The 72,089-nt window shown below is 40.7% G+C and overlaps 1 protein-coding gene across 3 annotated transcripts; it reads right to left on the bottom strand.

The window, feature by feature from the left end:
* Window positions 1-26,970: 26,970 nt before the first annotated feature.
* LOC140491939 (exocyst complex component 1-like) lies at window positions 26,971-69,724 on the bottom strand. 3 transcript variants are annotated; one of them, XM_072590426.1, is made up of 4 exons: window positions 69,155-69,724; window positions 68,874-69,004; window positions 44,430-44,627; window positions 26,971-27,007 (listed from the first exon to the last, which is right to left on the bottom strand). In XM_072590426.1, the coding sequence occupies exons 1-4, from the start codon at window positions 69,276-69,278 to the stop codon at window positions 26,981-26,983; spliced, it is 480 nt and encodes a 159-aa protein (XP_072446527.1). In that variant the 5' UTR covers window positions 69,279-69,724; the 3' UTR covers window positions 26,971-26,980. The 3 variants fall into 3 exon arrangements, with proteins under 3 accessions (XP_072446527.1, XP_072446525.1, XP_072446526.1); XM_072590424.1 differs by lacking the exon at window positions 26,971-27,007 and having other exon boundaries at window positions 41,069-44,627; XM_072590425.1 differs by lacking the exon at window positions 26,971-27,007 and having other exon boundaries at window positions 41,069-44,627; window positions 69,195-69,724.
* Window positions 69,725-72,089: the final 2,365 nt, after the last annotated feature.

The raw sequence follows: 72,089 nt of genomic DNA, 5'->3' as shown, positions 1-72,089 counted from the left end.
TTATAAAATTATGAGATGCTTGGATAGAATGGATAGTCAGTGTCCTATTCCCAGAGTAGAAATGTCAAATAATAGGGGGCATAGGTTTAAGATAAAGGCAAAAGAAGTTTAAAGGAGATGTGAGAGGCAGGCTTTTTACACAAAAGGTAGTAAATGCCTGGAATGCACTGCCAAAACTGGTAGAAATAGATAGAATAGCAATGTTTAAGAGGTATCTTGAGAGACATATGACTAGGCAGAGAATAGAAGGAGTGTGTTGCTGGAAAAGCACATCAGGTCAGGCAGAATCCGAGGAGCAGGAAAATCAACGTTTCAGGCTGGGGCCCTTCATCAGGAATGAGGCTGGGAGCCTCGGGGGTGGAGAGATAAATGGGAGGGGGTGGGGCTGGGGCGAATGTAGCTAAGGGTGGAGGTGGTGGTAAAGGTGATAGGTCGGAGAGGAGGGTGGAAAAGATAGGTGGGAAGGAGGATTGGCAGGTGGACAGTTCATGAAGATGGTGCTGAGCTGGAAGGTTGGAACTGGGGTAAGGTGGGCGGAGGGGTAATGAGGAAACTGGTGAAGTCCACATTGATGCACTGGGATTGAAGGGTCCTGAGGTGGAAGATAAGATCTTAGCATTACTGTTCTCCAGTCTGAAATATCACTATTTATTATGACTCACTATTTTCTCTCCTTTAGCCAATTATTAGCTAAGCTGATACTGAATTTCAATGGCCTTCAATTTTATTAACCAGCCTTTAATACAAGGTAGCACATTGCCAACACAGACATTTTGACAACATCTTCATGGATGGATATAGTTAGGGACTCCTTAGAAGAAAAAAAAACTTCCATTTATTCTTTATTAAAAATTCACTCATGGGATGGAGGTCATCCCTGCTAGGCCAGCATTTATTGTCCTTCAGACTATGGTGATAACCTACCTTCTTGAACTGCTACAGTCTATGTGTTGTAGGAAGGTGCACAATGGTGGGAGGAATGGAAATCTAGGATTTTGATACATAACAGTGAAGATACATGTACATATTTCCAAATCAGAATGGTGAGTGTCTTGAAGATGATCCTGCTGGTGGTAGTGTTACCATGTATACTTGTCCACCTAGATGTTAGTGGTTGCTGCATGGAAGGTACTTTCTTAGGATCTTTGGCAAATTTCTGCAGTGCATCTTGGAGATGTATGCACTGCTGCTACTGAGCACTGGTGGTGGTGGTAGTGGATGCTTGTGGATATGGTGCAAATAAATCATGCTGCTTTAGCATGGATGGTGTCAAGCTTCTTGCATTTTGTTGCAGCTGCACTTATGCAGGCAAGTGGTGAGTATTCCATCACACTCCTGACTTGTGCTTTGTAGATAGTAGCCATGATGTGGAGGTGGCAGAAAGTGAGGACTGCAGATGCTGGAGATCAGAGCTGAAAAATGTGTTGCTGGAAAAGCGCAGCAGGTCAGGCAGCATCAAAGGAGCAGGAGAATCAACGTTTCGGGCATGAGCCCTTCTGCAGGAATGAGGAGGGTGTGCCAAGCAGGCTAAGATAAAAGGTAGGGAGGAGGGACTTGGGGGAGGGGCTTTGGGAATGCGATAGGTGGAAGGAGGTTAAGGTGAGGGTGATTGGCCGGAGAGGGGGTGGGGGGGGGCGGAGAGGCCGGGAAGAAGATTGCAGGTCAAGAAGGCCGAGGTTTGGGACTGAGATAAGGTTGGCGGGGAGGGGAAATGAGGAAGCTGGAGAAATCTGCATTCATCCCTTGTGGTTGGAGGGTTCCTAGGCGGAAGATGTGGCGCTCTTCCTCCAGGTGTTGTGTTGCCATGGTGGAGGCCATGGACCATCATGTCCTTGGCGGAGTGGGAGGGGGTGTTAAAGTGTTCAGCCACAGGGCAGTTGGGTTGGTTGGTACGGGTGTCCCAGAGGTGTTCTCTGAAATATTCCACAAGTAGGCGGCCTGTTTCCCCAATATATAGGAGGCCACATCGGGTGCAGCAGATGCAGTAAATGATGTGTGTGGAGGTGCAGGTGAATTTCTGATGGATATGGAAGGATCCCTTGGGGCCTTGGAGGGAAGCGAGGGGGGAGGTGTGGGTGCAAGTTTTGCATTTCTTGTGGTTGCAGGGGAAGGTGCCGGGAGTGGAGGTTGGGTTGGTGGGGGGTGTGGACCTGACGAAGGAGTTGCGGAGGGAGTGGTCTTTCCGGAACACTGATAGGGATAGGGAGGGAAATATATCCTTGGTGGTGGGGTTTGTTTGGAGGTGGCGGAAATGACGAAGGATGATACGATGTATCTGGAGGTTGGTGGGTGGTAGGTGAGGACCAGTGGGGTTCTGTCCTGGTGGCGATTGGAGGGGCGGGGTAAAAGGGCAGAGGAGCGGGAAGTGGAGGACATGTGGTGGAGAGCATCGTCAACCATGTCTGAGGGGAAATTGCGGTCTTTGAAAAAGGAGGCCATCTGGGTTGTTCGGTATTGGAATTGGTCCTCCTGGGAGCAGATGCGGCGGAGGCGAAGGAATTGGGAATATGGGATGGCATTTTTACAGGGAGCAGGGTGGGAGGAGGTGTAATCTAGGTAGCTGTGGGAGTCAGTCGGTTTATAGTAAACGTCCGTGTTGAGTCGGTCGTCCGAGATACAAATGGAGAGGTCTAGGAAGGGGAGGGAGGAGTCTGAGATGGTCCAGGTAAATTTGAGGTCGGGTGGAAGGTGTTAGTAAAGTGGATGAACTGTTCAACCTCCTTGTGGGAGTACGAGGCAGCGCCGATACAGTCATCGATGTAGCGGAGGAAAAGGTGGGGGTTGGTGCCAGCGTAGCTGCGGAAGATGGACTGATCCACATATCCTACCAAGAGGCAGGCATAGCTGGGGCCCATGCGGATGCCCATGGCTTCTCCTTTGGTTTGGAGGAAGTGGGAGGATTGGAAAGAGAAGTTGTTCAGAGTAAGGACCAGTTCAGTCAGTCGAAGGAGGGTGTCAGTGGAAGGGTACTGGTTGGTTCGGCAGGAAAGGAAGAAGCGGAGGGCTTTGAGGCCTTCGTGATGGGGGATGAAGGTGTATAGGGACTGGATGTCCATGGTGAAGATAAGCCGTTGGGGGCCGGGGAAGCAAAAATCATGGAGGAGGTGGAGGGCATGGGTGGTGTCCTGAACGTAGGTGGGGAGTTCTTGGACTAAGGGGGACAGCAACGTGTCAAGGTATGCAGAGATGAGTTCGGTGGGACAGGAGCAGGCTGAGACAATGATGTGGAGTTGCCAGTGTTGTACTGAGTTGGTCAAAGTCAGAAATTTCACGACACCAGGTTATAGTCCAACAGGTTTATTCAAAGTCATAAGCTTTCGGACTGCACTACTCCATCTAGTGAAGTGAAGATACCACCCGACAAAGGAGCAGCACTTCAAAAGCTTGTGATTTCAAACACACATATTGGTGTAATCTGACTTCTGATTTTGTAGATAGTGGGCAGGCTTTGGGATGAGATATTCCTATCGTCTGTTCTGTGTCATATCTCAACATCAGAATGTCTCAACGTGCTTACCAGCTAATGAAGCACTTTTAGAAGAGTAATCTTTGCTTGTGATGTAGCAAATAATTTAGCCAATATACGTCAAGGAAGTACTGAATCAATCATGAGACATTCTGCAATGGCTTGAGCTCTTGAAAGGCACTACAGAAATGCAACTCTTTCCTTTCTCTTTTCACTATCTTTGTTTGTGGATCGTAAAATCACCATTGGTTATGGGAATTAAAAATAGTTTGGGAGTGGGGGTTCTGCAGCAGAGCAGCCAGTCCAGAATGTCAGTTTTACAACTTGGCAGGATGGGTTTCCAAGCTTCTAAACATGATGCAATTAAAAGTAAGACAACATGGACTTTGGAATTTGTGTTTCATACAACAGTGCTATTCTTTTACTAGCTATATTATCTAGGATAGTTAGCATATATTAAAAACATGACCAATGGCAATAGTATTGACTGAAACCAGGTGAACTATTGAATACAAAATAGATAACACAGTGAAAAACTACACTGCAATTGAGATTCTGCACTACAGAGCAAACCACCTCCATATTGTTCCCAAAGACAAATACTATTGATGTTGAAGATGTGGAATAAAAAATAGAAAATGCTCAGCTGTTGGAGAGAGGAACAGAGTTAATGTTTTACACTATGTGGTGAAAGGTCACAGACCACCTTTGCCAAAGCTCCAAAGACTTTTTTTCTCTTCAGATGTTTTTCAAATTCCTCTTTGAAAAGCCTAATCGTATCTGCCTCCACCAGACTCTCTGTTATATCCAAGACATATGCCCTCAATCCTCATATGGCCATGTTAAATCAGTGCCTTTGGTTTTCCTCCACTTACTGTCAATGGGAGCACTTTTCTCTAACAACTGTGTCTAGGTGCCTCATGATCTTGCACACCCCACTAACTCTTTATTTCAATCTTCTATTCAGTCAAGAGGATAATGCCAGTTCATCCAATCTATCCATGTAACTGAGTCCTTCATCTCTGAAATTATTCTTGTAAGTTTTTTTCTTGCTCTCTAAAATGTCCACACCCTTCCTAAAGTAAGAGGCCCAGAACTGGACACTATCCTCCAATTGAAGCCAAAACAGTTTTTATGTACATTCAGTGAACTGAAGGGGAGATAGACTTTCGTATCCAACAATGTAAGGGGACAAGGGATCCAATTGTAGACTACAGAGATGAGCCAGGAGGAAGCATAATAATTCTACAAGAGCATTACCAGATAACCAGAAAGTGCATGCTTGATACTTATGCTCCCATGGTATAATGCCAGGGTAGGTAGGAAACCTGATTGACCAAAGCACTAATTCATCTGAGTTAATTTCCTTGCATATTGCTTCAATAAGATTTTGTACCACCATACGTATTGAAAATAGCAGGCTGCATATTCACTGTTGAATGATGTTTGGGTAGTTCAGGCAACAGCTTGGAAACGGATCACACATCCTGACCAAGTGTCAGTTGTTAGGCAGAAAATAAGCCTCATATGAACATTATACTTTGGAAAGTATTATTTTTCTTTCATGCACAATGTGGAAGGAATTGGATCCCATTGACATTTCTACTGAGGCAAATCCAAACAAATAGTGCTAGTATTTATCAAATGTCTTTTTGATGTTCATTTTGTAATATATTTTACCAAAGCTTTCTTTGTGAAGAGCAGAACTTGATGCTTGCTTTTCTTGTCAATATAGAACTTGAGGATTTTGCTTTATTTTATCATATCAGCACTTAAGGCTAACAAGAATAATAAGATACTTAGACAGTCAGTTCTTCTGTAATGTGATGGATGTGATCATGTGCAACCTTGCATTATAAAAATCATACTTTTGAAATCGTGCTTAAAGTATTGGTGCTGTAATCGCATTACAGCCAAACCACGTTTTTAAAAGTTCGAGCTGTAGAAACAGCATCCCCAATTCGTCAACTGTATGATAGCGAATTTGCGTTGATGAAACGCTCACTCTAACAGAATGACCTGTATTTTGAACTGGGAAATTTCCTTGAAGAAGAATGACATGCCAAAGCAATGACTGTTGTCGGCCACACATTCAACAAAGCTAAAATCCTTTTTCCCAAGAATGTGATAAAACAACCATGCTTAATGAGTAACAACATCTCCGGCTTCTGACTGGAGAATGTGGGCTGAACCAGTTACAAAGCCACAGTTAGAAAATTTGACCAATTCCGAACCTTATATAGCTTCAGCATTTTGAATGAGCAAACGTGCGTATTCGTTTAATAAGATAGTTGTTCTCATTTGCATAATCAGAAGTGTGGTCCTGCATTAGCACACAAGAGTTTTCCACTTCCAAATTGCTGTCAAACGTATTCACTATCCCTCCCATTCTGACCTTGCCAAATTATACAAGTTTAATAAAAGTTGTCAACATGAGAACTATTTGCTGGCTATTAGCAGTGGGAACAAGGTGTAATAACTAACATTTATTCAGATAAAGCAATCATAATCTCAGGTAGTAAAGCTCAACCTCACTTGATTCACTTGCCAGTTTTGTTCACCCTGTGAAATGTATGAGGTAGACATTAAATTTATAGTCTATCAAAAGGATTTCAAAAAGACCTCATTAATGCCTCCTGAGGATGGTAGTTGATGCAATAAATATCTGTCTGCTTACATTAACTAAAGCCTACTTTGTTGCTAGGTTACAGATTGAAACACACTTACATTAAACTCAGAAGTTGAAGCCAGTTGCAGTCATGATGGAAAAGTGACTGTTTTTAAAAAACTGCCCAATCCTACGCATCAACCTTCCAGCCCACATGTTTTGATGGCGGTTAAAACTTTCCTGATGAGTCGTGTCAATGTGGGATTTCAGATGAGCCTGTGGAGAGAGGTGTTTGATGTAAACCTGAATAGAGGAGTGGATTAAACCTTCCATTCTTGGAACTGAATACGTTTCTCAATTCATAGTAAGTTCGTGATGGTTTGGAATGTTACTCCTACCCAGATTACCATCATACAGTGGTTTCCTGTCACTCTATCAAAAGTATAGGTTTAATGACGCTGAGTTGTCTGTTTCATTATTAAATCAGGAGATGACAGCACAGCTGTCAAATTATTTCCACCTCTAATTATCATTGAGAAAGTACTGGTAAATTACTTTCTGGAACCAATTTACTTCAGCAGGAACAGTCCCAAAGAGTATTGTTTCTTTCCATTCATGGTGTGGGATATGGATGTCACTAACTGGGCCAGCATTTATTGTCATCCCTAGTTGTCCTTGAGAAGATGTGGTGAGCTGTATTCTTGAACTACTTCATTAATGCACATTAGGTGGACCCACAAGACCATTTGGGAGGGAGTTTCAGCAATACTGAAGGAATAGTGATATGTTTCCAATTCGTGATGGACTGCGGTTTAGTGAGGGCCTTGTGGGTGTTGGTGTTCTTACTTATCTGCTGCCTTTGTCCTCAGGAGCTTTGGTGCATTTCTGCAGTGTATCTTTTAGGTTGCACATCCTGTTGCTATTGAGTATCTGTGGTGCAAATTGTGGATGTCTGTGGATATGATGCCAATCAAGTGGGGCTGCTTTATCCTTGATGAAGTCAAGCTCCTTGAATATTATTGGAGCTACACCTCATCCAGGCAAATGGAGCATATTCCATCCTGTGCTTTTTAGATGTTAGAACAGGCTTTGGGGAGTTAGCAGGTGAGTTACTGTGGGAAAAGATCTGCCACCCGGCCTAGCCATTGTAGGCCCACACAGATCATAGGAAAGCAAACTTGGCCAACTATACCAGAAACACCCAGAATGACTCAGCAGTGACCAAACAGGCTGAAATGTGAAACTAGGCAGAACTATAGTCACTCGCAGACAAGGGAATACACTTCCCAAAACACACTAACAATACCAGGTCAACACAGCTGTCCCAAAGCCTCACGGGCAGTCTCATAATACAACAATATCAATGCCATGCAAATAGCAGGTTAGACGGAGAGGCACCAAAGGACCTCGTCCTCCCAGGACAGGAACAATGGAAGCACCTTACTGTTTCAAAAAAGACATTCTTACCTACCTGCAAAGAGAGCTGGAATCTCCTGATCCCATCAAGAACTCATTGATACTGACAGGATGTTATATTGTATCGACAATCAGGACATTCTTCCAACAACTGTTTTTCAATTATCATCATTGTAACTGGATTACTTTCCAAAGTTAAAAATCACACAATACCAGGATATAGTCCAACAGGTTTAACTGGAAGCACTTGCTTTTGGAGCGCTGCTCCTACATCAGGTGGAGCTCCGAAAGCAAGTGCTTCTAATTAAACCTGTTGGACTATAATCTGGTGTGTGATTTTTAACTTTGTATACCCCAGTCCAACACTGACATCTCCAAACCTTAATTTCCAAATACATTGTATCTTTCCCCATTTTAATTAACCTTATTGTATAAGATTCCTATAAAACCTGGCTTCATCCTCAGCTCAAGGAAGAGAATTCTAGGCTACCTGGACAGACTGTGCTGTTTCAGCTTAGTCAATTTCTCTTCCACTATAACCCTGTACTAATAAACTGTTGGTTAATTTCACTTCAAACTGTGCTTTGTGACCCCTAATTTATTGGGTTAATTTCTCTACAGGTCCTCACTGCAGGATTCCTAGATTCTGACCTGCTCTTGTAGCCACAATATTAATATGGTCAGTCTTGTTCACTTTCTGTTCAACAGTAGACCACACAATGTTAATAGTTCAAGATTCGGTAATGGTAATGCCACTGAATGTGAATGGGTGATAGTAGATTCTCACTTTTTGGAAAAGATCATTGTCTGGCACTTGTGTGGCATGAAAATTACGTGTCAGGTCAAACCTGAACATTCCTGAAGAAGTCCCGAAACATCGATTCTGCTGCTACTTGGATACTGCCTGGCCTGCTGTGTTTTTCCAGCACCACACTTCTCAAACCTGGACATTCTCTAGTTCTTTCTGCACTTGGATTTCTTCAGTATCTGAGAATTTGTAAATGGTTCTGACATTGTCCAATTATCGGCAAACATCTCAACTTCTGATCTTATAATGGAGAGAAGGGCATTCATGAAACAGTTGAGGATGGTTGGACCTAGGGCACTCTGCTGAGGAATTACTGCAGAGGTGTCCTGCAGATGAGATGACTGACCTCCTCCGACTTCCTTAGATTCAAATTGACCTAGTTTTGTTGGGGAATCCTTGATACCACATAAACACAAATACAGGATTGTCAGTCTCCAGAATTCGGTTCTTTTGTCCATGCTGGAATCAAGGATGTAATGAGGTCAGGAGCTGAATGGCCCTGGTGGAACCTAAACTGGGCATCATTGAACAGGTTGTTACTCAGCAAGTCCTGCTTGTAGCACTGTTGATGACACCTTCTATCACTTTACTGATACTCGAGAGTAGACTGAGAGGGTGGTAATTGGCCAACTTGGATTTGCCCTGTTTTTTATGTACAGGACATAGCTGGGCAATTTCCCACATTGTTAGGTAGATGTCAGTATTTCAGCTGTACTGGAAAAACTTGGAAGGAGTTGGACAAGTTCTGGAGTACACGTCTTCATTATTATTGCTGGAATATCATCAGGGCCACCACACAGCCATTGCAACATCTGGTGTCTCCAGCCATTTTGATATCACGTAGACTGATTGAATTTTACTGAAAACTGACATCAATGATGCTGGGAACCACTGAAGGAAGCCAAAATGAGTCATTCACTCTGCATTCTGGCTGAAGCTTGTTGCAAATGCTTCATCCTTGTCTTTTGCACTGACATGCTGGGCTTTCCCATCATTGAGGTACTTTTGTGAAAACTATTCCTTCAGTGTCTTTTAATTGTCCATCACTATTCATGATTGGATGTGGCAGGATTGCAGAACTTAGCTTCGGTTTATTCTAGGATTACTTAACTCTGTCTGTCATTTGGTGCTTGTGCTGTTTGGCATGTGAGTAATCTGGTTTTGTTGCTGCACCATGTTTACACCTCATTTTTAGGTACGGTGCTCCTGGCATGCCCTCCTGTATTCTTCATTGAATCAGGGTTGATCCCCTGATTTGTTGGTAGTAATTGAACAGGGAAAATGCCAAGTTATGAGGTTAGGCTGGAGTACAATTCAGCTGCTATTGATGGTCCACAACACTTCATGAATGTCCAGTCTTGAGTTGTTAGATCTGTTTGAAGTCTGTTGCATTTAGCACAGCAATGATGCCACACAGCACAATGGAGGGTATTCTCAATGTAAAGGCAGAACTTTGTCTTCACAAGAATTAGGCAGTAGTCACTCTTACCAATACTGTCATTGACAGATGCATTTGCAGTTGACAGACTGGTGAGGATGAGGTCAACTATGTTTTCCCTCTTGTTGGTCCCTCACCAACTACTCAGACACAGTCTGAATATGTGTCTTTTAGAGTTTGATCAGATTAGTCAGTAGTCATACTGTGGACCACTCTTGGAGATGGACATTGAAGTCCCCTACCCAGACCAGAAGACTGCATCCATTTTTAAAAAAGTGAATTCATGAGCAATAGGAATTGCTGGCTGGGTCAGTATTTATAGCTGATCCCTAGCTACCTTTGAAAGGTGATGGTAAACTGCCTTACAGCATGGAAACAGACTCTTCAGTCCAACTCGTTCATGCTGATTAGATTTCTTAAATTAACCTAGCCCCTTTTGCCAGCATTTAGCCCATGTCCCTTTAAGCCCTTCCTATTCAAATACTCATCCAGATGCCTTTTAAATGTTGTAATTGTACCAGCCTTCACCGCTTCCCCTGGCATCTGATTCCACACATTCACCATTTTATGTGTGAAAAGTTGCCCCTTAGGTCTCTTTTCAATCTTTCCACACTAATCTTAAACCTAAGCCCTCTAGTTTTGGAATCCACTACTCTGGGGAAAAGACCTTAGCTATTACCACTATTCATGCTCCACATGATTTAAAAAACTTCTATATGGTCAAACCTCAGCCTCCATTGCTCCAGGGAAAACAGTCCCAGACTATTCAGCCTCTTCCTTTAGCTTAAACCTTCCAACCTGGGCAACATCGTCACAAATCCTTTCTGAACCCTTTCAAGCTTCACACCATCCTTCTTACAGAAATTACTGCAGTCTATTTTGTGGAGGTACACCCACAATGCTGTTAGGGAGAGAATTCCAGGATTTTGATCTAGTGACAGTGAAGGAATGGCAATATATTTCCAAGTGAGAGTGGTGAGTGGCTTGGAGGGGAGTTTGCAGATGATGGTGTTCCCATGTATCTGCTGTCTTTGTCTCGAGATGGAAGTGGTCATGGTTTTGGTGTTGTCTAATCTGCGTCCTTTACCAGAGACTCCATGTGCCATGCAATGATAGCCCTGAAGACCAACAATGACTGCCTCTATCGAAGTTGTCACAACTGCTTCATATGTTGGCACGTTAATCATCCTCAATAAAATCATGGATAGGAAACCTCTTGTTACAGTTGAAAGAATGTTCTGGTGCAAAACATTGACTAGGTTTGGTTTGTTTATCTGCTGGTAGTTTTAAAACTTGCCATAGTGGAGCAATTGAACAAGACAGCATGATAGTTGATGAGACCAGTCACCAGCCAGTGCACTGAGGAGGAGATCTGGTGAGATGGGTGAATGAGGCAATTAGAATTGCTGTGCTTTGGAAAACTATCCCAGTGAGTCCTTCACAGACTGCTTTGAGAAGGTCACTGTAGATAGCTGTTGCAATAGAGTCAGCATTGGTACAGCAAGTTAAATGGCCTAATTTTGTATTGGGTGATTCTATGGTCTAGATTTTACTCTCCACCTCCCTGCCAGAATGAGGAGTTTGGTGATGCATACCATATATTGAGTGGCGAGTCCACTTCTTTCCTGACTTATACCAACAGTAGGTCGGTAAAGCAGCCATGAGAGGATCGATTCTTAGGCCTATTGAGGCCCTTAAGCCTCTAACTAATTCGTAGGGTAAGGCCTCAATCTAGCTCCATTGCAATCATTAACTGATCAATGACTAACCAATGACTGACAGGTCAAATTGGAATGAAGTAGGTCATAGAGTCATAAATTCATGCACCACAGAAACAAGTCCTTTGATCCAACTTGTCCATGCCAACCAGGTTTTCCAAATTAAACTAATCCCATTTGCCTGTGATTGGCCTATATCACTCTAAACCTTTCCTTTTCATGTACTTGTCCAAATCATGAATGTTGTAACTGTACCTGCAAGCACCATTTCCTCCAGCAGTTCGTTTTACATACAAATCACCTCTGTGTGAAAAAATTGCCCTCTGGCCCATTTTAAATCTTTCTCCTCTTGCCTCAAAAAATACATCCCTAGTTTTGAACTCATCCCACCGAGGGAAAAGAACTTTGCTGTTCACTTTTTCTATGTCCCACATGATTTTATAAAAATCTATAATATCACTCCTCAACTTCCTACGTTCCAGTGAAACAAGTCTCAGCGTATCTAACTTCTCCTCATAACTCAAACCCTCCAATCTAGGTAACATCCTTGCAATTCCTTTCTGAACTCTCTCCAGTTTAATAATAGCCTTCCAATATCAGTGTGACCAGAATGGCATGCAGTATTCTAAAAGTAGCCTCACCAATGTCCTGCGCAACCGCAGTCCCAACTTCTATAGTCAATGCTCTGACTGATGAAGGCAAACGTGCTAATTACCTTCTTAACCATCCTGTCTACCTGTAACACAACTTTCAAAGAGCTTTGTGCCTGAACCCCTAGATCTCCTATTGGCACACTACCCACTCCTGAGATTTCACTCCCCTTAACTGTGCCCCCCCCCCAACCCATGTTTCTAACACTCACTTGGGTCATCATTCCTTTATCAGCCTCACTTACCTCACTCTGTGTGGACATGCCAGCTCACTATCCTGTCTGAGCAGCTGCTTATGATGCCACCACCCTCTTTAAGTGTAGAGAACTGCAGAGCCACCTTAGTCCAGTGTGGTATTAGGAAACCACTTCCTGGTCTAACTAGAAGTATCGCTTGTACATAACAAGATATTGTTTCCTGTATATTATCTACCTGTCACAGGATTCATTAAAATGATAGGCTGTGTTACCTTCAAACATTGAGGAGGACCTGATATTGGACCTCAGTACTTCGAGATTACCTACAGTGTGGAAACAGGCCCTTCGGCCCAACAGGTCCACACCGACCCGCCAAAGAGGACCCACCCAGACCCATTCCCTTACATTTACCCCCTACCTAACACTACGGGCAATTTAGCTTGACCAATTCACCTAACCTGTACATTTTTGGACTGTGGGAGGAAACCGGAGCACACCCACGCAGACACGGGGAGAATGTGCAAACTCCACACAGACAGTTGCCTCAGGCGGGAATTGAACCCCACTCTCTGGCGCTGTGAGGCAGTAGTGCTAACCACTGTGCCAATGTGCTGTCCAAATCATGAATGTTGTAACTGTACCTGCAAGCTAAGTTATTCTGTCCATCATCACCATCTCTTCATTGTTTGTATGATCCTCCTCAGCATTGAGATTTCAGATTGCCGTGATCCATATATATCTGAGATACGACATCTATGTTCAAGTCTCAGCTGTTCCAGAGGTGTGCAATGACGTACCTCCAACACTGTTGACAATATTTACTGGTCCCCTTGCAGTCCTGGCAGTGCCTACAGCTGAAGTCTGGCTCTGCTTCCAGTGCTGCACCTGTCGGTTGGGATTACGTGTCTCTGAAGGGTGGATGGTAGCCCTGAGAATGTTCAGGCTGACCACTCTCCTGTGACTGTCATGCGAAATCATTCGCTCGAAATAAAACTAAAAAATTTGAATCACAGAACCCATTCCCTTCTCTGTAAAACTGCTTTGACCCACAAAGCATGGAAAAAGTTGACCTGCATATTTTTCTTGTTGTTAATGGCCCTTTAACAAATAAAAAAACATTGTGAGCTTTTACTGTCTTAATTCTGATTTCGAAGCTAACATTGCGGGTGAAATGTTTTGTCTCTGTATGTGCAATGGTTAATTATTGACTCTTGATAATTTCTCTCTGGCAGCAACCCCAGCAAATGTAGGAAATGTGCAGCAGGTCATCAGAAGGAGATGGAGAGCTTAATGCTCCAGGATGTAACCCTAATCACTGTGTTCAGGCTGGAGAAGCCCCTGGTGCAGGACAGATGGCAAAAACAAAACAAGGAAGCAGCACAAGAAGGAAAGAGTCAAGAGTTCAAATTCATATTTACTAGTTTACTGTTACAGAGAGGCCTTTCATCGGCTTAATAGATTCGAATAGACTGGAAAGAGGCTGTTGAATATTGCATGTATGGTTTTAGATCTGCATAATGGAAGCAAAATACTGCAAGGAGGCAAACAAACAGGACATGATGGAAATACTCAGCTTTTCACAAACTAATGTGAGGAGAGAGAGTTATAGCCAGGATTTTATCCTAGAAGACAATATGGGTTAAACTCCTGTGGGGAAGTTAAATCTGATTAAAACGAAGTGGAGCATGTCAGGTCAATAACTCAGAAGCTCTTGCTGGTTATTTACAATTCATCAGGAAGAGCATTTCATGTCAACATATGATAATCTTTTATTTTGTGGAGCAATTTTTCAGCAGAGTTTTAAGTCCTGAAGCTCTGCATTGAAAGCAAAGCAAGAAGGTAATGGTGATTGAAGGAGCTGATTAAAACTCACAGAAATACAATAAAGTTGTTCAGTATACAACTGCTTTCTTATCTATTAATACAAAGAATTTGTTTGCAGCTCTTTCCCTATTTTTAATACTTTGGAGGCATTCCTGAAACACGCCAATGTGTTTAGATTGGGGAAAAAAAAACTAACGAACTACTGGAAGTCAGAAACAAAAATAGAAATTGCTGGGAAAATGCAGCCAGTTTGGCAGCATTTGAGGAAAGAGAGTTAACGTTTCAGGTCCAGTGACCCTTCTTCAGAACTGATTGTGGTAGGAAGAGGTTGGTATATATGCTGAATATAGAGTGGGTGGAGGGGTGAAGGAGTAAACAGTAGGTAGAGATGCAACCCAGAGAGAGAGAAAAACAACTGGACAGACAAAAGAATGGGTAACAGTCAGGCTGAAAGAATCAATAGATGCTAACAGGGAATCATTAGTGGGGGCAATGGGATTGGTGTAGTAGCAGCCCATGTGATGAAAAGGCCTGGTATTGGGGCAGGGTGGGCGGTGGGGGTGGAATCGAGTAAGGACATGGGAGAAGGTGCTCAGGCCCTAAAATGATTGAACTCAATACTGAGACCTGAAGGCTGAGGCATCCCCAAGTGGAAGAGCTGCAGTTCTTCCAGCTTGTATTGAGCTTCCCTCGAGCACTGCAACTTCACTGGACTGGATTGCTGACAGAGGGAACGTCAAGCACCGTAGGGTGCGGTCACCTCCAACCTTCAGCAGCTGCCCAACTGCACCGAGATAGGAGCAGAAGCTGAATGTCTGCCGAGAGGTTGGAGGTGAACGTTAAGACCTTGGATTTACATGGCTCACAATCATTTTCTTCAACCTCTGGAAGATTGTGATTAAAGATCCCCTGAACTTTGCAATGTACTGGAAGAGTACTTATAAGGATTTTAGGGCTGTCCCATCCCAATGGCCAACAAGATCAACTTACCGTGGACTTTTATGCCAGAGGAAGCGTCTCTCCACAGATGCTGCCAGACCTGCTGAGCTTTTTCAACAATTTCTGTTTTTGTTTTTGATTCACAGCACTCACAGTTCTTCCACTTTTTATGCCAGTAACTGGGGATTAGTTTAGCACCTCTCAATCCTCAGGCCAGAATAGCAGCCAAGACATTACTAGTGCCATTTTCCCAAGAGTGCATCGCTTTGTATGCTTCTCTGAGAATGATGAGAGTCGAGCAGTTTGGGCACTGAGGGTCTGCTGTGCTTTCTGTTATATGCACGTTCACTGGTTGACAACAATGCCTGCATGGAGAGAAGAGAGAAATTAGTTGTCAAAAATATATAAAGGCTTGCACAGATTAACCATGAGAAAGTGATAATGGTGATGGAACACCAGTGTAGTGTAGCACAGTGAAGCTCACTGGATTGGTTGCCCATTAGTGTCTCCCCATTTCCACATGAACTGCCTTCGTCTGGCCAGTTTGAGTACTTTTTCCTCATAGAGTTGGTGTCCACCGCTCCACCATCACCATGTCCCAACTCCTCCTCAATCATGGGGCCCTATCAGCTCAGTTATGGGCCGGTCATTCCTTTCATGAGATGAAGAGGAGTGATTGAATATGACCCAAGTGGTTGTGAGAGCAGATGGTGGTTGTGCATGAGCTGGAGAGTTGGTAAGTGAGTCAGTGAACAAATAGGAAGTGCAGAGAGTAAACGGTTTGTAGTCTGGGAGGAGCTAACAGGACAGGGCCGGGCAAACACTGGAAGGCTGCTATCGAGGAATGAGAAGTCCAGAACAAAGCTCTCAGTCTAAGGTTACAGGATAAGCTATTTAGGAATGTGAAAAGGAGAAATTTCTTCACTCACAGAGTGGTGAGCCTGTGGAATTCCACAGAATGTGGGTTGAATCCCAAACAGTGATTGTTTTCAAGAAGCAGTTAGATATAGTTCTTAGGGCTAAGGAAACCAAAAGCAATGGGGACAAAGTGGGAACAGGGCACTGAGTTAGATGATTAGCCATGAATGGTGAAGCAGTTTTGAAGGGCCGAATGCCCTACTGCTGCTTCGACTTTTTATGTTTTTATGAGGTGGTTGAGACCAATTGAATGGACATGGTTTATGTAGTACTGAGAATAATGATTCATATGTCTTGGTGAAATGCATGAAAGGATATTATTAAATTGGAGAGATTGCACAAAACATTTACAAGGACGTTGCTAGGACTGGAGGGTTTGATTTATAAAAAAAGAGGCTGAATAGGATGAGACGTTTTTCACTGGTGAGTAGGAGGTTGAGGGGTGGTCTTAAAAATGGTTTATAAAATCATGAGAGGCATAGTTAAGGTGAAAAACAAAGGTGTTTTCTCTTGGTGGGAGAGTTCAAAAGTAAAGGGCATGATTTTAAGGCCTCTTTAAAGAGGGGAAAGATTTAAAAGGGATCTGAGGGGCAGCTATTACACACAGGCAGTGGTTTGCTTTTGGAATGAACTGCCAGAGGAAGTAATAGATGCAGGTCGAGTCACACCATTTAAAAGGCATTTGGACAGTTGCGTGTTTAGGAAAGGCTTATAGGGACATAGGCCAAATGCAGACTGAAGGGGCTGTTCCTGTTCTGTATGACTCTATGAAAGGACTACTTTCCTCTCAACTATCCTATCCAATATCACCTCCAGACTGCTGTCATGGAAGAAGGGAGGTACTTTCCTTGCTTCTGCAACATTGTCAGGGGAGAGCAGCACAGTCTGAGAGGATGCTCCTAATTCAGCAGTATTCAGAGTGTTTGCAGCTGGCTTTTAAATAAAGAACCAGAGATACATAAGCCAGAATGTCTCACTACTGGAGAGCGCTTTCATTCTAAAGCCACACTATTCCCTAACAATTGCGGCCAATAGCTTTGTTGCAGGATTAATGAGGCGAGAAGCAGGAGATTGTGTGATAAAATTTGTGCTGGCCCATAGGGGACTGAACACCATGAAATTCATGATCTGCCAGACTTTAAATGGGAAAATTCAGCCTGTTCACTCCACTTTCCACGGACACTGCCTGTCCTGACGTATTTCCAGTAGTTTTTGTTTTGGTTTCAAATTTCCAACGTCAGCATCATTTTGCTTTAGTCTCAGGTAAGAATCCCACCACACCACAAAATATAACTCAGCCAGCAGAAAGGCCAAATTGTACTGAAAAACATAATGTGGTTCAGGTTGCAAGTTTGCTCGCTGAGCTGGTAGATTTGTTCTCAGATGTTTCGTCACCATGTTAGGTAACATCATCAGTGAGCCTCTGGTGAAGCCCTGGTGTTTTGTCCCACTTGCTATTTATGTATCTTTGTCTCTTATAGTGGGTGTTATCATTTCCTGTTCTTTTTCTCTGAGCTTGGTAAATGGGGTCTAAATTGATATATTTATTGATGGAATTTCGGTTTGAATGGCAGACCTGTAGGAATTCCCATGCATGTCTCTGTTTAGACTGTCCTAGGATGTTGATTCTTGAACAACAAGGCAAAAGTGAGGACTGCAGATGCTGGAAATCAGAGTCTAGATAGAGTGGTGCTGGAAAAGCACAGCAGGTCAGGCAATACCCAAGGAGCAGGAAAAATTAACACTTCAGGCAAAAGCCCTTCATCAGGAAGAACAAGCCCAAACAAGAAGACACAATATGCCCAGAGACTCTAACCACACTCCCCTACATCAAAGACACCTCAGAGATGACTACCAGACTACTCTGACCCTTAGCCCACAAACCTACCAATACACTAAAACAGCTACTGATGAACCTAAAGGACCCTGTACCAACAACCAGCAAAACAAATGTCACTTACAAAATAAGCTGCAAGGACTGCAACAAACACTACATTGGACAGACAGGCAGGAAACTAACACCAGGATACATGAACACCAACTAGCCACCAAAAGACATCACTCACTATCACTAGTATCCTTACACACAGATGAAGAAGGATACCACTTTGACTGGGACAACACATCCATCACAGGACAGGCTAAACAGAGACATGCATGGGAATTCCTAGAGGCCTACCATTCAAAATGTAACTCCATCGATAAACACATCAATATGGACCCCATTTACCAACCTCTGAGAAAAAGAACCAGAAATGATATCACCCACCTTAAGAGACCAAGACACATAAATAGAAAGCGGGATATAACACCAGCGCTTCACTGGAGGCTCACTGACAATGTTACCTAAAATGGTGACAAAAAATCTGAGAAAGAATCTACCAGCTAAGTGAGCAAATCTACAATCTGAACCTCAACCTGAGTAACAAGTCTTCTCAAAAATCACAAATGTAATGTGGTTTCTGAGTTTTACATCCTGTTTCAAAAATAAACACATTATGGTGAGAGAGGGAGTTAAAAACTTTGCAGAAGTTAAAATTTTGCCTCAGTTTATGCTTTGTACATCATTAGGGAGGTGACAACTTAGTGGCATTATCACTGGGTTGTTAATCCAGAGGCCCAAGTAATGTTCTGGGGACCCAGGTTTGAATCCTAACACGGCAGATGGTGGAATTTGAATTCAATAAAAATCTAGCTTCAGAGATTAATGATGAGTGTGAAGCCATTGCTGATTATTAGGGGGAGAAATCATCCATCTGGTTTGCTAATGCCCTTTAGGTAAGGAAGGTACCATGTAACTCCAGCCCCACAGCAATATGGTTGACTCTTAACAGCTCTCTGAGATGGGCAGGAAATGCTGGCATACATAGCCTGTGGAGCCCTGATCTTGGAAATTGATTTTTAAAAAGTTTTGTTTTTATCTATGTGCAAGGGATATATGACTAAATGCATAATTTGTTTGACACACTAACAGGAAATCATTTCATGATTACTTCAAAGTAGGAGGAGTATTCCAAACCACTGCTATTTTACTTTGAATGAGGCTGATTAACATTATCTGCTTCTAAGAATGAAGACCTTACCTCATTATTTTATCCAGCTTATTACCCAAATGTAATGGCCCAGGGCTTATTTGCTCCAGATAAGGGATATTCCAAAGTGACACAACACAGGGGATAGTTTCAATCCTGCAGTAAGGACTACGGAGGTGCATTCGGTGCTTTGTTTGCAGAAGGGGAGTTTAGTTAAAATACATCAATTTTACATCATGATTGCTATCTAGCTTCAACTTCTGGTTAAGATTAGGAGTGTTTGGATGACTAAATCACCAAAATTGGGACTTTAATTAATGGAGCAATAATTAGTCAGTTCTTGTTCTATCAATGAACATAGGAGAAACTAATGAGGTGTTTTAAAATTGAATTTGCCTTGTTATAAATTTATTGCCATTAGCAGGGGTTTCCCCTGATTCAGAACAAATGACAAGCGAGATTGAGCTATGGATATTCAAAGTTGTGATTTCCACACTTGATTTAAAAATGCTCCCTTATAACAACTGGTATCTCAATTTCCTCTGATACATTTGGCAAATAGCTCATGTAACCCTTTAATATATTTGCTCACTGGTTATAGATGTCACTGCCAGGACCAACATTTATCATCCATCTCTGTTTTCTCCTGAAAAGTGATGGTGGGCTAAATGAATGATTTGCTGAAGGCCATGCAGTGTGCATGCAGCCATAATCCTATTAGACAGTGTGTTTTAGGATCTTGACTCCGCAACAGTGAAGGTAAAGTTTCAGGTCAGAATCCTGTTTAAATTGGAGGGGAGCATGAATGTGTTCACATGCATCTGTTGACCTTTACCTTAACAAAGGAAGGAATTGAGAATTTGGGCAGTGCTAACAAAGGAAAATTGCTGAGCTGCTGCAGCGCATCTTGTAGATCACACACACTCTGTTGCTGTTGCATGTCGTGGCACTTTCAGTGAATGTTGAAGGTGATGAATGGGGTGCCAATCAAAAAAACCTGGATAGTGTCAAACTTCTTACCTTTTGCCCATCCTGCATGCATCCCAGGGTGCAAGTAGAAATTACTCCATCACCTTCTTGACTTAGATCTTGTAGACAGTGGATAGCTTTTGGGAGTCATGAAGTCAGTTACTCATTGCTGAATTCCCACTCTCTCGTGGGCCACAATACATACATGGCTGGTCCAGTTCAGTTCCTGGTTGATAGCCATGATGATTCTGATAGTGAAGGATTCAGCAGTGGCGATCCCATTAAATGTCAAGGGGGATGGTTTAATCTTCGCTTGTTGGAAATGGTCATTATCTGGCAACTGTAGCACTTGCACTTAACAGCCCAAACCTGCATATTGTCCAGGGTTTTCTGGGCATGAACATGGGCTGCTTAGGTATCTGAGGAGTTGCAAGTAATTATTCCCACTTCTAACCTTATGATGGAGGGACATTTGATGGAATGGCTAAAGATGGTTGATCCTGAGTCCTGAGGAACTCCTGCAGCAATGCCCTGATTGGCCTCCAACAGCTACAACCATCCTTCTTTGTCTTAGGTGCTTTGTGTTAAAATAGCATTTTTCTAAACCTTGGAGATCAATTCCTGTTGTCTGTTTTAACTGCCCAAAAATTTCTATTCTCATTCCTTTCAGTTATGATTCTTCTTTCATACTGATGTTTTTGAGCTATACCTGAGCAGTCTTGCGTTGTTGCTGCCATCAGATTCTCCATTTTTGCATTCCTGCTGAATGTGCCAATTAGAGTCATAGAATCATAGAAATGTATAGCATGGAAACAGACCATTGATCCAACTCGTTCATACTGACCAGATATCCTAACCTAATTGAGTTCCATTTGCCAGCATTTGGCCCATATCCATCTAAATCCTTCCTATTCATACACCCATCCAGATGCCTTTTAAATGTTGTAATTCCACCAGCCTCCACCATTTCTCTGGCAGTTCATTCCATGCACGCACCACCCTCTATGTGAAAAAGTTGCTCCTTAGGCTCCTTTTAAATTATTCCCCATTTACCCTAAACCTCCCATCCTCTAGTTCTGGACTCCCCCACCCCAGGGAAAAGACCACGTCAATTTATCCTATCCATGCCCCCCATGACTTATAAACTTGATAGTAAGATCGTGGGGATTGTTGCTGGATAAACAGACATTAGAATGCAGATTCATAGTTCCTTGAAAGTGGAGATGCAGGTAGATAGGATAGTGAAGAAGGCATTTGCTATGCTTTCCTTTATTGGTCAGAGCATTGATTATATGAGCTGGGAGGTCATGTTGCAGCTGTACAGGATGTTGATTAGGTCACTTTTGGAATATTGTACGCAATTCCGGACTCCTTTCTATCGGAAGGATGTTGTAAAACTTTAAAGGGTTCAGAAAAGATTTACAAGGATGTTGCCAGAGTTGGAGTATTTGAGCTGTAGGGAGAGGCTAAATAGGCTGAGATCATTATCCCTGGAACATTGGAGGCAGGACTGATATCAATGCACATTTTCTCAGGATTTTGTTACAAAGCTCCTGACATCTGTTCCAAAAGTATGTTTTTTTTTTCTGAAAGTCTAACTCTAATTAATACGAGAAGTCAATCATTGTTTAAATTAGCACAACCTAGCAATTGAAGGCATGCACTTAATTATGGATTTGGCAGCTAATGCAGTCCTATCTTACAGATAAAGCAACAAATGATCTCAAGAAGAAAGCTCTGAAAATTTGTTTGTAATTAGCAAGAAGGGGCTTCACAGAATTAACATACAGAGGAACCTCGATTATCCGGCATTCGATTAACCAAACTCCTTGCCCATGTCCTTCGGATAATCGAGTTTCCTCTGTATTTGGTGTTTCCACAGATGATCAAGTATTAGTAAAAATTAGTAAGTGTAACAAACCATAGAGATCTGTAACAAATTTGGTTTGTTCCAAAATAAAGTGAATTGATACGCTTCACTAGTTGTAAGACTGAAACAAAAATATAGGTTTTTTTCCAAGTGCTTATTCAAGATCCTTGAAGAGAGGTGCCACATGGAATGTGGAATAATTTTATAGAAAAAGAGTCAGTCTTTTTTTTTGTTTGGGTTGCTTTATAATTAAGTATTTTTTGAAGTGAAGGAAGCAACGTTTTGAAGGTTGATCATTTAACATGGGAAAGAACCTCTCCACATAATTATTTACTGACCAGCTATATTATGTGGTAAGATACAGAACATGAAAAAAATCTTTTTTTTGCTAGTTTGGTTTAAGGATTGTTTGTATGTCTTCAAAATAGTTTACTTAGAGAAGAGATTAATCTGCTAATATACCAAGTAGTTAGCAAGTAATTGGAGTTGATGGATTAATTAATTAATTAGCAGGGTAGATAGAAAGGGGCAAAGGTGGGACTGGGGTATGGAAGAAGCTCTTAAACTGAGTAATTAATAAACTCTATCTATCCACAAAGAAAGGCGTTTTGTCTTCTGCCTCACCAGCTGGTTTGTATCCACATTGTTGATAAGAATTATACAGAAGGGAGGCAATTGTATTGCCAGCTATCAGCAGTTCTCTGTTTCTTAGTCTCTTTTGTGAGAGATATAGATGTGTCCAATGCATCCACCCCTATGTTTTCGAGCTAGAGCATTTATTGAGCCCATCCCCCTGCTCTAGTTCCTTCCTTTGTATTTTATGCTCCTTTTTTGACATGATGTGTATAAAGACACCTGTGAATAAGAGAAGACGAGGTATTCATTGGATGGATAAGGTGATGGTGACTACGAAATAGACACATTATGTTGTATAAGGATAAATATGTGTACCATGTATTGTGTGCATGTGGATAATGTGAATTTTGAATTTTTGAAATATAGACTCTTGTGGCAAAATCACTTGCTGATATTTCCTGGAGTCGTTGTAGAAAATCCGACTATGTTTCTCTTAATACAGGTGATGCCAAATCTGCTAAGTCTCACCAGCACTTTGTGTTTTTTTTTCAGAATTCCAGCATCCATACTATTTTGCTTCCATCTTATGCTGATATTTTCTGACAAAATCTATACCCTCCCTCAAGTTTGGTGAGCAACTGAGTAGAAAGCACATACATGAAACCACATCACCACAGTAATTTGCTGTTTTCAGAAAATAAATGGGGCAGAAATTTGTCAGAAAAATAAACTGCGAGCTAGCATTTATTAGATTTGCAAACCCTCTTTGCCTTTATTAATCATGTAAAGAGCCATTTTAAAAGATTTTGCAACTGTTTTTCTTCCTCTTATCTCAGGATGTTCCAAATCACAAGGTCAGAGTTGGAAAAATGCTGGTTTAGGAAAATGAGTTCTTACTTCAGGAAGCAAGTGTTTGAATATCACGCAAAACGGATGCAACTGTTATAGTTTAGGTTGATAAGTGTATTGAAAAGAACAGAGAAAGTATCAACAGGATAACAGGGTTATTAAAATGTTCATTGCCCAAATTTAAATTACATTATAATGATAAATTATGTGTTGTGGGAATGAGCAACAAACAGAATGGAAATGTTAAGAGTTTTCAAAATGGAAATTACAAAACTTTGAGTGACTTTATTTCCTCATAATTTAAAAGAAAGATATCATATGTTAAATATTTGATCATTGTTTTTCCGATGAAATAGATTTTAATCAAATCTCTAAAGGATTGTATGAGAAATTGATATACCTTGAATCACATTCAATGATGCCAGTAAATTGCAACAATCAGAATAATACTGATTGCTTGTCAAGAAAATACAGCTAGTTTCCTTGAAATGACTATGCTTAAAGTGATTTGTAATTGCATAAGTTGTGTGCCAGGATGATTGTGGTTGTGGCCCATGACATGATAAATATGATGGCTGCTAAATAAACCATCTGCACTCGCAATGATCTTCATTTATATTCAAGGGTCTTTTGAGTTGCACCTTACAGTTTTCCTGTTTCCCAAAGCACCAATTCTGATCAGAGTATTAGAGGAGATTGAGGATATCTCAAAGATCCCAAAGGATCAGTGGGAATCAGTGCATGAATGTATATACTTGCTGAAAATAAGGTTTGTTGCATTGCTATGTGATGCTCCATTTAGTTAGGACATGCCATATTAAGTGCCTCATATAGAAACTCAAGAATTGTCCAGAAAAATGTGCTTGACCACAAGGTTCCATAAATGTCCTTGTGGGTCTACAGAGAAAAGAGATGGTGAAACTCATTGTATGGTTCTTTGACAGACTTCAAAATGCCTCATCATCAGAGCTTTCCAGTACCACTAAGTAGTAACTCATTAGTGGTGGGAAGCAACAAACACATTCCAAATTGCAAGAGATCTCAAAGCAGAACTTTTACAAGTTTGGAAATGAAATATCTAGCTGTTGAGTTGGATCTGAGTCCATTGAAGCTAGTTTCTTGTGGATGCATTTTTTAAAAAAAACTGTTCTCATGAGATGTAGACATTGTTCACTAGGTCAACAAATATAACCTACACCTAATTGGCTTGCTGGGCCACTCGGACAGCAGTTAAGAGTCTACCACATTGATGTGGATGTGACATCACACATAGGCCAGACTTGGTAAGGATTGCAGATTTCCATGCTTACAGGACATGAATGAATCCGATGAGATTGTACCACAATTGATAGTGGTAATTCGTCGATGATGAGCTAATTCCTAATTCCACGTTTTTGAACTAAATTCACATTTTACCACCTGCCATGTTGGGATTTGAACCAGTATTACCAGGGCTCGGGCATGGGGTTATGGATTTCTGGTTCAGTAATATTACCATCACAACACCTCCCATTGAAACAACATCAGTTCCCAATTTCAGAAGCAGAGCTAAGTCATTAGGCTCATGAAGTCTGCTTCACAATTCATTAAGATCATGATGTTTTTGTGTGTTTCATCTACTCTAGTCCGGTTTCTGGTTGATGCTGATTTAGCAGATGCCATCCAGGATGACAAATTATCTCTCTGGCTTTGTTTGATGAAAAGGAAATACCGACAAGTAGTCTTACTTCTGATTTCTATCTAATGATTCATAGAATTCTTACAGTGTGGAGACAGGCCATTTGACCCAACAAGTCTACACCAACCCTCCGAAGATATCCAACCCAGACCCTTGCCTCTACATTCCCCCTAACTGATACTCCTAACCAATATATCCCTGAACACTACGGGCAATTTAGCATGGCCAATTCACCTAACCTGCACATCTTTGGATTATAGGAGGAAACCCTCACAGACACAGGGAGAATGAGCAAACTCCACACAGACAGTGCCCTGAGGCTGGAATCGAACCTGGATCCCTGGTGCTGTGAGACAGCAGTGTTAACCACTGAGTCACCATGCTGCCCTGCTGGGGCAAGGGTGGGACTGACCTATAATTTTGCCTTTCATGGTGAAGCAGCCAAAATAAAGAGCAGCCACTCGAGGGTCTAACTATCTCGAAGTGAATCAATGTGCTGTCAATGGTGTCATATGGGAAGAATAATTAATATCTGGGATCCTTTGCTCCAGTTACATTATTTATTTAAATCACTGCAGTTCAATCTGATTCTTTTTTTGTTAAATTTAAAGTTAAAAACCACTAACACTTTGGCTTTTTCTGTGGTTATAGCTGCAAACATGAAAAAAAACTTGCCATGTCAAACCAATACTCTGATAGTCTTATTCCATTAACTTTGATGTTTTGCTGCTTTGGTGGCACAGGTGATATTTCTGACCTCAATGTTGACACGGTGTTGCCCGAAGCACATTTCATTGTACTCATTAGATGTGTTGGAGTGGCAATGAGAGTTCACTAGAGTTTAAAAGAATGAGAAGCAATTTCCTTCTAAAGGTAAGATCTTCTTTAGGACTTAAAGTTGAGAGTGGGATGCTGGAAAAGCACAGCATGTCATGCAGCATCTGAGGAGCAGGAGAATCAGGCAAAAGCCCTTATTCAGGAATGAGGCTTGTGAGCCAAATGGATGGAGAGATAAATGGGAGGTGGGTGGGGCTGGAGTAAGGTGGCTGAGAGTGTGATAGGTAGTCAGAGCTGGGGTAATGGTGATAAGTTAGAGAGGAGAGTGGAGTGGATAAGTGGTCAGGAAGATGGATAGGTAGGACAGTTCGTGAGGGTGGTGCTGAGTTGGAAGGTTGGATCTGGGATAAAGTGGAAGGAGGGGAAATGTGAAAACTGGGGAAATCCACATTGATGTTGTGTGATTGAAAGGTTCTGAGGTGGAAGATAAGGCATTCTTCCTCCAGGGTGATGAGGGTGTGGTGATGGAGGAGGCCCAGGACCTGCATGTCCTTGGCGGAGTGGGAGGGGGAATGAAAGTGTTTGGTCATGGGGCAGGGGTTGTTTGGGGTGGGTGTCCTGGAGACTTGTTTAGAGTTTGACAGGGTAGATGAGAAGAAGTTGCATGAGTTGTCTAGAGCAAGGAATCTTGAGGCTTAGAAAAAAAGAGTCCATATTTTAAGAATGAGAGGGGGAGAACTAAATTGCCCATAGTGTTAGGTGCATTAGTCAGAGGGAAGTGGGTCTGGGTGGGTTACCCTTTGGACATTGGTGTGGACTGGTTCGGCTGAAGGGCCTGTTTTCATACTGTAGGGAACCTAATCTAAAAATTTATCAGGAACACCACTATAAGATGGAGCAAGGGTACACATGCACAGAAATGCAACAGTGCAGTGCAACAATCAGTTTCATTCAATCCTGCTTGAAACTAAAAGCTGAAAATATTTAGAATGTTTATTCAGTCTTATCATACTATATTCAGTTATTTTGTTCAAGTCATCTTCAGTATTAACTGTATTCTCAATTTGAGAACACAATTCTTTCAACTGAAGTTGCTCAAGTTCGTAAGATTTGTGCAAATAGAGAATAATACTGACCTCAGAATTGCTCCTGGAGGAACATCACTTCACACTTTACAGAATGATTTATTAGCATTCTGTTTAAATCTCTTTGTTTTGTCGTTGTAGCCAACTTGCTGTAGGTGGTCATCAAGTCTGCTTCCCCAGATTCAGGAGCTGAAAACGATTAAACAAAGTGTCAGCATGACATTGCAGGTGCAACTGTGCAAATGCAGATAGACTATCTGTTCTCCACTGCTGTTTCTATGTTAAAGATATTTCAATATCTGTGAGGAAGTCTTGAGGTTATGAAAGACATCAATAATATTGCAAATTCTTTATCATCTTCCTTTAGTCTCCTGATAATTGAATGAAAACAATTATTTTGTAATATAAACATAAATAATGCTGAAATGTAATAATTTTGTACTGTATTTAATTGAATTACCTGCTATGTCAAATCATGTGAATTTGAGTGAAGTGTAATGATCCTTCTTTAAATGCATTATCACTCTAGTACTAAATAATACAGATTGCCTTTTTTAGAAATCCAGATGGTGACTTTTCACAAGGCAGGAGGCAGTGAAACCCTCTATCTTAAAGCTTTCTATTTGAGCTATTTCTGTTTTTGTTTCAGATTTCCAGCAACTCCAGTTCTTTGCTTTATTTTAGTGAATGTCACTAACTGTCCTCTGGATAATTAGGGAAGGGCAATAAATACTTGCCGAACCAATGAAGTCCACATCCTGTGAATGACTTAAAAGAATGTTTGGAAAAGCCTGAACAAGGGCTTGACGATTTCTCTCGAAGAGAATATCAATGAAATTTCATTGAACAGAATGGAAATATTTTCCTCAAAGCCTTTGGAGTAGTATAGTTACTGCAGTGAACTATATAGCTGGGGGCTCTTGAGGTGAGTGTAGGTCCAACATGGAACTCAGCATCGGTGGCCTATTACTGAGGTGGACCAAGTGATGATGGAGGAATGGCGGTGCAGGTGTTATTGGTCAGCCGGTTCTAGGTTCAGGGATGATGATGGAGGCAATGGAATGAAGTCGGACTCTCTTTCAGCTATACCTTTCTATGCTTAAACTATTCAAAATGGTGTCAGACTGTGGCAACAGTTGAAGCTTTTCACTGTATTTTACCATGTTGTTCATTGTAGAGTGTGAGTGACAATAAATCATCATTCATTCATTCATTTGGATTGTTTGTTTTTTTTTGCTAATTATCACTTTTCTTTTCTAGGAGATACCACTTTCTTGGTTTGTTGGAGTTGCATGCCCATTGGACACCTTCTGAGTATATGGTATTCATATGGTATTCTTGGCAGTGATTTTTGACAATTTATTTAATCTTGCCAAATCATAATCGAAAGTAATCCCACTAAAGTGCAGCCTGATGAGTGGTTGCAAGACAGTGAGTTAGAAACATTTCTGATTTTCACTTGTGTTACAGGGAGAATTTTTAATAATTATTTCTTGGGAGATAGGTGTTGCTGGCAAAGATGGCATTCCTAATTACTCTAGCCTTTTGAAGTAGTGAACGTGTTCCCACATTACTGTTAAGGTAGAGAATACCAGGCTTTTGGTTTCTAGCTCTCACTTATGTCGCAACTTTAATGCAATAAAATGTTCCAAGGTTTTTCACAGGACCATTTTAAATCAAAATATGGCACAGAGTTACATAGAGCAGTAGAATTTTACAGTGCAGAAGGAGACCATCTTGTCTGTCATGACTCCCCGAAGAGCTACCCAGCTAGTCCCACTCTCCAGCCCTATTGCCAGATCATCATTTTCAAATATATATCCAGGTTTCTTTTGAAGCCTCATATCTGCCTCCACTATTCACCCAGGCAGTGAATTCTAAATTCTAACAAATCTATGAATAAAGAAGTTTATCCCCATCTCACTCCCAGCTCTCTTGTTGATAATCTTGAAATTGTGAATCCTAGTTACTGATTTACCAAATAGTCAAAATATCCTCCTTAAGCCTGTCAAAATACCTCAATAAGGTCACATAAGTATTATTAAGTTAGAAGGTCAAATTCTTGATCAAAGTGGTAAATTTTAAGGAAAGTCTTGAAAGAGAAAAGCAAAGCAGAGAGCCAGAGAGGTGTAAGGAGGTAATTCCAAAGCTTGGAGCCTGTAGTACTGAAGTCATGGCCAGCTGTGTTTATAACAGGGAATGCTGTGCAAAATAGGACAGTACAGTGGCTCAGTGGTTAGTACTGCTGTCTCATAGCACCAGAGATGTGGGTTCAATTCTCCCCTTGGGTGACTATTTGTGTGGAGTTTGCACTTTCTCCCCCATGTCTGTGTGGGTTTCCTCCCAAAGATGTGCAGGTTAGGTTAATTAGTCATGCTAAATTGTCCAGGGACATGTAGACTAAATGGGTCAGCCCCCATGGTAAGTTTGGGGTGTGGGAAATGTTTGAGGTTCAATGTAGACTTGATAGATCAAATGGCTTAGGTCTGTACTGAAGGGATTCTATGATGAGGGCAGATATCTTATGGTTTTTGTGAAATTGACAGAAAATACACAGATAGCGAAGGACAAGATCATGAAGGAATTGTAAAAAAAGGTTAAAAATGTTAGAATCATGATATTACTAGGAGCCAATGTAGATCTGTAAGCATTGATGTACTTATAGTACTTCATGTGTGTGAGACCATGGGCAGCAGAGTTTTGAATGACTTCAAGTTTGCAGAGTGTAGAATGTTCGAACCCAGTCAGATGGGTATTGAAAGTAAAACACAGAATTTTAATGTCTATATAATTCAATTGTTAACTGTCTTAATTTAGTAAATCATTTATGGAATTAAAAAGTTATTTTATATTTCAGTATATTTTGTAACCAAAGTAATTTATTCATATCTACTATATGGGGTGCTGTAGTGAAATGTCCCCATATTTTCAAGCCTCTTTTTCAGAGTCCTGTGTAGTCAAAGCATATTCAATGTGTCTGCACTTGGTTTTAGAATGTCAAATATTAGGTTTTTAGACTGAAGCTGTTGTAGCACTATTAGATACACATGAACCAAAAGTTTAAATGTTACTGTGTCTGAACTGCTTCTGTAGCCTCAATCAATTCCAACCAGCACTGTGCCATCTACCTGAATTTACCCTCTGCCTTTTTGCTTTGTGAATAAATACCTCCCTTATTTTTGGTGACAGCTGCATCCCTGACACCTGATGACTCATGGGATTAGGAAATCACTGAACACGAAATAAGAAGCATTTGAAATTTCCTGGTTGCTGCAGATTTCTCAGTGTCAGCCGACGCATGTTAAAACCTTTATACTCCAAGCAAATATTAACTACTGTTTCTGTCACTGCTTTTAAGTGATGTGTGTTTCCAAATCATTATACCCTTGTCCTTGAGGTAACATTTTCCATTGGATACCGCTAAGGTATAAAATCTGCATACAGCAAAGGGAACATTATAACCAAAATGCTTTTTAATTGCAAGAAGGTGAGCAAATCTATTATAAGTATCTGGACGGTGGCTAATATAAAGCCAATGTTTTACAGAATATTTGAAAGAAGCAAGTCACACAGAATTTGATATCCCGAAATAAAAGAAAATTACTGTGGATGCTGGAATTCTGAAACCAAAAGACAAAATGCTGGAAAATCTCAGCAGGTCTGGCAGCATCTGTTAGGAGAGAAAAGAGCTGACGTTACAAGTCTAACTGACCCTTTTAGCTTTGACAAAGGATCAGTTAGACTCAAAATGTCAGCTCTTTTCTCTCCTTACAGATGCTGCCAGACCTGCCGAGATTTTCCAGCATTTTCTCTTTTGGTTTGATATCTCTGTATATGTTGAACATTGCCAGTATTAACACACTATTCATCTACAAATTTAAGTTGAATAATTATAAGCAATTTAAGTTTAAATGTTAGACAAGATGATAGAGATAAGTCCAAGCAATTGACAATAAAGTGAACAGTCAGCTCCTGTATAAAGAATACTGCTGTGTCTGAAATCTATTAGCGGTTTATTCAGGGAAAAATTGTTACCAATTAGACCTATTCAGTCTGCCAGAATATTTATATATTTTCACATCATGTCCTCAACTGAGTTTTGACAGGTTGACCAGCTTGCGGGGAACACCTTTAAAACATGAAGAATGAATGTATACATGAATTTGCAGTGTGATAGTCTATAATGCATAAGCAAATTGGAGATGGAACATAGTGTGGGCGGCACGGTGGCACAGTGGTTAGCACTGCTGCCTCACAGCGCCAGAGACCTGGGTTCGATTCCTGCCTCAGGTGGCTGACTGTGTGGAGTTTGCACATTCTCTCCGTGTCTGCGTGGGTTTTCTCCGGGTGCTCCTGTTTCCTCCCACAGTCCAAAAATGTGCAGGTTAGGTGAATTGGCCATGTGAAATTGCCCGTAGTGTTAGGTAGGGGTATGGGTGGGTTGCGCTTTGGTGGGGCGGCGTGGACTTGCTGGGCCGAAGGGCCTGTTTCCACACTGTAAGTAATCTAATTTAACGTATTCAGTGTAATATAGGAATGCAGAAGATACAAAACAAAGATCGCTAAGGTATAAAAATTTATGGGCCAGACTGAGGCCTTCAGGCCATCATGTTTGTCCTGGCTAGAAAGGAGTATCCAGTTATTAGATTACTTACAGTGTAGAAACAGGCCCTTCGGCCCAACAAGTCCACACCGCCCCGCCAAAGCGTAACCCACCCATACCCCTACATCTACCCCTTACCTAACACTACGGGCAATTTAGCATGGCCAATTCACCTGACCTGCACATCTTTGGACTGTGGGAGGAAACCGGAGCACCCGGAGGAAACCCACGCAGACACGGGGAGAACGTGCAAACTCCACACAGTCAGTCGCCTGAGGTGGGAAGTGAACCAGGGTCTCTGGCGCTGTGAGGCAGCAGTGCTAACCACTGTGCCACTGTGCCGCCCACACTATGTTCCATCTCCAATTTGCTGTTGCATTATAGACTATCACACTGCAAATGCATGTATACATTCATTCTTTCGAGATGCAGTGAGGGTTTCTAAACTCTATCACTCCTTAAAGTAGTGAGTCCAGCAACCACTGGGTAAAACAATTGCTCCTCCTCTCCAATCATTTTACAATTTACTTTAAATTGGCGGGTGACCACTTTGGCAAAGGAAATTGCCAAAGTGGTCTATTTAGGCCAGTCTAAAACCAGTCTATTTAGGCTCTCCATATTTTTGTACACCTCAGCTATGTTTCCCTTCAGTCTCCTCCTCCAAAGGGAGCAGCTCCAGCCTATCCAATTTTTTTTCTCATCTCTAAAAAACCAAATTTACTCTCTCCCTTCTCTGGGCAAACTCATTCTGTGTGCAGTGTGGTGACCAGAACTCCACACGATATTCTAGCTACAGCCTAACCAGTCTTTGATACATCTTGACATTTCTATGTTTATATTCTATGCCTCAATTAATTAAGTATTCAGCATGTCTTCTTAACTACCCTGGCCCTGATATCTTCAGAGATCTGTGGGTATGCATTGAAGCACGCTATACTTCTCAGAACCCAAACTATTGTGTATGTCTTTGCCTTTGTTGTAGTCATCAAATGTATTAAGCCATAGTTTTCTGGATTGAATTGTATTCAATCTTTCACCTTTCTGCTCACCTTGCAGCTTCCTTCTTCATTATCCAGCAGGTAGTTAGCTCTTACATCATCTGCAAACTTCTTAATCATACTCCCCATGTTAAATCATTGTCTAACTCCTTGATGCCTTCCAAAAGAAGCTAAGGAACTTGAGACTGAGCCCTGTGATCTTCCACTGAAAACAGACTCTTTGGCCAATGGGGTAGATCTTAATGTAATTATGTAAAACAGATGATAATAAGTTAGCAGGCCCTCTTTCCAACTCTCTCTTATTGAAGCATAGAATCTCAACATAGGTTCAGGGCATTCAACCCATCAAGTCCACACCAACCCTCCGAAGAACAGCCCACCCAGACCCACTCCCAATACCCTATCTCTGAAACCCCGCATTTCCCATGGCTAATCCATCTAACCTGCACATCCCTGGAGACCATGGAAAATTTGGCATGGCCAGTCCATCTAACCTGCACATCTTTGGACCGTGGGAGGAAACCAGAGCACCCAGAGAAATTTCACATAAATGTGGGGAGAACTTCCAAACCCCACGCAGTTGCTTTCTGAATAATCTATAGGCACCAATGGACATTAAAATGGGTAGAGATATAAGACAGCCAAGTGACTTGCTGTCACCTCTTTTCACTAATACACAAAGGCATACACAAGCTGCACAATCTTCAGCTTTTTAAACATTCCTGGTGAAGGGCCTTTGCCTGAAATTTCAATTTTCCTGATCCTCGGATGCTGCCTGATCTGCTGTGCTTTTCCAGCACCACTCTAATTTTGACTCTAAACTCCAGCATCTGCAGTAGCCACTTTCGCCTAGCATTTTAAACTGTGCCCATTCTCAATGGATAGTGTTTTCACTGCACAGGGTACCACTGACATAAGTATCACAATGTGCAGAGGGTGTTTGATCATCTTTGGTCAAACCTATCCCTGAACATTGCCACTGCTTTCAACAATGTGTTTATCCAGCTCTTTTTTTGAATGTAATAATGTGCGTTCACTGTTTTTGCTCAGAGGTCCTTCTGTTCATTCACTTCTCTAGCATATTAGCTGTTTTTGCTTGTTATGTTCTCACACCTTCCCATTCTTTGCTCATCATTTGGATAAAATAGCTTAATTCCACTTGCATTTCCAAAACTGAAATAGTCTTCCTTTAACAGAAATGAAAATGTTTGAGAGAGCTAAGCTCAAGCATTGTCCTTTCTGAATGTTCTTCAACACTGAAATCTTATTACACAGCTTAGAGCAGGCAGGACCTGAACCTGGGTCTCCTGCCTCAGAGGTAGGGGTACTACCACTGTGCCACAAGCAATCAATCTGGGCATGATAATGATAGGTTATCATTGTTTCTATGTTATAAGAATACAATCTAACAATTGAGTGCTTTGATTGCAATCCCATGTTGACAGGATGCTGTAATTAATTGGTCAGAAGATTAAATCAAATTATTTTCTTTGCTTCCAAAAAACTTTTATTGTTTGAGTGAGAAAAGTTCTCATTATCATATCAGTTGTATTGCATTCATCCACATTAAAGTGCAAACCATCTTGACCTTGCTCTTGTATGAATCCATGAACATTGTCAAACTCCATTATTAAAAATCACACAATACCAGGGTTCTAATCCAACAGGTTTATTTGGAAGTACCAGATTTTGGAGTGATTAGCTTTCATCAGGTAGCTGTGGATCAGGATCATAAGACACAGAATTTAAAGCAAAAGATTACAGTGTCACTGTGTTTCTGTGTCTTATGATCTTGCTCCACAGCTACCTGATGAAGGTGCAGTGCTCTGAAAACTAGTACTTCCAAATAAACCTGTTGGACTATAACTTGATATTGTATGATGTTTAACTTAGTCACCCCAGTCCAACACCAGTATCTCCAAATCATAACCTTCATTATAGCAGCAGCTTACATTTTGGGGACTGCTCAGTCCTTTGAGTATAGGAGTTATGAAGGCATGTTGAGGTCGTACAGGGCATTAGTGAGGCCTCTTCTGGAAAACTGTGTCAGGTCTGGTCACACAGTTATAGGACGAATAATATTAAGCTGAAGAGAATTACCAGGATGTTGCTGGGCGTGGAAGATTTGAGTTATAAAGAAATGCTGGATAGGCTGGGACTTTCTTCACTGGAGAATAAGAGGTTGAGAGGTTACCCAACAGAATAATGAGAGGTATAGACATGGTTTATAGTAGTTGTCTTTTCCCAAAGATGGGGAATTTAAAGACTAAGGGGCATGTTTTTAAGGTGAGAGGAGAGAGATTTAAAAAGACATGAGGAACAAATTTTTTACACAAAGGGTGGTTCAGGTGTGGAATGAACTTCCTGAGGAAGTGGTGGATATGGGTACAACTACAACATTCAAAAGACATTTGGGTAAGTACATGAATAGAAAAGGTTTGGAGGGATATGGGTCAGCAGCAGGCAGGTGGGACTAGTTTAGTTTAACATTATGTTCGGCACAGACTGGTTAGACTGAAGGACCTGGTTCTGTGCTAGGAGAAAATGAGGACTGCAGATGTTGGATATCAGAGCTGAAAGATTTGTTGCTGGAAAAGCGCAGCAGGTCAGGCAGCATCCAAGGAGCAGGAGAATCGACAATTCGGGCATAAGCCCTTCATCAGGTAGCTGTGGAGCAAGATCATAAGACACAGAAACACAGTGACACTGTAATCTTTTGCTTTAAATTCTGTGTCTTATGATCCTGATCCACAGCTACCTGATGAAGGGATTCTCCTGCTCCTTGGATGCTGCCTGACCTGCTGCATTTTTCCAGCAATACATTTTTCAGCTCTGGTTCTCTGCTGTCTGACTCCATTTCTTTATCAGTCTGTCTATCCATAACTTGCAGGGTTCACAAATTAGTTTGAAAAAACACATGTTGCATGATAGTTAGCCACTAGATGTCAGATTTGTTACAAGAAAATGGCTGTCAAATTCCGTTCAGATATTACATAACCATCACATATTTTGTGCTCAAATTTTACAGTCAGTTGGGAATGAACTATGCTTGTCCACAGTTTTCCAATGAGGTTTTGTACTAGAACTTATTTGTGGTAAAATTTCATTTCAGTATCCTCTACAGGGGCCTGAGAAGGTGTGAACAGAGCAAGTTAATGCATATGCCCAAAACCAAAAATATTGAAGAGTTCTAACTGAGCAGCACAGAGTCTGAATATTTTCTCATTGAGTTCGATTAAATTAGACATGAAAAAGTACCATAAACTAACTTGGTGATTTTTTAACCTGTGGGAAGCAAATGTTCAAACTTTTCTTTACATTAAGGCTTTTTTTTATCCCTTTTGGATTATGTTTAACATAATTATGTTTAACAGTCAGTGTTTTATCAGTGGAGAAAAATCATTAGAAAGTAAGAACAGGCATTTTTTATTGATGGAAGAATTCAAGTTCAGAAGCAGGAATGTTTTGCTGCAATTTTACAAAGCCTTGGTGAGACCATACCTGGAGTATTGTGTGCAGTTTTGGTCTCCTTATTCTGAGAAAGAGTGTGCAGAGAAGTGGCTTTGGAGGGAGTGCAGCAAAGGTTTACCAGACTGATTTCTGGGCTGGTGGGAATGGGGTATGAGGACAAGTTGAAAAGGTTGGGATTACATTCACGGGAGTTCAAAGGAATGAGGAGGGAATCTCACAGAAACAGTAAAATCCTATCAGTACAGAGTAGATACAGCAAAGATGCTTCCAACGGTGAGGGAGTGCAGAACCAGGATCACAGGCTAAGGGTACGAGGTTTGTAGTTTAGGACTGAGATGAAGAGAAATTTCTTTATCCCAGTGAAGCTTGTTGATTCACCATCACACAATGCAGTCGGGGCCAAAACATTATATGATTTCAAGAAGAATGGCCAAATGGATCAAAGGATATGGGGGAAATGCAGGAACAGGCCATTGAGTTTGATGATCAGCCATGGTCATAATGAATGGTGAAGCTGGCTCAAAGGGCTGAATGAGGTAAAAACAATGACTGCAGATGCTGGAAACCAGATTCTGGTTTAGTGGTGCTGGAAGAGCACAGCAGTTCAGGCAGCATCCAAGGAGCCTCAAAGGGCTGAATGGCCTACTCCTGCTCCTATTTTCTATGTTTCTCTGGATGTGAGGCCCACACTTTCCCTTTATAAGACTTTTGCTTTGACATCCAGGACACAACATCCTGATTTACTGGCATCCCATCCATAACCTTCAACATTTACTCCCTTCACCACTGATGCATTGTGGCAGTAATGTGTGCCATCTACAAAATTCACTGCAGTATCTTACCCCAGATTCCTTTGATAATACCTTCCCAATCCACAATCTCTACCATTTGGATAAATACTTGAAGGGAAAATATTATTGAGCTCTGGGAAAGGTGAGGTGGAACTTGGACAGCTCTACCAAAAACTAGCATTGATATGATGGGCCTAATGGCCTTTTTCTATGCTGCATAATTCTATGATTCTATAATAATAATAAATAATACCAGTAACATTCAGCAGTACAGCATAAGTCACCAGCAACAACCGATAGCAACTAGTCACCAATGTGTAAACGTTTGCAACTCAAATGCATCCTGTTAGCTTTCATTTGTCTGACCATGATCCATGAAACACTTTGACATAATCAGACATGATGCAAAAAGGACTCAATAACTCAGAAATATGTTCAACATTCAAAATTTTGGTGACTTTGTTCCCAATTTCTTGAAATCAAGTCCCTAATGTTTGCCTATGCTTATCAGCTCCACAGTGCCACAGGTATTTATCTTTACAATTATTTCTTAATAATTCAATATATTATATCAATTATTATTTTAAAAATTCAAAAGTTTATTGACTGAATATATTCTTCACTGATTCATAGAATTATTGAATGGTCTAACATAGAGCAAGACCAAATTTTTTGGTTCTTTCAAAGAATGATCTAATTAGTCGTACTCTGTCTGTGTCTTTTCAATTCTTTGCTTCACCCCCAGCATGGTGGATCAGTGGTTAGCACTGCTGCCTCACAGTGCCAGCGATCTGGGTTTGATTCCAACTTCAGCTTGCACATTCTCCCTGTGTCTGTGTGGGTTTCCTCCCATAGTCCAAAATTGTGCAGGTTAGGCGAATTGGTGATGTTAAATTGCGCACAGAGTTAGTCAAGGGTAAATGTAGGAGAATGGGTCTTGCTGGGTTACTCTTTGCAGGGTCAGTGTAGACTTATTGGGCCAAATGGCCTGCTTCCATACTGTAGGGGATCTAATCTATTTATTCAATTCTCTTTTCAAGACTAATAATGAACATATAGCCACCACACTTCACAAGATTACTAGTGACCACATATCCATCACTCTATTCGGCAGCGTATTCCAATGCTCAACCACTGATTGATTTGAAAAATTATTTTCCTCATATCACTTCAGGTTGTTTAGTCAAATGTTTTAAACCTCTTCCTTCTGCTTATTACTCCTACAGATTAATAGCTGCAGATGCTGCCAAATGTGTTAAGTCAGAGAGTCATAGAGATGTACAGCCGACCAGATATCCCAACCCAATCTAGTCCCACCTGCCAGCACCCAGCCCATATCCCTACAAACCCTTCCTATTCATATACCCATCCAAATACCTCTTAAATGTTGCAATTTCTTTCCAATAATTGTTTTCCAGCAACTGCAGTTATAGAGTCATACAGTCATAGAGATGTATAGCATGGAAACAGACCCTTCAGTCCAACCTGTCCAGGCCGACCAGTTATCCCAACCCAATCTAGTCCCACCTGCCAGCGCCCGGCCCATATCCCTCCAAACCCTTCCTATTCATATACCCATCCAAATGCCTCTTAAATGTTGCAATTGTACCAGCCTCCGCCACATCCTCTGGCAGCTCATTCCATACATGTACCACCCTCTGCGTGAAAAAGTTGCCCCTTAGGTCTCTTTTATATCTTTCCCCTCTCACCCTAAACCTATGCCCTCTAGTTCTGAACTCCCCGACCCCAGGGAAAAGACTTTTTCTATTTATCTAATCCACGTCCCTCATAATTTTGTAAACCTCTACAGGGTCGCCTCTCAGTCTCCGACACTCCAGGGAAAACAGCCCCAGCCTGTTCAGCCTCTCCCTGTAGCTCAGATCCTCCAACCCTGGCAACATCCTTGTAAATCATTTCTGAACCCTTTCAAGCTTCACAAAATCTTTCCAATAGGAAGGAGACCAGAATTGCATGCAATATTCCAACAGTGGCCTAACCAATGTCCTGTACAGCCGCAACGTGACCTCCCAATTCCTGTACTCAATACTCTGACCAATAAAGGAAAGCATACCAAACACCTTCTTCACTATCTTATCCACGTGCAAATCCACTTTCAAGGAGCTATGAACCTGCACTCCAAGGTCTCTTTGTTCAGCAACACTCCCTAGGACCTTACCATAAAGCGTATAAGTCCTGCTAAGATTTGCTTTCCCAAAATGCAGCACCTTGCATTTATCTGAATTAAACTCCATCTGCCACTTCTCAGCCCATTGGCCCACCTGGTCCAGATCCTGTTGTAATCTGAAGTAACCCTCTTCACTGTCCACTACACCTCCAATTTTGGTGTCATCTGCAAACTTACTAACTGTACCTCTTATGCTCGCATCCAAATCATTTCCCACGATGATGCTCCCACGAGACATAATTTCCCACGCACAAAGCCATGTTGACTATCCTGAATCAGTCCATGCCTTTCCAAATACATGTACATCCTGTCCCTCAAGATTCCCTCCAACAACTTGCCCACCACCGAGGTCAGGCTCACTGGTCTGTAGTTCCCTGGTTTGTCTTTATCGCCCTTCTTAAACAGTGGCACCACATTTACCAGCCTCCAGTCTTCCGGCACCTCACCTGTGACTATCGTTGATACAAATATCTCAGCAAGAGGCCCAGCAATCACTTCTCTAGCTTCCCACAGAGTTCTCGGGTACACCTGATTAGGTCCTGGGGATTTATCCATCTTTAATCGTTTCAAGTCATCCAGCACTTCCTCCTCTATAATCTGGACATTTTGCAAGATGTCACCATCTATTTCCCCACAGTCTATATCTTCCATATCCTTTTCCACAGTAAAAACTGTTGCAAAATATTCATTTAGTATCTCCCCTATTTTCTGTGGCTCCACACAAAGGCCGCCTTGCTGATCTTTGAGGACTGAAAATGTGTTGCTGGAAAAGCACAGCAGGTCAGGCAGCATCTATTCTCTCCCTAGTTACCCTTTTGTCCTTAATATATTTGTAAAACCCCTTTGGATTCTCCTTAATTCTATTTGCCAAAGCTACCTCATGTTTTTCCCTCCTGATTTCCCTCTTAAGTATATTCCTACTTTCTTTATACTCTTCTAAGGATTCACTCAATCTATCCTGTCTATACCTGACATATGCTTTCTTCTTTTTCTTAACCAAACCCTCAATTTTTTTAGTCATCCAGCATTCCCTATATCTACCAGCCTTCCCTTTCACCCTGACAGGAATATACTTTCTCTGGATTCTTGTTATCTCATTTCTGAAGGCTTCCCATTTTCCAGCTCTTGTTGTTTGTTTTTCATATTTTCTCAGGCTTTGTAGGTTGAGAAACCAAAAGGTACTCAGAAGCTTATTGCTATATTATTAAGTTCCTCTATCAATTTAAGAAAATAATGTTTGTTAAAGACGTTTATTTCCTATTTGCATCCAAATTTACTTGTCATTACGTTCTATTCATATCTTTTAACATTTTTGGCTGCTGTGTTCTGAAGTGTCAAGTTAATGAAATGTGCTATTGGTTTCAAGACTAGTCATTGAGTCTCATGAAGAAAGTTTCACTTACCCCAGTTTGGTGTTGAATATTTCCTGTAATTATTAGTCACAAAGTGACTTAAGAAATTATTAGCCTGGCTGTTATTATGGTGAATTTTGGAGAGGCTGAATATACCAAGAACTTATAAATTTCTGACCCCGTCAATTTTGATCTGGAAATTTTAATGGCTGACTGAATGCAGTCAATTAACAAAGAATATGAGCAAGTTCAGAGAAAAAACATTTCATGGTCACATGCTGATAATACCATCCTATAATTTCAAGATTAAAAATGATTAAGTCTCATAAATACTATTAAATCATTTTCACTGATGCTTGTCAAAAAAAGTGTTTTCAGATGATACATATGTTCCTTTTTTAAACTTGTCTTGTCACCTCAAACTTGTAAATGTATAAAGCATTTATTATTTAACAAATGTTACCAATTTTGGGAGATCTCCTACCACCTATGTGAAATATTCATTAACTACATCCGACATTATTATGCTTAGTTTTGTGCCAATTCTAAATATATTTGCATGATGCATTGACTCATACCATGTACTGGTCTGAGAAGATTCAAAACGATTAGTAAGAACTGAAGTTGTGCTCAGAGCTAACTTCTTTCCCTTCCATATCCATGACAAAACCAATAAATGTTTCTTCTCAAAAAATAACATTTTGTGATGCAGCACATTTGAAACAAAATGTATGATAAGTGCAGGCTATATAACTCTACTTCAGAAAGTCAGGTGTGAAGGATAAAACTGGAGCCAATCTTTATATACTTATATTTATTTCAGTTACACATTACAAGCAAACATCTCCTAACAAAACAACCACAGTGTTGGTCTGCATGTGTTTATAAGGGCCCAATTATTTCCCACCATTTGCATATATGTACAAATATTCATAATTAACATGATTGGGAAGAGTCATTACCTTTGAACATATTGTTCCTAAAGCTCCCATCACTGGGATTTTTTTTTTGTTGACATGTACGTTAAGAATTTAAGGCAACAGGAAATAAGAATATGAATGGGCCATATGACCCATTAAGTCTTGTTTATCATACAATATAGTTCATGGCTGAATTCTAACATCAGTTCACTTTTGCACCATATTCAGATATCTCTTGATAACCTTTGTGCCACTAAATCTAGAGATCTCAAATTTAACTGTATGCATCTGGGCATAGAATTTCATTATTGTATGATTGAAAAACATTACTCCTCATCACATATCTAAATAGACTAAAATTCTCTCCTGTTTTTGAAACTATGCCTCACACTTCTATACTCTGCAGCCAGGAGAAACAACCTCTCAACATCCACCTTGTCAAGCCTACTAATCATTGTATACATTTTCATGGGACCATCTTTCATTCTTCTACATTCCAGGCTTTATAGACCCAGTCTAGTTGATATCCCCTAAAAGAACAACCACTTCACCCTATTACTCAATCTAACAAATCTTCATTATATCTCTTCTAAAGCAATTAGAGATATCCTTAAACAAAGATATCAAAAATGTATGCAGCACTTTTGCTCTGATCTCACCAAAGCTCGATAGAGGTTTTGCAATATCTCTTACTTTTATGCTGAAGCACACCCCTTTAATAAAGGTCATAAGATATCACACGTCTTTTAAATTGATAACTGTACCATATGTTAACTTGCTGACATTTATGTCCAAGAATCAAAAACAAATCAATATAAAAAGTAACACTTACAAATGTCTCACCTTTTTAAAAGCTTATGCCTTTTCATGCTTACTATCAAAGTGGATATTTCATGTTCCTGTACATTATACACCATTCCCCTAGCCTCGGTCCTTTTGCAGTTTCTCTGTTCCTTGGCCCAGATTACTTTCTCACCAAACTTTGTATTATCAGAAAACTTGGGAATATTGCACATGCTTTCCCCTAAATAAATCATTGATATAGATTATAAATAGTGATGCCCAAGCATCGATTCTCCTGATATTCCACTAGTTACACCTGCCACTCCAAAAAATAACCCAATTATCCTTCTGTCTGTTTGTTGCCCATTAAACAATCATGAAGCCATATTTATTCATTTCCCCAATTACACTGGCATTAATTCCTTCTAATATCCTTTTATGTGTTGCCTTTTTGAATGCTTTCTGAAAATTTAAATATACAGCAGCCACCCTTGCTCACTATTTTTCAATCTGCTAGTTATGCCATTGAAGATTTCTAATATATTTGTCAAACAAAATTTCCATTTCATAAAACTATGAGAATACATTGGGAATGATCTTAACAAGGTTACTATGGGATTTTCACCCCTCAGTGAAAGGAACTCTCACCCTCAAGAACTACCAGCCAATCTGCTTTGCTAGTAGCTCAGTATGCCCAGCAGTGTCATAGCTAAACAGTGCTCACTGTTGGGACTATCTGCACCCCTGGGAACATCCACAGTGTCCAGGCTCAAGTTCCTGGTTGGGAGAGATTGTGGATCCTAGTGGAGGGGGTAGGCTTGGTGGGAGAAGAGGAGTGCGGGGTGGATTGTATGGTGGAGGCCAAGACATTTTGGAGGCTGAAGATGAGTCACGAAATGGCGATGGGAGATTCCCCCAACAGAGCAATGGAACACTCCAGAGGAGGTACCCTCCCTTCCTTTGCACCTTTGAGCCTAGTGTTTTGAAGTAGGGTGCTGATCTCCTGTGTTCTAATGACCCCAGCCATCAGGGATGTGGAAGCAGGCTCCTAAACTGGCTATTAATTATCCACTTAAGGACTTCAATGGATGAAAGAGCGAGCGGATTAGTTGATGTCCTACCTGCCCACATGTCCTATTTGGTGTGGCTCTTCTTGCAAACGTGCCAGGTAGAAAGCCAAGCAATGCCCCTGGACTCCTCTCTCCCTCTAACTCAAACAACTGTCACAGCCTCTTCTCTCCTAAAACATGGACAGATTGCTACCTTGGCCAAACAGCAAGTGATACTGGGTATATTGGCCAAGTAAAATGCTGAATTCACAAAACTTACATACCAGACACAGTGCAAACACGACAACCAGGCTGTAATGACAACAGCATAATGTAAAAGGCAACAGTTATCCTGGACAGACATAGCCCCAACAACGCATCCAGGAGATAGTGAGGACTGCAGATGCTGGAGAGTCAGAGTTGATAAAATGTGGTGCTGAAAAGGCACAGCAGGTCAGGCAGCATCTGTGGAGCAAGAGACGACATTTCGGGCATAACCCTTCTTCAGTCCTGTAACGTCGTCTCTCTCGTTCTCAGATGCTGCCTGACCTGCTGTGTCTTTTCCAGCACCACTCTTTATCACCCTGAACAACTTATCCACCAAACAAAGCAGGGTCCAAACAGAACAGCACTGGGTCCTGCTACACAAAGAAACAAACAGTAGCAAACCATCCAAATGATTGATACTGTTTCATCTATTAAGTGCATCTCCCTGAATGGCCAGAACTATAGAGAGTTCCAGAAAACCATTGAAAAAGTATAAATATAGGGTTGGCCCATGAACTGCTCTCTTAAGTCTTCTGGAGGTCTTCCAAGGAGACCACCATGGCAAGAGGCAAAGACCAGGTGACCATCCAGAGAGAGAGAGATAGAGAGAAGCTTCACAGTACTAGAGACAGAGCCAAAGAGAGAGAGAGAGCAACTGCATAAATCTACAAGAGACTTGTGAAGTATTGTTAGCTTGGCATGCCAAATTTTATTGCTTTATAGTAAAATCTATCGTTATTTATTTCCTAATAAAGTCGGGAGTGTTTTGCACTGCTACTGGCTTGTGTTCATAGTGATCTAATTGCTTTAGTATTGTGGGACATCTGGGCAAATTTGTTCGTAACATTCTAGTTGTAGCTGATTTAAAGAGGAGCTAGAAAACACAATATATTTCCATCTTCAGTAACGTGTATGGTATAACTTCAGTATGGAAGTGTATATTTTGATAAGTTGCACTGTGTAGAAAATAAGTTCTTAAATTTTGCTTCAAATGAATTCTGTGGGCTGCTGGCATATGGCTTTGACAAGCATGACTTATTTGAAATAATATTTAAACAACCTTGTGGAACAATGTTGGGTGTTGAACCAGGTCATAGTTTTAAGACTATCATAATTATAATATAATTAGAGCCAATTATAAAGATCCCAAAAGACAGAAACAGTTGAAGGCTTGCAAACAAAGTTGTATCACCATCATCGTATCTTCAGGGACTCCAAAGAAACTCATTTCCTGGATGAAATCACTGTCGAAATTCAGGAATTGTATGTCTTTTTGCAGGTAGACTTTGTTCATCTTCCTTAAACTTCGTACAAAAGCATACTTGGCTGCTGTGCTACTGGCCTCCCAGCTACAGACAGTCTGAAAGTGCAGGTCAAGATAAGGATTATCCTGCAGAAGAGAAAGCCAACAATATGCTTGTTAAACATAAATGTTCAATATTTCGTTTTCCCATCCTTTGTCCAGATGATAATGACACTTAAATGGCAATTAATGTGAGATAAACTAATCACGACATGTAAACATAAGTCAAAAAGCATGAGTGTAAGTGAATCCTCCCTCAGTCCTCAAATCAGATTTAAAAGTCACCTCTAATTTCCATTTTGGGTGGCATTCAATTCTGAATGACATCTCCAGCTTTGCTCCCATTTCTCCTGTTTACAGCTACACACAGACTCTCACTACGTGGCAGCAGACCAGATTAAGAGAACCATACCAGGGGTTATCCACGGTGAAGAAGGTTAAACTGTTTGTCACACTCATTGATGTTTCTCATTCCAGATTAAGATGTCAAAAGGAAAACAAAAGAGAAGTTTTTACATCAGTAGTTACATATTGTTTCTGATGAGACCCCCACTTGTCATGGTGGAACATCTGTTGGACGTTTCACTATAAATTGGATCAATGGGAGTCATTTTAATATTGGCAACCTTGAATGTGTTGGATATCATTCTTCAATACTAATCAATAATGGTGAGTGAATTTGATGTTCAATACCTCCCCCCTTTTACTCCACTGCCCAAAAATAAAATTGCTCAAAATTTATCAACTGTAACAGAAAATAATTTTCGGTCTGTATTGGAATTTCAGATAGCCCCATTGATGGATGTAATGTCCTGCTTAGTGCACCTTGGATAGATCATGCTAGGCACTTCTAACAATGGATAATACTTACTTTGTCTCTCATAGCTCACAGTGAACTGTGATCTAAGCCACCAACTTATCAAGATTACTTTTATCTAGAACCCCGCCTTCTTGGTTGATCCAGTATCCTCAACCACTGAGGAAAAGTGCAGCAATGTCATGAGAATAATGTCACTCCAAATTTTTACCAAGCAGCGGCACAGTGGCTCAGTGGTCAGCACTGCTGCCGGGGTTCGATTCCAGCCTCGGCTGATTGCCAAGATGGTGTTTGCCTGTTCTCCCCGTGTCTGCATGGGTCCCCTCTGGATGCTCAAGTTTACTCCCACAGTCCAAACATGTGCAAATTGGGTGGGTTAGCCATACTAAATTGCCCATAATGCCCAATGATGTGCAAACTAGGTGGATTAGCTATGGGAAGTGCAGGGTTATAGGAAAGGGATGCTCTTCAGAGGATCAGTGTAGACTTGATGGGCCAAGTTGCCTTCTTCCATAAAGTAGGGATTCTATAAGTAACATTTGTCTGAACAGAAACATATGTCATTATTTACTTCCCCATCACTGGATCAATATAGCTTGTACTCCCCATATAACATCATTATGAGTGCACCATAAGCACAAAGCCTTCAGCGATTAAAAATAATGAACATTAAATGGGGTCTTACAAGAATCACCCACTTCTCAAAAGATTGTAGGTGCCTCTTTAGTGTGTAAAGGATCAATGAATGGCACCTCTTACTATTTCAGTATTAAAATGGTATTCAGTATGCAGTATTAAAAATTAATTCAGTATTATAATAAGCCATATTTTTCTCTTCAAATAATAATTTGGGGAACAGAAGGAGCGACAGTTGTCACTGTGGTAGAAAAAGCCAGTGGACTAGGTTTTCATAAGTAAAACGTGGCAGGTGTTGGAATCATAAAATAAGGAAATAAAATTCTGGTGCAAACAATAATAGGTGCAAACAATGTCTGTGGAAATAGCAATAAAGTTAGAGTTTTAGTTCTTTAGCCTTTCATCAGCTCTAACTGTGTTCATGGTTCATCATGCTTGGAATACACCTACTGCCCAAAAACAAAATAACAGCGTAAAGATCACATCTTTTAATTTCCTTTATTTGTTAATTACTTCTTTAAACCAAGGAGACATTGCAAAGAGAATGCTGCAGTTTTAAAAGTCATGGTTACTGGAGCACGTTGCCAGTTGTGTAAAATGTTGCACTTTTCCTGAAACACTGAGAGAAGAAGTAAGCACCACAGAGCACCAGTCCATTGTTAACAATGTTTTGATTGGCTCCTGGCAAAGTGAACAAGGCTTGCATGGGGCTGAGAACTACTGACTCTGTAAAGATAATACTTCATAAAATGTCCCTCTGTAATTAACAGTAAAATACTGCACAGTATTTGAATGAAACACTGAAAATGCGAGAGAAATTTAACAGGTCGGACTGCATCTCGAGTGAAGAAGAGCCTTGGGATTCAACATTAACTCTGTTGCTCTCTCTTTGCAGTTACTGGTAGACCTGATGACATTTTGCAGTATTTTCTGTTTTTATTTCAATTTTTTTTCTGTGTGTTCTCTTTCCTGTGGAACCAAAGCATCTCCAGTATCAGCTCCTTGACACTCCTGTCTCAGAAATCCCCTGTTGAAGATGAAAAAGGTTGCCTTCAAAGAAAGAGAAAGGTCAAATTCTCAACCAGCAAATGAAAGGCAGAATCAATGTGTGAACAATATCATCTCATCAGCAAAGAACTGGAAAGGAATTGAAATGAAGAGAAAGAAAACATATCATTGAATTCTGTGGTCCAAACCAGTGTTATTGAATTGTGACCTTTTTCTTCCCTTTTCATCCTTCGTATCCACGTGTTATCTTTGTGTGTCTGTCGATATGTGAAAGGGGAGGTGTTTTAAAATGATACAGTATAAATTCTAGAGTTATAAATTAGCAATTCACACTTCCTAACTGCCATTGGTTAAAGATAATTTATGCACTATAAAATTATTTTCTTGTTAATTGCAGAAATGTTTACTTTTCATCCAAGTTTGTCAGGCAAAGTGGATGATTTGGCAAAGTATTTTTATATTTGTGATGACTCTAGTAATAGTAGGACATGATGTTTAGCAGGTTACCCCCTGTGAGGTGTAGCAACAGATTCGGCTATTAGGATTATTTATGAGAAACCTGTGCAGCTTTTCACAACTTCATAAAGCAATCTAAATTAAGAAGAAAATTTTCAGTAATAGAAAGCAAATTCACTGCCAGCCAAAGTACAATGGTGACAGTGAATTCTGGAAGTACAGCTCAGGAACACTACAACTCAGAAACAGGGAGGATGGGTTGGTGCAGAAAGAAACTCCCACTTTTGTTGTGGAGCAAAGCTCCAGTTTCATGCGTGCCTGGGATTTCATTCTTGGAAGCAGGTTGCATGTCCAGGAATATGCACCACAAATCAGCATCCAGGATTATAAGGTGATTGGTTATTTCCTGTTGATGCTGTTTCTGGAAGTGATTGGAATTGTCCAATTTCAAGATGACTCATGGGGCAAGTGCTCTGTTGCCTCTTACCCTGTCTTCCCCATTCACTACCCAAAGAATTTCTCCTGGAATTTCAAACCAATATTTTTTCATCAACCAATAAAAGTGAATCTCTGCTCCTTAATCTCATTATCTTTTATTGTGGGATCTTGTTGTGCAAAAAACAAATTCCATGTTTCTCTACACTATAAAAGTTTCAACACTTGAAAATGTTATGAAACACTTTGGAACATCCCAAATGGTGTCAAGTAAAGGTAAGCTCTTTGTCCTCAAAAGGACTATAAAAATGCACACACTGGAAACAGTTGAGACAAAAAGACAAGGTTTCAACCCAGTCGAGCTTACTCAGAACAAAAATCAACTCTGAACCACTCCAAAGTAGTCAGTTGAAATGACTGGTAGCTGGAGATCATTCTCTCTTCAGTCAAAACCGAATTCTGGTCTGTCCAAAATTCGTTGGCCTGATCTGGATGATTGGAATTCCACAACATTCCAATAATCTGCTTGTTTTTGCAAAGGGTAAAAAGCCAAAGTTGCAAAGCCCAATTATTTTTGAAATGCTTGTCTCAGCTTGCAATGTGTCATCAGTTTTAATGATGCACCAGATTAATGCATTTCTGATAAGTGGAATGGATAAGCATGCAGACTCATGATACAGTATCATTAATGTCACTGTAGTATCTGCCTATCACATCTCCTGTGGTGAAGATTTGATAGTGTGGAAGTTTTCTTAGAAACAGATTTGTCAGCAGTTCAGAAAGAGGGCAGTTAATGGGCAGGATAAATAATAAAAAATAAAACTGCAGAAACTGTAAGTCAGAAATTGAATAAAAAAACAGAAAATACTAGAAGCATTCTGCATGCCAGTGAACATTTGAACAAGGCATATCAAGCCAAGCAAACATGAGGATGTTTTTAATTTAAAATAACCTTAAAACCTCTATGACCTCTTCTGTTGATTTTTAAAAATGGCTACCACAAGTCAGCTGAGGTTTAGCATTTGTGAATTAGTGAAGCTTCTAGAAATTTCTAAAAGTAAAATACACAGGACGTGCCCAGACGTCATTCTGGTGGAATGTTACACATGCTACTGTGTTAAACAGATGCTTTATATTTAATAAATTCTTGGAGGAATTAAGTCATGAAGGATTGAGAAAATATGAATTTATTTCATGTTTTGTGGAAATACCTGACGTAGTTTCTTTAAAATAGACCATTGTAAGTTCACTGTTGAAATGGGAAGGCTGCCAAAAATCACACGATTGGTGATAACTGTCTTGTTTTCTCAGGACCCGGGCTCAGCTGTTTTGAATGGTGACTGAATGCAGAGTCCTTTGATAATTGGACTTTTGATCTCTCTCTTACTTCTCGAAAATAAAATCTCACTTCTTACGTTCAGGGTGAAAACTATATGTTATTCTCAAAGAATGATTGAAGGAACGTCTCATTTCCTGAGCAAACTCTGTCTGAAAGACCCCACAGGCAACTCGGCCTACCGGTTTCCTCCCACAGTCCAAAGATGTGCAGGTCAGGTGAATTGGCCAGGCTAAATTGCCCATAGTGTTACGTTAGGGGTATAGGTGGGTTGCGCTTCGGCGGGTCGGTGTGGACTTGTTGGGCCGAAGGGCCTGTTTCCACACTGTAAAGTAATCTAATCTAATCTAAACTTACTGACTTGCACACAAGCTACAACATCAGATTACTCAGGAGCATTCTATGCTTTATTGGTTGGCCTTCAAGAATAACCTTTTTTTTAAAAAAAAAACATTTATAGTGTGTGGGTATTGTTGACTAGGCCAGCATTTATTGCCCAGAAGTAGTTGCCATTGAGATGTTGCCTTCTTGAACCACTGCAGTCATGTGCTGTAGGTAACCCACAAGGCCTTTATGGAGGGAATTCTAAGAGTTTGACCAGTTACACTGAAGGATATATTCACAAGTAAGGATGGTCAGTGGCTGGATAGGGAACTTGCAGATGGGGTGTTCCTTAGTATCTGCTGTCCCTGTCCTTCAAGATTGAAGTGGGTATAGTTTTGAAATGTATAGCTGTAGATATTACATTAACAACAATGCCAGTGCTGCTCAGAGAACCCAGTGATGCTGGGTTTCCATATAAAGAGCTGGATGCTGATTTTATGTGGTGGTGCAAATTGAATGGAAACAAGACAACAATAGAAATGGAAATAGGAAGAGATGTGAAACAGGCTAATAACTTGCTATCACTGGTTTTGAACTACTTCACCAATTTGGGACCTGCTTCAAAGGTTTCCATTTGAGAGAAATTCTTGAGGTTGGCTTTACTCAGCTTGACAGGACAGAACAATTTACCCAGTCAACAAATTTTCACTGAATTTTTTTGCTTCTTTGTTAAATTGTTGCACAGCTTTTATCCTCAAAGAAGTAAAGTTGACCGGAAAAGCACTTAGCTGAGCTTTAGCTTTTGGTAAAGCTACACATTCTATTCAAAAATTATGCATTGGCAAGAACACAATCATTAAGAATCTACAAACCTTCTTACAGCTGATGACTCTTTGGAATTGCTTCCTCCCTCTAACTGCTACTTAATTGCATCTTTCTACTATGCCATTGATATTTTCTTGCATAAATGGGTTTCGACAGACATCAATAATAAAGTCTAGGGCAGTATCGAACTTTCCAACTAACTTGGAGCAGACATTGTGACTGTGGTCATGTTTTATTACTACTATAAATCATTTTTATAAAACCATTTTGAATAGATTAAAACATAGAGTTGCAGTTATTCACTTACAGTGATAATACAATTACGTACAACATAAAATGAACTCGCTGTCTTCAGTTAGGTTGCCATTAATACGAACAACAAGAGAGGAAGGGCAAGTTTTCTCTGACTTTATTTTGCATATGTTCTTTTTGCAAACAGATCATCATCTAATGCTATCAAAATATCTTTCTATCTCTTCGTCTCTTAGACTTTTGTCTAGCTTTCCCTTGATTGTAACTATGCTGCTTGACTGGTAATGTCAAATTCCTAATTCTAACTATCCTCTGGTTAAAAAAGAAGTTTCTCTTGTTGGATTTATTAAAGACTTTCAGAATTCTGATCTAACCCACAAGTGAATATCTTCTTCAAGTACTGCCTGTAAAACACTTTCATAATCACGAGTATCCCTCATCAGATAGGTCCTCAGAGACTGCCAAAAGAGATAGGCTGAAAAATAAATTTTTGTAAAATGATTTTAAAAATGTAATGTGGGTGTATAGTAGTGGCTCACCACCACCTTCTCCAGAGAGGTGAGGACTGGTCACTATGAGATGGTCAAGCCAACAACATCCATGTCATGTCAAGTATTTCTTTTTGCAAATTAGTGACGCTGGCTAAGGAATAAAACTTGGCCCAGTCACAGGGGATAACTACAGTTATTCCATAAAATTAATGCCCTGGGATGTTTGAACTCCAGCTCTGAGGGCAGATGGGATGTCCTTTTAATGACCATATGAGAAACATAGCTCTTCTATCAGTGCATCACATGCTCAGTACTGCACTGGAATATCTGCTCCAGAATGTTTCTCTGTGAGGGTGGAAAAGATATGCTCATATGTTCATCGAAAAATAACAAAAACTCAGCCTGCCCAAACACAGTGAATTGATTGCACTCAGGTCAGTGCTCACTGTAGTGGTTGTAATGAGGTCAGCCAGGTGGGCATTGTAGAATATGGGTTCCCTGATTGGGTCTGTTAATTTTGTCCAATTAGGGTGCCCTGGCTGACAGATATAAACAGGAGTGCCAAAGGTTCTGAATAAAAACCAAATGAACTGAGGATGCTGTAAATCAGAAACAAAAAGAAAAATTGCTGGGAAAGCTCAGCAGGTCTGGCAGCACCTGTGGAGAGAAATCAGAGTTAACATTTCAGGTCCAGTGACCCTTCCTCAGAACTGTTTGTTAACATTAACTCTGATTTCTGTCCATAGATGCTGCTGATCTTTTCCAGCAATTTCTGTTTTTGTGTCAGAAGTACTATTCACTCTGTGAACTGGCTCTTTGGAAACTGGACCAGTGACATGTGAAAACAAACAGTGACTTGGTGAATTGAATTTAATTGAACTGAATTTATTGTCACGTGTACGGAGGCACAGTGAAAAGCTTTGTCTTGCGAGCAATACAGGCAGATCACAGAGTTAATTAACATTGATAAGTAAATAATAGGTAAACAGCAGCAAAAACAAAAACACCAGTAGAGGCGAATGTGAAGAGTTTGTGAGTCCATTCAGTATTCTAACAAGAGTAGGGTAGAAATAGTTTCAAAACAGGCTGGAGCATGTGCTCAGGCTTCTGCACCTTCTCCCCGATGGTAGAGGTTGTAGAAAAGCATTACCAGGGTGGGATGGATCTTTGAGAATGCTGGCAGCCTTTCCTTGACAGTGGGCCTGGTAGATGGATTTGATAGATGGGAAGTTGGCCTTTGTGATTGCCCAGGCCAAGTTCACCACTCTTTATAACCGTCTCTGATCTTGAATGGTAGTTGCCATACCAAGTAGTAACACATCCAAACAGAATGTGCCTCGATGGCGTCATGCCAAATTTTCTCAGCTACCTGAGGAAAAAGAGACAGTGTTGGGCCTTTGTAACCAGTGCATCCACATGAAGAGTCCAAGAAAGCTTGTTGTTGATGACCACTCCCAAGAGCTTGACACTCTCTACTTGTTCCACCAATGTTCGGGTTAATGTGTAGGGGGGCATGAGTAACATCCCGCCAAAAGTCAATAATGAGTTCCTTGGTTTTGCTGCCATTCACATGCGAGGTTGTTCTCAGTACACCATTCTTCCAGGTCTTCCACCTCCTGTTTGTAGTCTGTTTCATCGCCATTTGAGATTGGACCAACTATGGTGGTGTCATCAGCGAACTTGTAAACAGCATTAGTGTGGTATTTGGTGATGCAGCCATGGGTATACAGTGAGTAAAGTAGGGGACTGAGTACGCATCTCCTGTGTTGAGTGTTAGTGAGGATGAAATATTGTCCCCAATTTTCACTGATTGTGGCCTTGGGTCAGGAAACTGAGGATCCAGTTGCAGAGAGTGGGGCTTAGTCTGAGATCATTAAATTTAGTAATCAGTCTCGAGGGGATAATAGAAGGCTGAACTGTAGTCAATGAGTAGGATTCGTACGTAGCTGTTCTTGGTGTCAAGATGTTCTAGGGAAGAGTGAAGGGCAAGTGATATGGCATCTGAGCTGGATCTGTTGGTCCAATAAGCAAATTGGAGTGGGTCAAGAGTAGTGGGGAGGCTGGAGCTGGTGACGGGATACTGGTCTCTTTGAAATTACTCCATTCACTTTTCTGGGAATCAGTTTCCATTATCCACTCAACTTTAATTCTTGATATTTGCATGAATGCCAAATTAGAACACTGAGCCAAAATCCAAATGGTAAGTTTCAAAAGAAAACCTGACAGGTTAAAAGCAACTCTAAATTTAGGTCTACTGACCTAAGAGCTAATAAGCTGACTGAAAATGCTTAGGGGCATTGGTAGTCATAGAACATAGAACATTTCAGTGCAGTACAGGCCCTTAGGCCCTCAATGTTGCACTGATCTGTGAAACCAATCTAGAGCCCATCAAACCTACACTATTCCATTTACATCCACATGTCTATCCAATGACCATTTAAATACCCTTAAAGTTGGAGGGTCTACTACTGTTGCAGTCAGTGCGTTTCACACCCTTCAACTCTGAGTAAACTTCTAGTCCTAGATTTTGGGTGATATTCTTCAAATCGTTAGAGTTCCACATAGAATCCCCCAAATCAATCAGTTCCAGGGTGAGGAGGGATGAAAGGCCTCAAATTGTTAATTCACCCTTCCACTCAGTTGGCTGCAACAAGGTTAACTTAAAAAGGATTGCTTCCATTGTGGAAACCTTTCTCCCAGGTCCAAGTTAACTTATAGTTTAAAGAGGAGTCAATTTGACTGGGTTTTCTTAAATTATCAGTGTGTTTATTAATTAGTGAACACTAGTAAAATTAGAAATGCAATACACACATGCAGAAATGAGAATATGCATATAAATACGATGGCATTCTGAATTATCATTATAACAGCATGGGCTGTATCCATTATAATGCAGGTACACGGAACATCTATCACCTGAAGAAGGCAAAAGTGTATTGTGAGAGAAATTCAAAAATTGGATCTTATATCTCACCTTCGGACTTTGACGTCTACTGCCAAGAATATTGACTTGGGACTTCATAAAGTCTCCTGTCTCCAAATTAAGACATGTCAAGAGAAATTCTTATTTATTACCAAGACTGGTTCGACAAGGTTTTTTTGAGATAAGCAAATTCTTCTGTTGGGAGTTCACTAACTGGCTTTATTCGACAGGATTGACTTACTATTAATGAAGAGTTGTTCTGCTTTGAAGAGACAATGGGAGTGGAATTGGAAAAGTTTATTACTTTTTAAAAAATCCACTGTGATCCTCATATTTAGTCCAAAACTATAGCAAATAGATTTCATTCTGAGATCACTTCACATCTAAAAATAATGCTGACAATAGTTAAAAGCTAGAAACAGTGAATGTCCAAAGTAAGATTTTAGTCCATTAGGACATATAGGACATTAAATGATTAGGTTTTTTTTCCTCTGGAATTTAGAAAGTTAAAAGCTATTTGATGGAAGTTTTATAAAAATTAAGTGTTTAAGTAGGAGGAAATGATTTCTACTGCCTGAGATATCAAGAAACAGGAAGTGTGTCAAAAACATCAGAGCTAGACCTTCCAGGAGTGAAATTTTTAGCAGAATCTTTTCTACAGACCAACTATCAGGGCAACTAATAGCAAGAGGAAAACCCCCACAGGTGTGGGCAAGTTTTGGTTATGCAATTATATTCTTCCCACTTTATTACATATGAATGCACAGTAAAATGTGAAATTTTATGGGCAAAGGTTTTAAAAGCCCATCAGGACTATCCAGGCTCCTATATTTAGGTGCAGTATTTAACAAGCACCTGCACAGATCACTTTATAGCACCCAGAATCTTCAGTCAATCTCTGCTCATCACCGCTCCTACCTGTGGAGACATCAGAGACAAGGTAAATACTGGTACCAAGGTCTAGTAAGGCCATTCTAGATTAATTCCTGAAGGCCTCCATGGGAAAAGAGAATTTCCTTTCCTGAAGGAAGATGACCTGGACAGAAATTGCTGCAGATGGTTGAAGGGAACCTGGCTCCAGAGCTGTAGGAGGACAAATGATTTGTTGTGCTCCACTAGGTAATGTATCGCTTTCTACACAATGCTTTACATCCCTATGAACCTGAGTTAATATTTTAAGTTGCCACAGCAGAGAACTTTCATACTCAAGATTAATGCTAGACATCTCCATCAGATATATCAATTTCTGTCATTTCACTGTACCAACCAATATAGCACAACTGGCACTACAGTGGTGCTGCCTCTCACAAATCTACTAGGGTCACACTTAAAACATTAAAGGAACTTCAACACTCAGCAGCTCATTTACCATCAGGGCACTCACATTTCATCATAACATGGAGAATATACATAGGAACATAGGAACAGGAGTAGGCCATTCAACCTCTTGAGTGGTTCCATCACTCAATGAGTTCATGGATGATCTCTGGCCTGATTCCATATACCTGCCTTTAGCCCATATCCATCAATTTGCTCAACAAAAATTTATCTATCTCAGATTTAAAATTAACAACTGATGCAGCATCCTTCCCATTGGTGGAACAGAGGTCCAAACATCTATGTAGAAATGCTTCCTAACATCTCTCTTGAACAGTCTGTCTTTAATTCTCAGACTATCCCTCCAAGACAAAAAATCCCCACTTAGCAGAAATTGCTCATCTTTATCCACCCTGGCTTTTCTTGTTAATATCTTGACTACTTCAATCAGATCACCCCTTAACCTTTTAAACTTTGGAAAAAGCAGGCTTAATTTGTGTAATCAGTCCTCATAACTTAACCCCTAAAGTCCAGGTATCATTCTTGTAAATATATGTTACACTTACTCAAAGGCCAATATATCCTTCCTACTCTGTGGTGCACAGATCTTCTCAGTAGTCCAAATGAGGTCCAACCAGGGTTTTGTATACCCAAAACATAATTTCAGTATCCTTGTTCTCCAGTCCTCTAATTACAAAGTCCAGCAATCCATTAGCTTTTTTGATTATTTTTCACACCTGTTTGTGACATTTTAAAAATCTATGCATCTGAATCCCCAAGTCTTTTTTGACATCCATTGTATTTAACTTCATAATATTTACAAAGTACCCTGATCTATCCTTTGTTTTTGTCCAAATGGATCAGCTTACGCTTGATTACATTGAATTCCACCTGCCAAAGTTTTGCCCATTCATTTAGTCTATCAATACTCCTTTGTTATCATCTGCACTGTCTCTGTTATCATCTGCACTGTCTCCAATTCCATCTAATATTATGTTTTCAGCAAATTTAGATATTATGCAAGTCATTAACAAGCAATATGAATAATTGAGGCCTTAGTACAGATTCTTGCGGGACATCACTGGTCACCTCTGCCAATTTGCGTACCTAGTAATTATCCCTAAATTCTCTTGCCTGCAACTTTCTAACCAATTTCATAGCCATACCAATAATTTGCCCTTGATTTTGTGGGCTTCTGTATTAGTTAACAGTCTCTTATAGAGGACTTTATCAAATGTCTCTAGAAGTCTGTATGAACTAGCATCCATTGACATTCCCCTTAGATATTTATTCAAAAAAAAAATCAGATTTGTCAGGAATGACCGACTTGTCATGAATCCATACTGGCTGTACCTGATTACCTGAAAATTGTCAAGGTGTTCAGTCACCTCATCCTTGATTATAGACTCCAACAATTTCCCCACACTGATGTTCGGCTAACTGATCTGTAATTCCTTGGTTTTCCTCTTTCAACCTTCTTAAAAAGTGGAGCGACATGTATAATTTTCCAATCCTGAGGTATGGCTCCTGTATCTCAGGACCTCTGAAAGATAATACTTAGGGCATCTACAATGTGCTCCCCTACTTTCTTTAACACCCCTCAGATATAAGCTGTCAGGCCCCAGACATCTGTTGCTCTTCAATTCTATTCATTTCATCATTACAGATGTTTTAGATACATTATTCAATCCCTGCTTCTGGCTCACTATTAATTTCCTTAGGACTTCTGGAAAGCTATTCTCCTTTTTGACTGTAAACACTGAAGCAAAGTAATTATTCAATATGTCCCCATAGTCATTGACAATGTCCTCACTTTCACCTTTTAATAGGCCAACATTGCTCCTGACTACCCACTTTCCCTTTATGTAGCTACCAACATTTCGTCTTATTGAATTTGATGTCCTTGGCAAGTTTCCTTTTGTAATCCCTTCTCGTAGCTCTTATAAGTTGCTTTGTGACCCTTTGCTTATTTTTGCACATTTCCTATTAAGTAGGATTTGTATTGTTTCTTGCTTTGTCATAACCCTTTCTTTTAGTAGTCTATAGCTTTGTTTTTCTGTGAAGTGGAACTGTTCCCTCTCAGGTGGTTAAACTCAGGTTTTGTATTGTATTAAATGTTTATTTAAAAATCCTCCACTGTTCTTCAGTTGTTTAACCCATTAGCAGATTTTCCCACTTTACTGTGGACAGTCTCAACTCGTTAAAGTCAGCCTTGCCTGAATGTAAAATAGATTCATGTTTTTCGCTTACAAATATTACATTGAGCTTGATCATGTTATGATCAGTATTTGATAAATATTCATACAAAATTAAGTTACCACACATAAAACCATAAGAAATATGAACAAGAGTAGGCCATTTGGCCCCTCAAGCCTGTTCCCCCATTCAATATGTTCTTGGTTAATCTGACGGTCCTCACATCCACTTTCCTGCCCTTTCCCAATAAACTATGATTCCCTGACTGATCAAGAATCTGGGGAAAAATGAGAATGGCAGATGCTGGAGTTCAAAGTCAAAAAGTGTGGTGCTGGAAAAGCACAGCCGGTCAGGCAGCATCCAGGATCAGGAGAATCGACGTTTTGAGCATAAGCACTTTATCAGGAATGAAAAGCTTATGCTTGAAACATTGACTCTCCAGCTCCTCAGTTGCTGCCTGAGCACCACACTTTTTGACTTTGATCAAGAAACTGTCCATCTCGGCCTTAAATACAAACAAAGACTCTGCCCACAATTCTCTCAGACAATAAGCTTGTGGATGTCACCAAAATTGGAGGTGTAGTGGACAGCAAAGATGGTTACCTCAGATTACAATGGGATCTTGATCAGATGGGTCAATGCGTTGAGAAGTGGCAGATGAAGTCTAATTTAGATAAATGTGAAGTGCTGCATTTTGGGAAAGCAAATCTTGGCAGGACTTATACACTTAATGGTAAGGTCCTGGGCAGTGTTGCTGAACAAAGAGACCTTGGAATGTAGGTTCATGGCTCCCCGAAAGTAGAGTCGCAGGTAGACAGGATAGTGAAGAGGCGTTTGGTATGCTTTCCTTTATTGGTCAGAGTATTGAGTATAGGAATTGGGAGGTCATGTTGCTGCTGTACAGGACATGGATTAGGTCACTTTTGGAATATTGTGTGCAAATCTGATCTCCTTCCTATCTGAAGGATGTTGTGAAAGTTGAAAGGGTTCAGAAAAGATTTACAAGGATGTTGCCAGGGTTGGAGAATTTGAGCAATAGGGAGAGGTTGAATAGGCTGGCAATGTTTTCCCTGGAGCGCCGGAGGCTGAGGGGTGACCTCATAGAGGCTTACAAAATCATGAGGGGCACGGATGGGATAAATAGACAAAGTCTTTTCCCTGTGGTCGGGGAGTCCAGAACGAGAGGGTATTAGGTTTAGGGTGAGAGGAGAAAGATATAAAAGACACCTAAGGGGCAATTTTTTCATGCAGAGGGTGGCACGTGTATAGAATAAGCTGCCAGAGGAAGTTGTGGAGACTAGTACAATTGCAACATTTAAAAGGCATCTGAATGGTTATATGAATAGGAAGGGTTTGGAGGGATATGGACTGGTTGCTTGCAGATGGGACTAGATTGGATTGGGATATTTGGTTGGCATGGACGAGTTAGACCGAAGGGCTGTTTCCGTGCTCTACATCCCTATGACTCTAAGAAGTTCCAAAAATTTACATTCATCTGAGATGAAAAAGTTCTCCTTATCGCAATAATAAATTGACATGCCATTATCCTGAGACAATGCCCTCTGGTTCAAGACTTCTCCAAGAGGTTTTCACCAAAGGATTTCATGGGACAAGAACACAACCACAAAAGATGATGTTTTTATTGAGCATCTTTTTGTGTTGAGCCTCACTTGTTTACCCTGGTCAGGTTTGCTGCTTCACTTGGGTAGCTTAGTTGGCCTGATTAGGCTTCACCCCTTACACTGTAAACATTAAACAACAAGTAGTAAAATTGCATACAATTGAGACTTCTTATTTTTCATGAAGGAGCCAAGTAACTGGAAAAGCTCGTACTCATCGGAGCTTGCAGGAAGCAGTCTAGCCCACCGGCGACATGTCTCACCTATAAATCAGATTTGTGAATACTGGCGTTTTCTCTTTTGGCTAAGAAAGTCATATCTGTGAATGTAATTCCAGTGGTCCAGCATGTTAATGAGTGTTCAAGTCTTGTCTAAGACTAATATTTTACATGTAACTAAAGCAACGATGTGAGTATGAAAGCTGAGCTAGCTGAAGTGGACTGGCATACTTGGCTAATAAAGGCACAGCGGCAAACACTTAAGGGAGTATTTCAGAGCATCCAGAATAAGTATACTCCAACAGTACCATGCCTGTGATGCTTCAACCAGATCTGAAGTGCATCAGTATTGCCGTATTGACTTGCTGTTTTGCACAGGCACACAGACAGAGTGCTTGTTATTCTATGTGGTGGTGGGGGTGTCAGGGTTATTTGACATCTTGGTGTATGGCACACCAAAACTTAACACCAACAGCATGTGATGACTGCCTGCATATTTATTGAATCAGATGGTCATGTCAGAAAGTGGAAAATGGGAGGGGGCTAGTCCTCAGTCCAGTCTGACAAGGGGTCCTGGTACTGTCTATCATAGGGTTCAATCTGAACCCTGTGGCTTTACCACTCTCAGTTGTCTACTTGATAACATAAAGCACCTCCCTATGCTGTTGAGGCCGCTCTGACGAGAAGATGTAATTGGGGCTGTGTAAAGTCTTATCATAACACATCCTCCTGGCATAAGCCAAGTGCGGTCACTAAGCACAAAGTTGTGCAGGCTTCTTGTTTGTCCTGCAAAATCAATTAAATGACTCCTAACAAGAAGTTCCTGGAATTAAGGATCAGTGATTATTTCCTTTCTTGAAAAAGAATCCACCCTGTTCTCAAGAACCTGAGGGATAAGGAAAGTGGAGGCCAATCAAAGCCAACACTGAAATCCTCTCATCCTAAACAGATTGAAAATGTTTCAGACACCAGAATAAATATTTAGCTTTAAAATCTTAGCTTCCAAGTCAGGCCCACCCTGTCCCTGTAACCCTGCATCTCCCATGGCTAATCCATCTAGCCTTCATATCCTTGAACACTGTGGGCAATTTAGCATGGTCAATTCACCTAACATGCCACCTTTGAACTGTGGGAGGAAACCGGAGCACCCAAAGGAAACCTACACAGGAACAGGGAGATCGTGCAAACTCCATGCAGACTGTTGCCTGACATTGGAATCAAATTCGGGTCCTGGGCACTGTGAGGCAGCAGTTCTAACCACTGAACCACCATGACGCCCATTATCTTGCTAAATTTATCCCAATACATCATGTCCTAATTATCTCCAGTCAGAGCTGTGAAATCTTTAAATAAGTTTTCTGCCTTGCTTGCAAGCAATGATTTTTCTTACCCCTGAGTAATGGCTTATCAAAATATTTCCCAGAAACAAACTGAAAACACACAGATGTTACTGGATTTATCTAAACCTTAATGATGAAATGTGCAGCTTGCGGAAGTTTTTTTCAGCAAATTGGATTCTATTGCCAATAAGAGCGCAGTTAGTTTAAAATTTGGATGTGTTCCATCACTTTTCATTAAATTTGCAACCCCAGTTGAAGTTTTCAGGCTGCGATTTTGGCTGTAAAAGATTTGGTGCTGTGTCAGTTCAAGTTTCTACTGGCTCACAAATTACAGATATAGCAAAGCATTGGATTGAATTAATTATCAGAAAGTCATCACACTGACCTTGCATAGGAGCACCTGGATCAATCTGTAGAGATTTTAGATCATTGGTTGTTTGTGATCTTAAGTCTGCATGGTCATTCACCAAAAACAGAGTTTGGTAGTTATGATGCCCAATATGAATTAGGTCTATGGTCAAATAATGGTTATATCACTGCATTAGTGATCCAGAGGGCTGGATGATTTATCTGTGGCCAATCCCGACATGTAGTTAATTAGATAAAATATGGAATAAAGTACTAGCATCAATCACAGTCACATTGAAACAGAGCATTAAAGGTAGCAGGATGAGTGAAGAGAGTAGTTAATAAAGCAGACAGTGTCCTTGGCGTTATTAATAGGGGAATAGAGTGCAAGAGCAAGGAGGTAATGATGAACCAGCATAAAACACTTGTTACACCTCAGCTGGAGCATGTGTACAGTCGTGGGTACCACAATAAAGAAGAGATGTGAATGCAATGGGGAGAGTGCAGAAGCAAATAACCTGAATAGTTCCAGGAATGAAAAACTTCAGCTGTGAGGATAAATAGAAAGCCTTGATGCTCTCTTTGGAGAAAAGAAAGCTGTGAGGAGATTTGATAAAGGCTATCAGAATCATAAGTTGGCTGTGGTTAGGGAAAAAATTTTCCCATTTGTAAAAGGAACAAGAATGAGAGGGCATAGCTTTAAAGTGATGTGCAAAAGAAATAAGAGTAATTCGGGTATAGAATGCACTGCCTGGAAGGGTGATGGAGATGGGTTTAATTGAGATATTCTAGAGAGCATTGGATGATTATTTTGATAGAAATATTCAACAAGGGTATGGAGAATAAGCAACAAATTGGCACTAGGTGATGATGCTCATTTAAAGAGCTAGTGCAGGCACAACAATTGCCTCCATCTGCATCATAACAATTTTGTGATTGTGTGAAATTGCTTGGTTGTGCTAATTAGATTGATTCACTAACATGGAAAAATAAATCTATTGCCCTTACTTGGTCTCATCTATATGTGACTCCAGGCCGAGAACAATGTAGTTGATGCTGAGCTTCCCAATAAAGGTCTGCTCTGCTTCTCAGTGAACATGACAATGACTCATAAGTATCACATCGAAATAACAAGGGACGGGCAACAAACGCTTTCCTTTCAAGTATACTCACATTCTGTGAATGAATAAACACAAATAACTATCCTGCATCTCCGACTTTCCTCCTTGTTGGAAGTTACCTACTTCCAGTGGCCAATAATTGGAATGAATCATTGGTCAGAAATCAATTTACTCAGTGTCTGTAACTGAATTGGAAAATTTGATGTGTGCAAGACATAAGTGGTAGGATAACAAATGTTTGAATCAAGGTAAGAAGGGATAGCATTTTAAACCCTTAGAAGAGAGGCTATTTCAAAAAGGTCAAATATAGCAGAAGCCAGTAATCTTCTCATTTGAAGAGTCATAATGATTGCATTAAGGTTTAAAGCATTTGTTCTCAACAACTTCCTGATGTTTCCCATGTTAAGTAGTTGGCTACATTTTATTCAGTCAATATCCGCTGCATTCAGAACGATAGAACCATCCTTTTCAAGTGTAAAATAGCGACACTCAAAGCCGTTGTCGTTCAAATGTCTTTCTGACGTGTACACTTTAATTACAGCAGTTGAAAAATCCAAAAGATGTGCACTATTTGAATTTCCTAACAGACTAATAACAAGACTTGGCATAGAACATAGAACATTGCAGCACAGTACAGACCATTCAGCCCTCGAAGTTGCACCGAACTGTGAAACTAATCTAATGCCCATCTAACCTCCACTATTCCATTATCATCCATATATTTATTCAATGACCATTTAAATGCCCTTAATTTTGCTGAGTCCTCTGCTGTTGCAGGCAGGGCATTCCATGCCCTTACTATTCTCTGAGTAAAGAAACTATCTCGGACATCTGTCCTATATTTATTACCCATCAATTTAAATCTATGTTCCCTCGTGCTAACCATCACCAGCTGAGGAAAAAGGCTCTCACTGTCCACCCTACCTCATCCTCTGATCATCTTGTATGCCTCTATTGTCACCTCTAAACTTCTTCTCTCTAACAAAAACAGCCTCAGGTGCCTCACCTTTCCTCCATACCAGGCAACAATCAGGTAAATCTCCTCTGAACCCTTTCCAATGCTTCCACATCCTTCCTTTAATGCAGCGACCAGAACTGTGCATAATACTTCAAGTGAGGTCACAGCAGAGTTTTGTACAGCTGCAATATGACCTCATGGCTCCGAAACTCAATCCCTCTACCAATAAAAGCTAATACACCATATGCTTTCTTAACAACCTATCAACCTGGGTGGCAACTTTCACGGATCAATGCACATGGACTCAGACATCTATCTGTTCATCTACACTACCAAGAATCTTACCATTAGCCCAGTACACTGTGTTCCTGTTACTCCTTCCAAAGTGAATCACCCCACACATTTCTGCATTAAGCTCCATTTGCCACCTGTCAGCCCAGCTCTGCAGCTTACCTATGTTTTTCTGTAACTTGCAATATCCTTTTGCACTGTCCAGAACTCCACCGACTTTAGTGGCATCCACAAATTTACTAACCCATCCTTCTATGTCTTAATCCAGGTCATTTATAAAAATGACAAACAGCAGTGACCCCAAAACAGATCCTTGCGGTACACCACTAATAACTGTATCCAGGACGAACATTTCCCATCAACCACCACTGTTTTCTTACAGCTAGTTAATTTCTGATCCAAATTGCTAAATTACCCTCAATCTCATGCCTCTGTATTTTCTGCACTAGCCTTCTGGGGAAACCTTATTTTAGCTTTACTAAAATCCATATACACCACACACCATGTCTCTACTCCCCTTTTTGAAGAAGGGAACAACATTTGCTATCCTTCAGTCTTCTGGCACTATTCATATAGACAATGATAACAAAAAGGTCAAAGCCAATGGATGTGCAATCTCCTTCCTAGTTTCCCAGGGAATCCTAGGATAAATCCCATTCAGCCCAAGGGTCTTACCTATTTTTACATTTGCCAGAATTGCTAACACCTGCGCCTTATGAGCCTCAATCTTGTCTAGTCTAATAGCCTGTATCTCAGTATTCTCTTTAAACAATGTTGTCTTTTTCCTTCCCCATCCATACTGACAAAAAATATGCATTTAGTACCTCTCCTATCTCTTCAGACTCCACGCACAACTTCCCACTACTGTTGTTGACTGGCCTTAATCCTACCCTATTCTGGATTAGTGGTGCTGGAAGAGCACAGCAGTTCAGGCAGCATCCAGGTAGCTTCGAAATCGACGTTTCGGGCAAAAGCCCTTCATCAGGAATAAAGGCAGTGAGCCAGATGCTGCCTGAACTGCTGTGCTCTTCCAGCACCACTAATCCAGAATCTGGTTTCCAGCATCTTCAGTCATTGTTTTTACCTCCTTAATCTTACCCTAGTCATACTTTTATTCCTGACATACCCATAAAAACCTTTAGGGTTTTCCTTGATCCTACCTGCCAAAGACTTCTCACGCCCCCTCCTGGCTCTTCTTAGCTCTCCCTTTAGGTCCTTCCTGGCTCAATTGTAATGCTCAAGCACCCTAAGTGAACCTTCATATCTCATCTTTACATAAGCCTCCTTCTTCCTCTTGACAACAGATTCAACTTCTTTAGAAAACCACGGTTCCCTCACTCAACCACCTAGTCCTTGCCTGGCAAGTACATACTTATCAAGGACACGCAGTAGCTATTCTTTGAACAAACTCCGCATTTCAATTAGATTAGATTACTTACAGTGTGGAAACAGGCCCTTCGGCCCAACAAGTCCACACCGCCCCGCCGAAGCGCAACCCACCCATACCCCTACATCTACCCCTTACCTAACACTATGGGCAATTTAGCATGGCCAATTCACCTGACCTGCACATCTTTGGACTGTGGGAGGAAACTGGAGCACCCGGAGGAAACCCACGCAGACACGGGGAGAATGCGCAAACTCCACACAGTCAGTCGCCTAAGGTGGGAATTGAACCCGGGTCTCTGGTGCTGTGAGGCAGCAGTGCTAACCACTGTGCCACCGTGCCGCCCACTAACCACCCGTGCCGCCCATCCCCTGCAGTTTCCTTCCCAATACTATGCAACCTAAATCTTGCCTAATCGCATTATAATTGCTTTTTCTCCAGCTATAACTTTTGTCCTACAGTATATACCTAACCCTTTCCATTGCTAAAATAAATGTATTTTGGTTACTGTCACCAAAATGCTCACCTACCTCTAATTCAAACACCTGGCCTGGTTCATTACCCAGTACCAAATTTAATGTGGCCTCTCGTCTTGGTGACCTATCTACATACTGTGTCAGGAAACCCTCCTGCACACATTGGACAAAGACTGACCCATCTAAAGTACTCGAACTACAGTGCTTCCAATCAAAATTTGGTAAGTAAAAGTCCCCCATAATAACTACCCTGTTACTCTTGCTCCTATCCAGAATCATTTTTGTAATCCTTTCCTCTACATCTCTGGAACCATTTGGAAGCCTATAGAAAACTCTCAACAGGGTGACCTCTCCTTTCCTGTTTGTAACCTCAGCCCATAGTACCTCAGTAGACGAGTCCTCGAACATCCTTTCTGCCACTGTAATACTGTCCTTGACTAACAATGCCCACACCTCCCTTTCTTTTACCTCCTTCCCTGATCTTACTGAAACATCTAAACCTAGAACTTGCAACAACCATTTCTGTCCCTGCCCTATCCATTTCTCTGAAATGGCTACATCAAAGTCCCAGGTACCAACCCATGGTGCAAGTTCACCCACCATACTCCGGATGCTCCTGGTGTTGAAGGAGACACACTTCAAACCACCTTCCTGCCTGCCAGTACAGTCCTGTGACCTTCAAACATTGTTCATGACCTCACAACTCTCAACTTCTTGTACACTGGAGCTACAATTCAGGTTCCCATCCCCCTGCTGAATTAGTTTAAACCTTCCCAAAGAGCATTAGCAAACTACCCCCCCCAGGATATTGATAACCCTCTGGTTCAGGTGCACATCATCCCATTTGTAGAGGTCCCACCTATCCCCCATAATGAGCCCCAATTATCCAGGTACCTGAATCCCGCTCTCGTGCACCATCTCTGTAGCCATGTGTTCAACTGCTCCTTCTCCCAATTCCTCACTTTGTGAGCACGTGGCACAAGTAACAAACCAGAGATAACAATTCTGTTTATTCTAGCTCCAAGCTTCCACTCTAGCTCTCTGAATTTCTGACTTTTCCTACTTTTGTCATTGGTATTTATGTGGACCACAACCTGGAGCTACTCCCCTCCCCTTAAGGATCCCAAAAACATGGTCCGATGAAAATAGATACACTTTGTTGAATAGATACATTTTTGTCTCGTCCTCATCAAGCCATTTGGAAGGAAATCAGTGAAATGGGAACAACATTTTATTTGTTGAGGGGAGAAATTGCTTTTTTCTTATTCACTCAGATGAAGTAATCACTGGCTAGGCCAACATTTATTGCCTATCCCATTATTTCCCAGAAAGCAGTTACGAGTCAACTACATTGTAGTCCACATTGGTCTCACATGTACGTCAGACCAGGTAAGGCTGGCAGTTTCCCTCCAAAAAAGACATTAGTGAACCAGATTGGCTTTTCCCAACAATGGCAATGGATTCATGGTCATCTGTTGATTCATAATTCCAGATTTTTAATTGAATTCAACTTCTACCACTTACTGTGGCCAGATTTGAACTCAGCTCCCCAGAACATTACCTCAACAGGTCTCTGGATTAACAGTCTAGCAACAATAGGATGATGACATCAGTGAGTATGAGGGGACATAACTACAAATTGAGGGGTGATTGATTTAAGACAAATATCAGAGGCAGGTTCTTTACGCAGAGAGTGGTATGGGCGTGGAATGCCCTACCTGCTAATGTAGTCAACTCAGCCACATTAGGGAGATTCAAACAATCCTTAGATAAGCACATGGATGATTTTGGAATAGTGTAGGGGGATGAGCTGAGAATACTTCACAGGATGGCACAACATCGAGGGCAGAAGGAAGGGCCTGTTCTGCGCTATATTGTTCTATGTTCTAATACCACTAGGGTGTCATCACCTCTTATGTTGATTGGGTGGTAAATGGACTCTGTTCACTGTTGTGCTATGGAGAATGCACCAGTTGGATAAAAATGACCGACAGTTAGCTATGAAACTTTCAGTTAAAACTAGGCAGGTTAACTCTGATTGTGAAGTCATTGTTGTGAAGAATGAATCAGAAAATGGACACTTCTGTTTTGGTTAAGGTGAAACAGATGCAATGTCTGCACATGTGCTATCTGCTTGTCAAGAACCAGGGCTTATATATCAATATATAAAGCCTCAAGTGCATGCACATGCACCTCCATGCAAGTCTGAGTGGCAATGTTAAATTGGTTGTCAGTGTAACTCAAAGCCGACTTGACAACAATCAGTACTCCCCTGTCATACAGTGTAAAATGTTGTTTCGATTCACATTGATATTCATAAGAATGTCCTGATACGAGCAAAATGAAAAGCTTTGACGATACGTGTATTTTTTTCAGCAATACTTAATTCTGCACTACCAAACAAATATTAATGACAATGTCATACCAGACTGGATACCAGAATAACATTAGAAGTTCAGAGGCTAAACACAATCGAATGTTTTTTTCTTGATTAAAGTATGTCCCCGGGCAATTGCCAATCACCGGATAGGAAATAGCTTCTAACTAGAATTAAATATTAAAATATCAGATTATGATATTTTCATTTTAGTCAGTGCACCTAGAGAGCCTTGGTTGATTATTTGGATACAAATGATGTGCAAGGATATGGGGAAGTTGAAACATTTCACTTAACTTATTATTTCATTTCAAAGCAGAGTTTAATTAATAAGTCAAAATGAACAAATAACAGTAGTGCTTTCATGTACTATTTCAGTTTTAGAGTGATTTTAGATGGAGTTTCAGTTGCTAAAATTTGAATGAACAATTTATATATATTTTAAAATTGTTTGAGTAGTACAAGATAAAACGAATCATATTGCAAACCATCATTACAAACTTCTCATTAGAACAAACCTTTACTCTGGTATTAGTTGCAATTCGAAAAAAAGCTCAAATATTTCGTAACATGATCCTTTGCTATGAATTACAATACTTTTTTGCACAAGTCCATCGTACTGATATTTAACTGAATGTTTGAACTGACAGGCTATTGTTAGCTATGTTTTATTAACTAATTGCCCATTCCTACTATTTCTATGAAACTCCTCAACAGCTTAATGCAAAACTTTGTAAATAAAATCATGCAACTTTTACACGAGAGAATAATGCTGACAAAAATAAGTGGAAAAGAATGGACCAGTAATCCATTTTTTTCCACTTATTTTTGTCAGCATTATGATATATATTTCGCTGAGTGTTCAATTCCTTACCATAGAAAATGAAGTGTTTAAATCTTCATTCAGTACTAGCCTGCTTTAAATTTGCTTCCCTGTCAGAAAGCCAATCATTGCATATGAGATCCACTTAGCATCATTGCAAACAGTCGAACGACATTCGGCACGCAAATTCATCAAAGCATTTTTTTTTCAGTTGGATGCATTCTTAACAATGTTCACGTGGTCAATTTACTATAATGCATGCATATCTTCATTGCTAATATGTTGGAATGACTTTTCTACCAGGTACAGGTTACCCCTCTTAGTAACAAGATAAGAAAAATGATAATTAAATTCCTTACTGCAGTCGCATCTCTTCCATCCACCACTGTTAAATCTTCTAGGAACCAGACCGCCTGCGTCATGTATTTCTCTTTAAGCCCATTAGGTAAAATTTTCAAAAAGGTGATCTGAACCTCTTCATCCCTGGTAACTAATTTAGGAACAGAAAGATGCATTGCAGGAAAGGTTAAATTATCAAAACCCCTCAAAAATTATGTTTTGAGATAGCTATAATTTAGTGCACAGATAAAACAGTTTACTGTTTTAAAGAAAAAGGAAGTTTGCCCATTTCATTGACTACCTGTGAGGCACAAGCAGTAATCCTCATTTCCTTCAGATACCTGTATTTGCAGGACGTGCATCAGCTTTTCTCCTTTCGGAGTGAAAACATTCTCCTGTAGCATCGCCTTCCGTAAGTTTGCCATGCCCGACACTCATGGAATGAGTTGGCACTCTCCTCTTGCCTCAGTTCAAAAGGTTTATTTGGCTTTTATTCCCTTTCAAAGAGTTGACAATCACTTCAGGCTGATCGGCAGCCGTACAGAAAACTGCACTAGCCTGAGAGAACGAAGGCAAGGAAACAACATGTATTCAACGTTAAAGTGATAGGACCTATTAACAATCCCTTAAAATCTCAACAGTGAAGTAGAGTCTGTGACTTGCTTTGGTCAGGAGGGCAGTGAGTAACCTAAGATCACACATCAGTTGTCAAAACCAGGATGAGACCTGTGTGAGTAGAGACAGAAACTGAAAGTGGGCTGATGGATGGCGAATTACTTTAACCTGATTCTTGATATGGCCAGTACACTCCGGGGACTCTATCTAGCCCAAATCAATCAAAAAAAAATTTTTTTTAAGCCAGAGCACTTAATGCAGGCGCATGGTGTCAATGGTGGAGGAGCAATTAGTTTGAAATAAACTAAATTTCCTGGAACGTAAACAGATGGCCAACAGCAGTCTAGACTTTTAACTCTGGCCTCAGAGGACTGCAACAGTTAGAAGTATGGGCTGTTAACGTGACAGAAAGGCGCTTTTACATTCAAAGTTAGGTTACTATAGCAACCTTCTTACCCACTACCAGGCCATTAGTGCTAGATTATAGCTGTGCCATTAAAGTCTGATAAACCAGTTATATCTGACAATTTAAAGGTTTGCTGAAAACTGAGTGCGTTTTTTTTCTGTCACCACTAATAGGCTCATGGCATTGATCCACTGCTATACCATGACTCATACAATCCATTGCCTTCTTTTTTAAAATAAACATTTACAGCTATTCCATCACAAATGAGAAATATTGTTATATTCCTTGGTAATGTAGCATGGCCTTCTTTCCAGCATTGCTCTTCACTGAAGAGACATATGGACAATAATGCAGGTAAAAGGATAGGAAATTGGTCATAAATTTGGCTCTAAACCTTTCAAGCATTGCATCTTCATCAGAAGTGTACATGGTTAGTCCCCGTATTGCCATGGAATGAACTGGCTACCTGCCCTAATGGAGCACATAACATGCTTGATCATTATCCCAGAATCATACAAATGATGCAGAATGAGGCCATTCAGCCCATCGTGTCTACACTGACTCTCCAAACTAGCATCATCACTTTGTCCCATTCTCTTGCTTTGTTCCCATTCCTTTGCTTGTTGTTCCAATTTAAATAATGCTGCAACGCCCTCTTGTGATTAAGACATAATGCTCGGTTTGTAATTCTGTATTTTCAATGTGGTATCAACAATGGAAGCTCAAAGGAGTTCAATTGCCTTTGGTAGATTATAATCTACTCAGAGAGTCAAGTTGCTGTGGCAACACATATATTAGAATCTGGAGCTATGGATACTGATGGTAGAGACTCCAATGGTTGACCAGGAATCTTACAGAGGTTTATAAAATCATGAGGAGCATGAATAGGGTGAATAGCCAATTACGTTTTCCTGGGGCAGGGGAGTCCAAAGCTAGAGTGCATAGGTTCAAGGTGGGAGGTGAAAGATTTAAAAGGGACCTGAGTGGCAACTTCTTCACACAGAGGGTGGTGTGAGTATAGAATGAGCTGCCAGAGGAAGTGGTGGAGGCTCGTAGAATTGCAACATTTAAAAGGCAACTCGATGGGTATATGAATAGGGAGGGTTTAGAGGGATATGGGCCAAATGTTGGCAAATGGGACTGGATTAATTTAGGATATCTGGTCGCAGTGTGGATGATTTGGATCAAAGGGGCTGTTTCCATGCTGTACATCTCTATGACTCTATTACTCTCCCACTCTTGCTGTTTACCAATGGTATTTGTTGGAAAGATTTGCCTGTTGTGCTCATCTGTCATTTTTTGTCTTCATTCATGGAATGTGGACGTTTCTGACTAGGTCAGCATTTACTGCCTGTCCTAATGGAGCAGATAGCAATTCAGAGTCAACCAAATTACTGTAGGTCTGGATCACTCATAGGTCAGACCAGGTAAAGACAGCAGCTTCCTTCTTTAAAGGACATTAGTGAGCCATGTAGGTGTTTCCCCAACAATTGGCAATGGATTCATAGCTATCATTAGACTGTTATTTCCAGACTTTTATTGAATTCAAATTGCACCATTCGCCATGGTGAAATTCAAGTCCAGACCCCCAGAACATGACCTGGGTCAATGGATTATTAGGCAGCATCCAAGTAGCTACTTGGATGCTGCCTGAACTGCTGTGCTCTTCCAGCACCACTAATCCAGAATCTGGTTTCCAGCATCTGCAGTCATTGTTTTTACCTCTATTGATTATTAGTCTACTGATAGTACTGACTGACTACCTTGCCATCAAATCCTGGGATTGGTGGGAGTAGAGGCAAGGGCACTGTCTACTGAACGACAAGACTTCCCTATTAACTGGAATGTTGATGATTGAATAAGGAGATGAATATGGGGATTTTCTGGCATTTCCTTTCTTATGCCATCAATTCACATATTTTTCCTCCATTATTCTTCAACTTGCAGCATATAATCCTATTTCTTTTCTGCAACATCAGCCACTTCATCTGATCACCTTCAATGACGGTAACACATCTACTATACATTTTTATTGACTAAGAGTCAATGTAACCATTTTGGCTTTTGCTCTGTCTCACAAGCATGATGGACAGAATAAACAGGTGACATTTACATAGGCATGAAGAATGAGAAGACATTTTATAGCACATATAGACCTCTGTGACTAAATGTTCTTATTTTACACTGCTTAGTTTAAAAGAAGATAACTCCCCTG

The sequence above is a fragment of the Chiloscyllium punctatum genome, chromosome 20 (genome assembly GCF_047496795.1).
Source record: "Chiloscyllium punctatum isolate Juve2018m chromosome 20, sChiPun1.3, whole genome shotgun sequence".
NCBI classification, from domain to species: domain Eukaryota; kingdom Metazoa; phylum Chordata; class Chondrichthyes; order Orectolobiformes; family Hemiscylliidae; genus Chiloscyllium; species Chiloscyllium punctatum.
Note: the sequence above shows the minus strand (reverse complement) of the source record. Positions and strands in the feature narration are given on the sequence as shown.

Excerpts from the sequence above, each read along its gene's own strand:
- LOC140491939 (XM_072590424.1), bottom strand. The coding sequence starts at position 69,278 with ATGGCAAACTTACGGAAGGCGATGCTACAGGAGAATGTTTTCACTCCG. Across the intron at positions 69,005-69,154 it reads TTACTGCTTGTGCCTCACAG|TTACCAGGGATGAAGAGGTT; the intron begins GTAGTCAATGAA and ends TTCCTAAATTAG. Across the intron at positions 44,628-68,873 it reads ATGGAAGAGATGCGACTGCA|GATAATCCTTATCTTGACCT; the intron begins GTAAGGAATTTA and ends TCTCTTCTGCAG.